The sequence below is a fragment of the Strongylocentrotus purpuratus genome, unplaced genomic scaffold (genome assembly GCF_000002235.5).
Source record: "Strongylocentrotus purpuratus isolate Spur 01 unplaced genomic scaffold, Spur_5.0 spur5_scaffold_20, whole genome shotgun sequence".
Lineage (NCBI taxonomy): Eukaryota > Metazoa > Echinodermata > Echinoidea > Camarodonta > Strongylocentrotidae > Strongylocentrotus > Strongylocentrotus purpuratus.
In genome coordinates, this window is record NW_022145606.1 from 22,574,685 (window position 1) to 22,631,922 (window position 57,238).

Sequence of the window (57,238 nt, forward strand, 5' to 3'; positions counted from 1 at the left end):
AAAATTATATCATATTCATAATATTTCTGTCACGGGTGATTAAGCACCAGGGTCTTAAAAAAGTGTTGTCGAAATCGCCTTGTTTCGAGTTTGGCCCTAAGGGAATATGCTAGTATTGCTCTGGTATCAAATCCTTTGTAGAAGGTTAAATTGTGCCTAGTGCTTCATTCTTTAAATTGGTGCAATGTAACTAGGCTTTCATTAAACCTTGTTTCAATCCAAATGATAACTTTCATTATTTTGAACAGCCTACTTACTTCTTGTTTAAAGATATCTAAGTTCTCTCTGCTCGCTTGTCCACTGCACCATTCAACACGCGTAAGGAGCATAAGTTACTAAACCCAGATGCAAAAAAAAATAGCATTAATGATGATAAATATCAAATAAATTTACAGCAGACATTCATTACAAAAAAAAAACATTCCAAATACACATTATCCATTTCATATCACTCAATGAGTTTGTTTTACTCAATGATAAGATTACCTTCAACAAGGGATGCGAATGAAACAAAGATTGTAATCGTCATAACGAAGAGGATATAGTTATTTTGCTTGTATGAAGCATTTCGTTGAGTTTTTTTTTTCTTCAGCTGCCCAATAGGCAATGCAAATAAAATAACAATTGTTTTGAAATGAGATAACACAAACATAGTGGCTTTTGACCCACATTCATTGCTTCAGCCCAAACTTGGTACAAGAGGATTTTGACAATACTTTTTGTAAAACTTGCTGTTCATTAATCCCTGGGAGCACAATTATGGAAATGGTATCATCAGACAGGGCAATATTTATTCATTACAACAATACATGGTTACAGGTCAAACAGGTTATAAAGTTTTAATAAAAAGCTACCAAAGTTGGGTAAACTGTTGTTGATACGAACTATATATGGAAGGCTTTACTGAAAAAAAAAGTAATATACAGTTCTTAGTGCATATCATAATGTGAGATAAAGTCTCTTTACGCTTCTAAATGCAAATTTGGAATTGATATCCATGGCCTTCGCTCCAAAAATAATTATTGGTGGACAGCAATCAACCCATACACGACTACACCTGGGTTTAGAGTCGCGAATGTAGATAAATATCATGTCAAAGGACATTAGTGCTTTCCCAGGACTCGAGTCCACGGCTTTGCATCACGGGCAAGTGATATTATACCCCTCGACTACGTCACCACAGTCTCTGATCGAGTGAGACTGTTGAATTTGGTCTCTTACGACATTAGATCCCAAATCATCACCATAATCATCAACAGCAACGACAAATCTTCAACGGGAAGACCATGTTTAGGTACATTAAATGCAAAGTGGAATATCCTACTGAGGATTTTGGGGGAACCGCTTCGAACGAGATGATGTTCCATCCATTCGTTACCAGAGCCAAAATTCCTTATCTTTGCCCAGGTATAGATTCAAGAAACTTCAGACATGCCAATGTGTGTATATTCCACCTTCTCGTCATTCTCACCATACCAATAACAATTAGTCAAATTGAAATGGAATTTACTAAGGATCAGGGTTTCTGCAATATATACGTATAAACTCTATTCCGATGAGCTTATAGAGTGGCTATCGCTTGGAATAACAAGTTTTAGAGGCAACCCGTCAGAATTATATATAATACTCACTGTTTGTCTAGATCCTACTAAATACGAAATGAATCATGAATTCAGGCGTCGAGTCCTCCGCTCGAAGATATTTATCCAATTTCAACTCGGTTAAAAGGATTCACACTTAACCTTACACAGTTTGAATAAAAGTAACTGGCAACAACTGGTCATGAATCCGGTTTGACAGATGCCGAAACATTTAGTGTGTCGAAGGAATTGACCTAGCAATCAATCGAATGGAGATTTTCTTGCATAAGCATGCTTCGATCCATCAGATTTGCATGTAGAATTTACGGATAATCCGCATGGAATGAACGACATGAGCTTCGTGGGTCTTAACCTGATGCATGCAGTTGGATCATGTGATCAAAGAACGAAACCAGATGGAAATACATATAACCAGAGCTAACCAATCAAATACAAGAAGGCCATTTCTAACTGAGAGTCGCTGCTGATGGACATTGTGATGCAAATAATATCACGTGATAAAGTGGCCTTGGAAGTCCGATCCCCTCAACAAGTGGAAACCTTAGTCTTTTTCCAGACAAAAAAGAGAGAAAGACGCTACTTTAGATGATAACAGGTGGGAGGGGGTGAGAGGGGACTTCAATACATATACACTGCCATTGCATCTGAGTACTTTTCCAACTATTCAGTCACTTACATCTACTAAACTAGCTAATCTAGACAATTTCAAATCTACTGTTGCAAATGTAAACATCTTTTTTGGGGGGAGGGGAGGAGGGGGGGGGGGCTTGTGCCAGGGTTTGTTTCGTGTTATTATAATTGTTATACATATGGTTATTTATTATAACCTAAATCTAAGGAAATTTCTCGTAAAGTTAGGAATTCAAACTCGATGATAATTGCCCAACAATGTTTGAGAAAGCATTTATGAAGTTCAAATGAAGGAGAAAAAACCAGAAGCCTGATGTAAGCCCTAGCCTTACTTTGTCTTTTCTTTGTCATGTTTGTCCTCAGCCATGCTGATTGTAGGTGTGCATGAAGAGGAATGCATTGCTATGGTGTGTGTGTGTGTGTGTGTGTGTGTCTATGTTTATATGTGTGTTATGTGCCTGTGTGTGGGAAGAGTTAGAAGGTTGTAGGACAATCATCTAATTATTTTTAACAATAACAATTTCTTATTACAAAAGAAAATTATTTTTGATGAGGAGTTGTTTAAAGCAATATAATATCAGTTCAAGATATTTCTGCTGAAAATGGCATGCGGTCGATATCTCATTTTTCAACATTTGGGGTTAAAAGGAAACAAAATTGTTGATGTATGGAATATTGGGGAAGGTATTTTGAGAAGCGGAAAAAAAGGATAACTGGAGTTTAGTGGATGTAAAAGAGTATGATATTTTAATGCAGTTTAACAGTACTGTTAAAGTCCTTAGATATGTATTATCAAGGAAGGTATTTGAATATTTTTTTAGAGAAGTTACAAAATGTATTTGTTTTCAAGATTCAAGATGGACGGGAATTTTCAGATTTTTCAAATGAGATATGTAGGTAGATATTTAATAGGCTTATGAAAGTTACTCTTGTTAACAGACCAAGAGAAATTCAGTATAAAAAACGGCTTCATGGAGCAATATACAACAGAGAACACTTATTCAGAATCGGATTTGTTGAAGATAACTTGTGCTTATTTTGTAGGCAAAATATTGAAACATATTTACACTTGTTCTGACAGTGTGTACAAGTTCAAAGGTTATGGCAGAATGTAGAAGCTAAGTTTGAGCTAAGGGAATTAAGGTCTATGGACTGGGTAAACATTCATTTAGGGTTGTCCGGCAATTCCCCACGAATAAAGATATTTAATACAATTGTTTTTGCAATGAAATATTGGATATATAGATGCAAGGGAAAGTCCGTAATATTTTCTTTGGGTGAGTTTAAAAAAGGACTGTTGGAATTTAGGGAAGAAGAAAAGATTATCGAATGGAGGGCGGGTAAATTAGCCTTACACGTATAAATGTGGGAACAAGTGAAGTTTTCATGAACTTTTAACACCGGGCTATTGTAGCCTCGTTTAATTTGTTGTTTTATGGTTGTAATAGAATATTTCTGTCGCTCAAATTTGGGGTATTCTGAGGAAGCTAGGAACAGTGTGTGGTATATTTGTGGAAGTGTGGTCGGGTGGTGTGTTCGTGGCATGGAGGGGGCAGTAGTGTGTTTAGTTGTATTGGGTTATTTGTTTTATGTTACAACTGATTTCATTTTTGTTTTCTTCAATCGTACAATCTATTTAATGCAAATATTTTGAACTCATGTCAAGATAAAAAAAAAAAACTGTATTTTATTTCTAAGATTGATTTGTATTTTTTGATATCAATGAAAAAAATATTGAAGAAACAAAAGGGTGTGTTTGTAATTTGCGTGTGTGTAATTTGCATGGTAAAGGTAGTAAGGGAAGAGGTATAGTTAGTCATACCATGAATACCATGATATACGGACTGGCAGACTCTTTATATCATGTCACAGTATCGTAGCTGAATAACATAGTTAATACGGCTGGGCTCGTTACAAGGTTAACAGAAGAAAGAAAACACATATGAAAGGAAAATTCCGAAGGAAACGTACCTTGATTGAAATCTGTTGTAATGATGTTCACGCTGGAAGGTATTACACAAACAAATAATCATATTATAATCTCTGATTGTAACCGGAGGAGCCTGGGTGCTTAGAAGCTCAAAGACATGTTTTCGAATAGATTCTTAAGAGTAAAATTACAATGGAAAACTATTTGAAGAGTAAGCATGTCCAAATTTGGGTATTACTTCGTTCCATTTTAATAGAAACATTCCTCGCTAATACAAAATACGAGAAAACTCAGACCTACATGAAACTGGAGTGAAAAATGAAAACAACATTTTGGTTTTTGTTCATGACACTTTACATGATATTCAGGTTCAACTTCTTTAAAGGTACTATGTCCCTTTTGCAGGCCAAAAAAATGAAAAACTTAAATTCCAACTGCATTTGGAAGATAATACTAATTTAGAACTTCCCTAAAAAAAGGTTGGGCTTGAAAATGTCTTCAAGTGGGAAAATAATGACTATTAGTTGTCAAATTAACTTTAGGGCTATATAGCCCAAAAGTAATAGTCTTAATTTTCAGACAGTTGTACCGAATGGTCATACGTTTTATGCTGCGCAAAGATTCAATCAGTTTAATATTGGCCATCACAAGAAGTGGGTTATTGATGTAGACAAATGCTCATGTACCCTTTACAACTATTTCCTATACACTGTCGCTCATAAAGATGGAATATTCTTTTTTTAAATCCCAATTTATGGAATTATTTTAAAAATAATTTAAAAATAATAGATCTAGATAATAGTATACATTCTCAGTTTTTATTGAATCGTAATTTGCCAATGTGTGTTTTGCGTGACTGCTAAAGTATGTATATGCTTCTATGTTTATCAACTAGGGGACATATGCCCTTAAGTCATAAATGACAGTAATGAGGATTCATGCCCCCACAAAAAGGCACTAATACAGCACATCAACACGGTGTTGATCCTGGGGCCTCACCGTTACGAGGCCATTACTTTGTCACTGAACCATGACTGTACGCAGCGGGGGCTAGGGTAGGGGGCAGTTTCCATAAATTAAAAAAAAAACAGAAAATGCAATAAATTTTCAATAATTTATTGCATTTTACCCCGGTCCCCAACATAAAAAAATCATCTGGACGGCCATGCATTATGGCTCAAGGCATGGGCACACAGAAGATTATGTTATGGTGTGGGTAGTAAGGAAGGGGTTATAATGTGCCTCATAATATAAATGATTTGTTTTTGTTTTTGTGTGTGTGTTGAGCGTCATATGTGAATTGTATATGTACACAATTAACGAATAATGACATTATGATATGTAAGAATAATTTGTTGAAGAATTATTAGTACTGTTCTTATATTGAATTCAGATAAAAATGAAGTAACGGAAAGCTAAGAGGAGAATGTATGGGTGTGTGCGTATATAGTTTATACGGGAAATGTGTTATGTTTGCTGGTCCAAACACACCAAGCAAACAATGATTGAACTCAGACGTCCTTAGGCATTCTGATGGGCAATTATTTTCTTGACTTGTATGGGGAGGGTTAATCAACTAAATATTCTGCATAAAGAAGATCATTGCTACGAATGACATGGTAAGATTGACCATGTTCACGTGTAAGAGGCATTATTTTAATATTCTTTCAAATTATTGTAGCCATACCACGAATACCATGAATGATATGGGTTTAATCATGGACCCAGGATTTCTTAAAGAAAAGAGAGAAAAGACAGAGTGAGTCAAAAGAGTGACTTTGCCAGGAAACCACACTTATCAATGTTCGATCCCCATTTTTAGTCATACCATGAAATACGGACTGGCACCACTTTTTATCATGTCACAGTATCGTAGGTGAATAAGATATTTCATACGGCTGGGCTTGTAACAAGGTAAACAGAAGAAGGAAAAACACATATGAAAGAAAAATTCTGAAAGGAAACGTACCTCGATTGAAATCATTTGTAATGATGTTCACGCTGGTAGATTTGACTTAGAAAAAAGAAAATCTGTAATCCCTTATTGTACCCGGAGGAGCGTGGGTGCTTAGAAGCTCAAAAACATATTTGACGAATAGAATCTTTAGAGTAGAATTACAATGGAAAACTATTTGAAGTGTCAGCATGTCCATATTTGGGTATTACTTCGTTCCGCTTTGATACAAGCATCCCTCGCTAATATAATATACGAGTGAACCCAGATACTTGAACCTCGGAGGGAATTTAACCATTAAGCTGATGTTAAATAGACTGAGTGAGTCATGTGTGTGTGAATGCGTGTGTGTGTGTGTGTATGTGGGTGTGTTTTAATAATATATTTTGGCATTAAAGAGAATAATATGTACAATTGACTTATAACTTATGTTTATGTACTTTAAGTTTACTTTCAATTTTTGCTCAATTATATATACTGCATATGAGTTTGTGTTTGATCATGTTTTTGTATAAGCAATCAATATTGAAAACGTTTATTTATTTCAATCAATTGTATGTTTGTATTACACAATTAGATAAATAAAACAAAATTACTTTTTAAAAAAGAAAAAGAAGAGAGGGAGTGTGGGGGCAGGGAGGAACAGGACTTTGTACCAGTAAAATAACCTCCATATTTTGTTTAAAATATAAGTGCATAACATGTATAATTGACTTATAGGTTGTGTGTATGTTCTTTAAAGCCCCTCTGCATTATTTTTGGCATGGAGGATTAGACTTCCCTGCAAGGTCACTGGCAGCTGGTTATCTCATCAAATCAGCTCTCGAATAACATAAAGGCCCGGTCACACAGCCTTTCGCGTCTGTATCGCGGGTAAAATTTCGCGATTTTTTTTTTTGCCCGCGGTTGCCCGTGGTTGAAAATGTGCAAAATTGGCTTACCCGCGGTTTACCCGTGGTATGCCCGCGGAACAGACGCCGGCGACTGTTCCGCGTCCTTATCGCGGGTGAAGCGCGGCAGTACCGCGGCCTACCACGCTTACACGCGGTACACACGCTAATGCACGTGATAACAACGCGGTACAGACCGTGCTCCACCCGCGATTACCCGCTAAAATTTCGCGTCCAATTCCGCGTGTAACCACGTCTTAACCGCGGCCGTAGCACGTCCTAGCACGTTCGTTCCGCGTCTGTACCGCGTCTTTATCGCGTGTGTACCACGTGTACCACGTGTACCGCCCGCGATTACCCGCGGTCTAAATTTTGGGGCAGCCCAAATTTTTTTCGCGCGGCCAACCGCGTGTGAATTTCTTACCGCGTGTAACGACGGGTAAAGTACGGCTGTATCGCGTCTTTATCGCGACCTCAAAGCGTCCAACAGCGTCTGCTTCACGGGCAGAAATTTTTGGCCGTGATTCGGCCGCGATACGCCCGTGGAGGGCTGGGTGACCGGGCCTTAAGGAAACGGACATCATGGGGGATCAACGGGTACCGCGGAGGCATTGTTGGCCGTATAAAGGGCGCAAGTAGCTTTATGTAGTGCAGTGGGGTTTTAGGTTTACTTTGTTGCACAATTATATATACTGCACATTAGTTTTTGTATAGTTATGTTTATGTTAAGTAATGGATATTGAAAACTTTTTTTAAAATTCAAAGTATGTTCTTGTTTGTGTTACACATTGGGAGGAATAAAACAAAACTACAGAGAGAAAAAAAAGTTTGTGTGCGTGTGTATGTCCTTGTGCGTGTAGGCGTGTTTGTGTGTCAATGTGTATGCGAGAGTTGCATCAATATTCTTTCTGGGCAGCCAACATGGGTGGGGAAGGTGTACGCATGTGCAGTGAACAATATGCTGGCAGGAACGGGTGAATGAAGACAGGGATATGAGTGTGTGCGTCGATGGACCAGAGAGAGAATTGGGGATGGGTATTAATTGTGAGTGAGTGGGTGAGAGAGAGAGGGAAAAGTTGGTGAGTTAGTTGAATTAGTAGATGTGAATAAGAGAAAGAAAACCAAATGAATGATCGACAACGAAAGTAAAACAATAAATCCATGGTTTTGCGAAAGAGCGGGTGAGACGATTTTTTGGAACAATACAGGTTTGTAATGGAAACTGCTTCTATCTTAACGGATGAGGTCCATGGTAACGCTTTACGGTCCCCTTTGGGTCACAGAGACAGAGCCCCTTGCCGGGAGTCTAGCCGGGGGCAGGAATCCCCTAATGCTCTCCAATTTTACTAATTAATAACATTCAGCATTGCGGTCTTGAGCGATAGAAACTGTAATCTATTCCTTGATATTTGAACTGCCTCTATGATAATATGTTGTTGGAAATCATATCTGTCTATCACATGCACTTCCTCTCGCTTTCCCCCCCCCCCCCCTCTCTCTCTCTGTCTCTCTATCTATCTGCATGATTTGGTTTCAGAATCTGAGACAAAGTTACCCAATCGCTTTAATGCAGTGAGAAGCTTCACAATTTTGAAATTATATACACAAAGTATACTGTTTCAGGAAGAGCTAAATACTGAACGTCCATCATGCTGACCAGTAATATATTAAATGACCTCTAGCTTCAAATATGACCATGTGATATTTTCGTGGTTTTCTGGTGTCTGGTCACATGTCCCTTCTTTTCTTAAATCTAATCGTAGCCTAATTTTTATAAAGCCTGGGACATAGTAAGAGGGCGCTCGACAACAATCCTTTCTAATGTTGTTGACTATAGGACAGTTTGGTCAACCCGGATCGAGCGCGACTAAATGTACTGTTTTGATGGGCTAGCTCATAGGGTGTATTACTAAATCAGTCACAAGGGGGCGCTAGAACAACTCGCCCCTTCTTACTGAATGAGTCATCAATTGTTTGGAGATCTGTGATGAAATTCATGTTTGCTTTTACCACAATTTCGGGAATCAAGTACCCAAATAGATAACTTGCCATATACAGCTTCATAATATGTTGTTTATATATCTTCTTGTACAGATGCCACACATGTACCTTTTTACTGTCGTAGATTTGAAACAAAGTAAATTGTTATCATTTCCTATGTATCTTTATCTTTTTCCTATGTATCCCCCCCCCCAATAAAAAAATGATTCATAAAATATGGAGCTTACCTAAATAATTATATTAAAAATAGAATATCTAGTCACTGTCAAACAGGATGAAAAAATACCTATATTTCTGCGATAGTTTATTAACTGATTGTGCTGCAGACCCACAAAACACATACAATGAGAGATCAGACTATGAACACACACATACACCAACTACCTCTCACACACACACACACACCCACACGTACATATCCATATGTGCATTATCCCAAGTGTGGAACAGCTGAAAATTTAGTTCTATCCCTTGTTTGGCATATAGTAATCTTAGTAACACAATGTAGTTTTTCTCCTTATCTGCATCTTTGTCCAACTTGGACCCCTTTTCTGCACACTATCCTCATCTTGCTTCCTTCTTCATTCGTTCCTTCTCTCTCTCTTTTCTCCTGTCACCCGTCTTTGTATATTTGTAAGTAAGTTTTTTAAGGGGACCTATGTTATCACAAGCTTCGCTTCTCTAATTGAATTCTTAATTCCATAGTACATACTATGACAGTAAACGATACATGGTAAAACCATGATAAAGCAATGGTACTGATGAGTTCATAGTTAAAAGTATTGTTCAATACAACAGTTTACTGGTGACCATGGTGCATGTGTCCCTTTCCTTTTACCATGATAAACAACGCCTTTAATCATTTGCGGGTTTTTGTTATTTTAATGAATTATACTATACAGACGTATACACGTATTCATAAAGCAGTAATATTCGAAATCAATCGAAATATCAAACTCGAATGCACTTCTAAAATCTTCAGGAGTGTCTTTCATAATGTAGTATTATGTTGTCGTCGCTATCCACAAGTTATATAGTTATCATATTCATATCAATTACATGTTACAAAAAACTGTTCATCATACTGTAAGTACTGTTCATTAAAATATACTTCTTGTTTTTAACCTGAAGAAGGAAGATGCCTTCCGAAAATATGTATACTTGAAAAAACTTGAATACTAAACAATTGGATAATGGTAGCAATATTTATATTAATTATAGATCAGTGATATAACAAGTATATATATATATATATATATATATGTGCGTTAATATACACATCTATTATCTATATAGTTAACAACCACATATCCAATGTACATCATTAAGGCAACAAGTATTAATGACATGTTAATATTATACTTCTTTAGTACAGGCAGTAAGTTACACAAGTTATAGAAAGATAATATCATGAATAATCCGAACTGTAATAAAATGTAATGACAAAATAAAGCAAAAATATATCATTTTCATCCGAAGGGTACCCTCATTTTGAGATATTCAACAAAAGTAAACAAAGCAAATGAAATGTTGAACAAACTATTAGTCTCTCTATGTAGATCAGACATTTATTACTACCTCTGCTACAACCCTTTTCTTCGTTTTTCTTTCTCTTTCTTCTTCTTCTTCTTCTTCTTCTTCTTCTTCTTCTTCTTAACATTATCATTAGAATAAGTTTTATTATTTTTTCATCTGCTTCTACTACTTTAACTCCTACAATTGCTACTGCTTTTAACCAACGTTTCTGTGGTGGTACTATAATAATCATAATAAACGATAATGCCATAAGTCTGGGTTTGAAAGTAAAATCCGCTTGAGTTCTACTCTCCTTTCCATGAACAAACTGTCAAGGTACAATACGTTTCATCACTTTTACTATACGAAGAAAACTTTGTAACTTTAGCAGTCTTATACTTTCAAATTAAATTATTTGTTGAAAATTATGTGGCTAGTTCTAATAACACTGGTTAAAACAAATCTGCTTATTTCTACAACCTCATTCGACCACAATGAACATTATTATAAATGTTAACTTTAGTTAAATAGTTCGTCTTGCTATTTTGTCTTTCTTTTTATATATTACTACACAACCGGCGAAATGAGAGTTGTTCTCGCACATTCCCAATGTATGTATCACACATATTCATTACCTCAATAGACATTCCCCTAAAGGTTTCCTTAAAATGTAGTTTTCTTACAATAGCTCCGGTTCGCCTATATTATCAATTAATTGTAAATCATATTGCGTTCTACAATCCTACCTTTGTGTTTAATACAAAATTGATTTTCAGTTAACCTGATTTCACGAGAGCATTCATCAGATTTTACATTATTGTTTCCATAACTTTTCATTTAACACGAGATTTGAATTTGAAGGGAAGGAATTATTAATACAAATGCTCGTGAAAATGATAGCCTAGTGATGAATTCAAACTTAAAACAATGTTTTTTTTAATCTGAATTTCTAGGATTGTCATTCATGAGTTCACCCCGTTTAGTTACAGGGTGGAGTTAGCTTATATGATGTACTTTAACGTTATTGAATTGAATTGAATTGAGTTGAATTTATTTATTCACCACCATTGAAACACTGAAACAAAAGATATATATAAATGTACAATGACAATGTCAATACAACATAAATACATGACATGAATTATAAAAATACATGTTCTACAGCGATATACATGTACATTATACAAATATTAAAAAACAGTTATAAGTAATTTTAGTGTCAAGAGTAAAACATTTAATGACTATTTACAATGAGTTTGTGATCGATGGTAAAATAGAGTAAAAATAGCACATGTGCTAGTCGAGTCTGACTCTCGTTATCTAAAACCTGAAATAAAGTTAATTGACAAATACACAATGTGTTTCCAAATCCTAAAAATAAGATTTGTGTATAATATTACAATTTAAAAAACGAGACTGGTTGCTATATACATCTACGGTATTTAATTACAAGGTTATAATTCGTGGTTTTCACCCAAGAATATTTGTGTAAGTTTGTTACAAAAAGAGCTTCTTGATCTCTCAATTCTTAGATCAATAGGAAGCATATTCCAAAAATTACTTCCAACAAACGAAACAGAAAACTTGCCTTGGTCTGTTTTGAATAAAGGAAGACGTAGTTGTCGACCCGTTTTTTGGCTTGTGGAATATTCATGTTGTATCATACTGCAATAATGTTTTAAGGAATGAGGTAATCGTTCATTTATCAAATCAAACACAAAAGTACAAATAGATAATTTATGCAATTTAAAAACATTCAACCATTTGAGGTCATGAAACAGTGCATTAGTATGAGAACGATGTGGCTTGAAAGTTATAGCACGTACAGCCATCTTTTGAGTGTAAAATATACAATTCAAGGGTCATATGTAATATGTGGCTGTATCAGAGCCTTATACAACCGTATCAATATATGTTTAGGGACAAAGTGCCGTAATTTAAAGAGGATACCCGGCATTTATCTCATTACGTATAAACCTATGACAAGAAATCACTGGAGTAATCACAGGAGTAATCTAAATTTGCACTAAAATGGCATAAGATATATACACAGCAGAACTGTTGCATAGACTTAAATATGAAATCTAAAATTTAATCAATTTGACCGATGCATTGATGAAAACTTTTCTGATTCATTCATTACGTAATATACGAGTGTTTTATCTTTATTTATGGTAGTTAACATCATGAACCATAGTAAAACCAATGAAAACAGACAAATTAACGGTTTTTGTTTTGACCTCATCGGAGTAAATCGTATTAATTAATATTTAATAAAAAGCCGAAACTTGACAGTTTAAGTGGAAGATGCAGAAAAAAAACCGCGCGTTCATTTTTGCGATTTATTCTGATGATGAGGGTGACACTAAAAAATAAAAAAAATAACAATTAAAAAAAAAATAGATAATGATCATACCCTCAAACAAATTGACGTAAATCCGCTTGATCGTAGTCATTATTGTAACTTAATCAATATAAGAAATGATGTATGAGGTCCTTCAACGAGCATATTGGTGTATGTCAGGTATAAAGCAACGGTACAGGTCAGCTTGACCGGTAGTGTGTAGTCATCGCTGATACTCAACCAATGTGAGAAATGATATAAGACTTGTCATCGTCCACATTACCATCCTGATAAATAAGACAAGTGATAACATAATAAGGACAACATAAAACGTAATAAAATATATTTTTTAAATAAAGAAGCAATGCTGAAGAATACAATTGCATCAACAAATTATTTGGTTGGTTGGTTGTTATTTTTTTACCTGACTGCTAAGAAAGCATAAATGCTTGTAAGTAAGCAACCGGACGACCGACGGCTTTAGTTCCTCTCCGAGTGACCTGGTACTGAGGATTAATGCCTCATACCCCCTTCACATACACGGATTTTTCTTACGAGTCCCTACGGATCGCACAAATTCACGGATCTTTCACGGATCCTTACGATTTTGCCACTTTTACGACCGGTTTAAGAATTATTACGAGCTGTTTGCGGTTTATTACGGATTATTACGAGTTATTACGATGTATTTACGGCAACAGTCCACGATTCGTTGCGAGTCGTCACGGATAACTACGAGCAACTAACGTGTTAGTTACGACCTGTTTACGTGTTGTAACGAATAGTTACGAGTAAGTTACGAGTATTTACGAGACCTTACGAATTTAACCAAAAAATAACAACTGAAAATGAAGTGTTCGTACTTGCAGTTTTTATACCTTTCCCCAAATCGTAAACAGTTCGTAAGCATACGTAAAGTATACTTATCTATTCGTAAAGTCCTCGTAACTACACGTAAAATGCTTGTAATAACCTGTATCAATCCGTAAAGCCATCGTAAAATGACCAGAATAAAATCGTAAACAACACGTAAGCACACGTAACCATCCGTAAACTGCTCGCAATAATCCGTAAATAATCCGTAAACAAATCGTAAACTAACCGTAACGAATCGTTAACAAAATCTGTTACGAGTCATTTACGGATTCTTGCGAGCAGTTTACGGATGGTTATGTGTTGTTACGAGCAGTTTACGGATGGTTACGGATTGTTACGAGGTATTTACGAGCTATTTACGGACAAATCAATCCATGGACAATCGTAAGAAGATTTTTGACATGTCAAAAATTTGCCTCTCCTTTCACGGATCCTTAAGAGTGTCTATGAGTTGTTGCGAGTTGTGACGAGTTATTTACGGATACCAGCGAGTTATTTACGGATGCTTGCGATTGACTACGAGTTGGCGATCCGTAAGGACTCGTAAGAAAAATCTGTGTATGTGAAGGGGGTATTACCAAAGGGCACTAGCGCATCGACATGGTTTCTAACCCGGTTTCGAATTAGCGAATTAATATTTTCAAATTACTTATTCCATTGGGATAATTGGTGATTAATCTACGTTCTATAACAAGCTTGCTTCATAGGGAAACACAAGGTCTTTCTCCGGTACCATCGCATCGGACTAGGCATTGATATTGGCACAGTCACACCAATCAAACTAGGTGGATGAAACACAAGTTAAAAGGGAAGTCCACCCTGATATTGAGTTGGTTTTAATATTAGCAGAAACATTGAGATAAATAAATAAATGAAAGTTCGAAAAATAGAAGAGTTATGAATATATAAAGTTGCCATCAGTGAAACAAATATTTGCAACACTGTGACGTATCAAGCGAGCTCCTTTCTAATTTTATCTCTTTAGAAAATGTTATAAACTTTCACTTTTGTTGTTGTTTTGTTATGACGGAATAGATTTGTTTTATACAGGGTTGTATAAAAACATAATTGCATTAAATATATTTAAGTACATTTTTTGAAGGGAAAACATAGATTTTTTTTTTGGAACATGGCAAATGGGAGGGGAGCTCTTACGATACGTCACAGAGTCGTCAATTTGTGTTTGATTGATTGCACCCTCAAACATTCTTAACTTTCTTATTTGTATTTTTTTTCCTCAAAATTTCACTGACATGTTTCTCTCACTTTTCTGCTTCTTTTAAAACCAACAGGGTGAACTTCCCCTTCCTTGTTCTGCTTCCAGTTATTTATTGTTGTTATCCTCCTTCTTCTTTTTGACACTCTCGTGTTCTTTTCCTCTCTCCCTTTGTCACTCTCTTTCAATTCCCACCTTTCTCTCTCTCTCTTTTTTCTATTTTGTTTACCATACGATGTCACTTACGTGCGTCGGTTGCCTGAAATAACTGCTTTTATACCTAATGATTTATTACAACAAAATGTTCAAGGAATTAACGAGCACCTTTATTTGTCGATGATTACATACAGTTATAGAAGTTTTAATATAATTGAAAACATCCATACAACAAAAAGCATGAAAAGAAGAGGCGTAGGATGAACAGATTAAAGAACATGAACAGCGGAATAAGAAAACGAGTATGAAGGAAAACAAGGGCGGCGGAGTGTCTTTAAAAGTGTGTGTGTGTGTGTGTGTGTCGGGGGTGGGGGGGGGGGTCCATGAAAATGTCCCATTAACATGTGCTCCTCATTTAAAATGACTGAGAGCAATTTTTAAGCTGGAATTTGTAATATTTGTGAAGCTGTTCATATGTGTTGGAAAAGGGGCACCTACAAAGGTTTACATTAAAGTGGAAACAATACAATTTTCGTATAAAGGCATTGTTATATATCCCCGGCCTACTTAGTAATTCAGGGTTGATTTTCTCTCTATGTTTTCAAAGATTCTACCTCATACTTTGCAGTTGCATTTGTGGAGGTCTGAACATTCCTTTGAAAGAGATCGAAGCGATTTCATGAGTAGTGAATAATAATATTAATATTCGGTTCCTATATAGCGCATATCACATTACATAACGTCCCTATGCGTGTCTAAACAGCTTTAGGAATTATTATTCTAGCTTTAGTTCCGGCAGCCGTTATAAGCGCACAGTGCGTTTTAAGTAAAAATCATAACAGGTACTTATTTAGGTCATCTGAGTCGATTGCGGCAAATGTAGATTAATGTCTTCCCAAAGGACATTTGTGCCGCGGCGTGACTCGAACCACAGACCTTGTGATCCACAGTCCGGTGACATATCCACTCGACCACAACAACTTTCACAGAAAGTCGTATTTCAACTGATTAGATCAAATTATTAGATGAAACAACCGATCCTGGTGGATTTTTAAGCACGAGCTTATGGTAAACTAAATGGAACTTCGACTCCGCACAGTCGAAAATGATGCCTTCGCCATAGAGCAATTTTAAAAATAAAAACAGAAGCAATTTGTCAAATTCATGTTTAATTGTAATCCATTAAAAGGTTCTCAGAATATCGTGATTACAAGCTATTTTTCATATACATGTATGACCCTTTTATCTTTGCCCCCATGCCACTAAATTCTAATCAGTTCATTGGCTTTGCAAGATACATACATGCCTTGAGTTTGATGGTAATCCGTCCATCGGTTCTAATAATAATGCGATCACAAGCTATGTTTGCATATATAATAAGCCCAATGACCGTTGACATTTGACCTCATGACCCCAACATCTAATCAGTCCGTTGGCTCAGCAAGATACATACATGTCCTACGTTTAATGGAAATCTGTCCATCGGTTCTGATGATGTGATCACAAGCTATTTATGCACACATAATGAGACCTATGACCTTTGACCTCGTGACCCCAAAATCTAATCAATTCATTGGCTCTGCAAGATACATCAATGACTTAGGTTTGGCAGGAATACATCAATCGGTTCTTGAGATAACGCGATCACGAGAACGGGACGTACGGACGGACGGACAACTCGAAAACATAATGTCTCCGGCTACTTCGTAACGGAGGCATAATACAAGAATTGATCAGACATTTAATATGGTACATGTTCGTACTAAGATATCAACCATGAAGTGTTGGATAAAGTTCTAGATCAAAGAAATACTATCAGTTGTTTTAAAAAGGGGGTACATAGGAAGTATAGGTTTCGGGAAAGTAAGGAGTGATTAAAAGAGATTTGAAATTTGAAAACCTCTTCATTATTTAAACTGTAATATTCTTGAACATATGGAAATATATTGCATTAATAGTCTACGGAGTTCCAAAGGGCGTGATTTATAAAAAAAAGAAGATATGTTCGAAGATGCCTTGATAGCAGTTAAGTAGAATAGGTCATGGTAGCTTAGGCCGCGTTCATGCTTGATTTTGACGGCCAGAATCAGGCACATGTTACGTGTTTAGTTTAAAACACGCTTGCGTTCATGCTCACTTTTGTAGAATCACCGAAAAACGGCGATCACGAACGCCGATCGTAAACTCACAAAAAGATGCGTTTACAATTGTAAACGCGTTTAAATGGGGTCAACGCACTGACCTCTAGTGGGTCTACGTAGCATGCACAGTAAAGGTCACACAATGCCACACAAGGAGAATTGCCTGGATGAGAAGTAAGCATGAACAGCTACACCGTGGAACTGCGATCACGATGAGCGTTTACGATGAGCGTTTCAGATCGCTCATTCTACCTTCAAAATCAAGCATGAACGCGCCCTTATAGGGACAAACAAAAAGTGTAAAAAGGGCACGCTTCTTATACAAAATAGCTATCTGGAGAAGAGACACTTGGTGGCGTTGAAAACGAGAGCGTGGTTATATTTGGAAAGAATAAAACAGTTCGTTTTCATGAATTTGGGGCATTGCCCAGGATTCACTGCCTTTCACTGTGATGATAGAAAAAGGGTACCTGTAACGATACACAAAGCCGTTCACATTGTTTAAAAAGTAGATAATACGAGAACTCGAAATATAAAGAAACAGTAACAAAACAAATTAAGCAGAGGGAGATGATTCTGCAGAAAAAATGAACACAAAGCTAATTTTAACAAATAAAATGAGCCTAATAATGGAAATAAATTTAGAAACGGAATATTTGTAACGATAAAACAAAACAACATTGGTGTCATAACGGTTGTTATACTCGAAAAAAAGAAATATTAAAAGTTTACAATAGACATAACGTGGATCAATACTTACATGATAAACATGCACATTGAGGTCGCGGCGTGGAGATGTGTGAAGATCTTTGAGATGAGATTCCAATCTGCCGCCCTTTCTAGTACCACACAAGTAGAACCTTTGTCCAGAAAACATAGTGATGGCGGGAAGGTGCGTTGGGTGTTAAAGTAAAGAGAAAGAAGCAGAGAGAAAGAGAGAGAGAGGGACAAAAAGAGAGGAAGGGGGAATATATAGAGAAAGAGACATTAATAGTAGAGAGCCAGATACAAAATAGTCAAATTAAAATAGAGAAACAGACAAAGAACGCGTAATAGTATAGCTAGTATTATGTCGGGATTTATATATCATATTTTTTTGTATTTCCCATGAATGATTCTATTCTGTAAGCTTCAATACATAAAGTTACAAACTCCGAAAGGGGTGGGAGGGGGGAATATTTCATCAAGCCTTAACAATTATATTAAAAGTGATCAGATAAATATTAAGGGCCTCCAATTCACTAAGATGTCAGGCCCCGTTTCATTTATTTAAAAAAACAAAACAACAAATGTTTAAATGAATACAAAATTAAATCGATTTTAGCTTTAAAATATTATATTATATAGTCTATATAGATACAGATTAGTAATTGGTCGAATCGCCATCACGTGACTAGAGCTGCAATGATCTCCAACGTTATATTGTCCGATTAACGTCATCTCGGTCCGTTATATTGGACCGAGGAGCGTCATCATCTACGTCATACTGCATAGCTGCCGCAGTGCACTGCATGCAGACAAGATACTACTGCTCCGCGCCACCCCTTGCCCACCGCGAAAGTTAAATTTCGTCTGACCAAATATGACGACTGCAAGTCGATTTCAGTCCCTCGACGAGGAGGAATTAGACAAAATTGTTGACACGAAGGATTCTCATTGTACAAAGGCTTATCAATTTCAGATATTGGGGACTTCTCAGTAAATGAAGTGAATGGCTTTCTGCGAACGTTCTACGCTGAGGTAAGAAGAACGACTGGTGAGCTGTACGCTAAAAGATCTATGATAACCCTACGTTACGAACTACAAAAACATTTTACTAGAGTGAGGGAATTTTACATTGTGAATGATGCACAATTTAAACAATCCAGTGAATTGTTTGTGCCATGTTCGTTTAAGTCAAACTAGCTGGCAAAGGATCTGTCACCCAGGCGCGGATCCAGGATTTCTAAGGGGGGGAGGCCCAAATTTGAAATTATGCGAGCCAAATATTGGTACGTAATGGTGACCAGCAGTGACGTAATGGGGGAGGGGTGGGTGCAGCGAGGGGTGAGATTTTCCCCTACCTCCTCCGCGAAAGCTTCGACATTTCAATAAATTATTAGAGAAAGAAGGCAATTCGTTGTACCGTCCCAAAAATAATCCTCGTTTGAATTATGTTTTCCCCCCCTCCCGCGCGAAGCGCGGAAGCTTGGACGTTTCATTAAATCATTAGAGAAAGAAGACGATTCGTTGTGTCGTTATCGACTCTTAATCTTCGTCTAACTTCAGTTTCCCTCCTCCCGCGCGAAGCGCGGAAGCTTTTACGTTAAAGTAAATCATTAGAGAAAGAAGACGATTCGTTGTACCGTTCTCGACTCTTAATCCTTGTCTAAATTCAGTTCCCTCCCCTCCCACGCGAAGCTCGGAAGCTTCGATGTTTTATTAAATTATTAGAGAAAGAAGACGACTCGTTGTACCGCTCACGAAAATAATCCTCGTCTGAATTTATTTTCCCCCCTTCCGGGCGAAGCACGGAAACTTTTACGTTTCATTAAATCATCAGAGAAAAAAGACGATTCGTTGTACCGTTTTTGACTCTTAATCCTTGTCTAAATTCAGTTCCCTCCCCTTCCGCGCGAGGCGCAGAAGCTTCGACGTTTCATTAAATTATTAAAGAAAGAAGACGATTCGTTGTACCGCTCTCGAAAATAATACTCGTCTGAATTTATTTTTCCCCTCCCGCGCGAAGCGCGGAAGCTTTTACGTTTCAATAAATCATTAGCGAAAGAAGACGATTCGTTGTACCGTTATGACTTTTAATCCTCGTCTAAATTCAGTTCCCCCCCTCCCCTCCCACGCGAAGCGCGGAAGCTTTTACGTTTCATTAAATCATTAGAGAAAGAAGACGATTTGTTGTACCGTTTTCGACTCTTAATCCTTGTCTGAATTAAGTTCCATTCCCCATCTTCCTGCGCGAAGCGCGGAAGCTTTGACGTTTTATTAAATTATTAGAGAAAGAAGACGATTCGTTGTACCGTTCTCGACTCTTAATTCTGTCTGAATTGCAAAAATGTTCTTTGTCTACTCCCTTTTCTTCCTACGTCCTCTTCCTTTTCACTCCTCTCTTTTTTTTAGGGGACCACCTAACCCCCCCCCCCCCCCTGGCTACGCGCCTGCGGTCAGATGAACATATGTTGATACCTTGTCCGCCCCCGGAAGCTTAGGGGTTTAAGGCAATAATTTACAGTCAGATTAGCATTCAGGGGTCCGCCTTAGGGCCCTAGGTGGGGTCCAGGGGCAGAGCCCCGAAAGTTCAGGGGTTTTAGGCATTTAATTACTAATTGGCGTGGGGTTCAGGGGGCGGAGCCCCCGGAAGCTCAATGGTTTTAGGCACTCAATTATGGTCAGATGAGTATCAAGGGGCACGCCTTAGGGCTCTTGGTTGGGTCCAGGGGGCAGAGCCCCCGGAAGCTCAGGGGTTTTAGGCGTTTATTTACGGTCAGATGAGCATTTTTTGACACTGGCAGGGCCTTTTGCCCCCTCCCCCGCCCCCGATCCACAACTTGTTGGCGGGAAAATTGCAACTGATATCACCCTTCTTTTATTTTCTTCTCCCTCTTTTCTCCTTCCCTTTATCTCATCTTTTCCTTTTTTCTTTCCCTTTCCTTCCTTCTCTTTTATTTTTTGATTGGGGGGGGGGAGGCAACAGCCTAGGAGACAAGTCCTCCCCCCCCCCCGATCTCCTTCTTCCCTCTTTTCTTTTCTTCTTCGTCTTCTTTTTTCCCTTTCTCTCCTCTTTCCCGTCTTTTCCTTCTCTCTCTCTCCTTTTTTTTTTTTTTTTTTTTTTTTTTTTTTGGCGGGGGGGGGGGGCGCAAGGCCCGCTCGGACCCCCCCCCCCCTGGACCCGCGCCTGCTGTCACCCACAAAGATCAAATTTCTAAGGAAGACTTTGTGAAAATAAAATCCTCTTTAACGTTTGATGTTAACACAGCTAAAGGACTTAAAAACAAAGTTGTTGTTGATATGATGCTTCATCTATACAATAGAGGCAGTGAAAACTTGTGCAACTTCGCTAACTCAGACTTTGCTATCAGTTCTGATTCTTCAAATCAAAGATTCGTCTACTTTGGTCGTGATAAGCCAATCAATAACCAACGCGGTGAGTGTATTGACGACTCTCGTAGTCAGAATGGACACATTTATGAAGCCCAATGTGTGGATTTCCCAGTAGTATCATTCTGTCTAAAATATTTTTTTAATCTCAATCCTTCCGATAATGCATTTTGGCAGCGTCCGAACACAATTGTTCAATTTAGATGAGCAGGTGTGATACAGTAATGTACCTGCAGGGGAAAATACACTTGGATAAAAAATGCAGGCAATTTCGAGAGAGGCAAAAACATCACGAATCTACACCAGTCATTGCCTTCATGCTACTACGATTCATACTCTTGATCAAACGCGTACGTAGGAGGGGGGGGGGCTGGATGTTGAACCCCCTTTCAAATTGCTATGATTGTTAAACAAAAAAAGAGGAAAATAATGATGTCCCCCCCCCCAAGCCAATGAACGAAATATCTGACGATGTAATTTTCCAATTTCCGAGGCAAAAAAAAAGGTGCTCTTACCACCCCCCCCCCCTCCCACCTCCCCCATATCGATAATTCTCGATTTCCTTTTTTCTAGAACGCACTGTATAAGTTCTCCTGTTCCCGTGTTCCATATTGCTCCGATTGTCTCATTTTCGCTCGCTGGATCACTGCAGCACAAACATAGCTCGTTCGACGTCACTACCAAACTAGCAAATCAGCTGTCAATGACGTCATATTGAATGCGGCGGCAAATATATTTTTTGAAATTATCGAGAAATTGACTATTTCAAATTGCAAACTAGTTTCATTTTTGGATGGAAACGCAGCCATTGTTATCTTGAAATTCATTGAAGTCATCAGAATAGGGTAAGTTACGTCTCAGATGATTCAAGAGGTCTATTTTTGTAGATAAATTTTCAATTTCTTAGAATGTTCCACTGTATTGCAGGGTACCGGGTGTATGCCATTGGGTGTGATGTGTTCGCGCGCAATGGCGCGAATTATACATTCTTCTTCTTCTTCGCTATAAGTACAGGCCACCGCGCCGTCGGGTGTGAACATTCCTTTCCTTCTCAATACAATAACTTTCACCTGCCTAAGTTATTCAAACCATACGGAATCGTGGCGTCTCGCCACTTCCATTACGTAATCATTAAAAGAATCCGCATATACAACATTTTCCTGCTATACGTTGTATCGCCTGAAAATACAAATCTCCCTGGTATATACCTTACAGTCCAAACGATAAATATGTGCCTTAAACGAAGCAGGCAACAATCGGCGTAGCAGACGACACTTGATAGTAATTTTGTATGTGAGATTGCTTTGCTAAATATAAATTACTTTGTTAATAAATATCAACAAAAATTTCTTAAACATATCTTTAAACCATCATTGATATTTAATAATTCATGAGTGAGTAAAAGAAACATACCAAACTATATAATGATATGAAATACTTGGTGGCAATTAGGGGAGTTTGACGTGATGACCAATTGCACCCCTCTGTTAAAAACCGAATAGTCCATGGTGTGTCATGAATATTCATGTTTTTGCTTACCTCGGCTAAATGTTTGCTTTTACTAAATGGAAAAATTACGGTGGGGGTTGGGTGAAATGGACATAATGAACATAGCAGAAGTGATACTGGATAATTCATGCTTCCTATACTTCGTGTGCTTGACCTATAATCTTACAATCGCTTGGCAGACTGAATCCAAAGTTCGACTTGTTTCACATGTGTATTATAGGCAATGGCGAGCTTGCAACCTATTTTGAAAAATTACGGTGGGTGAACTTTCAAAAGTCAATGAGACATGAGGGATCCAATGAAAGAGCAAGTGATAACGTACGTCGGGGTGGATGTGCTTTTCGTTTAAACAAAAAATGAATTTTTAACGATTTTTTTTTAAAAACGTCCATAGGCTAACATGTTAGGCTGCTGACTCTGACGATAGGGGGCGTTGTGAAATGAGACTAAACGGAGCAATATGTTAGCATTCGTTTTAACGTTTTCAAGATTTGAATTTGAAGTTTGAACATTTACTGAGTTGAAATTGAAGGTGCATGAAATAATTTGCTACTAGACCTCTATATGAATTCCTCCTTGAGACAAAGTCAAAGAGGTAGGTCAAATTTATAACAAAGTATGTTGATCTAGTGCAGTCCTAGATCTAGATCTACTAAATCAAAATTATTTTATCTAAATTATAATTTGAGTAAGGAAATCCATTGGAATTTAAAAACTTTTAGGGTGCTGCACGCCTCTGTCTAAAAAAATGCCACGTGTCATTCGTTATGACTGCTGATTGTTCTAAAGGCTGGGATTTTTAAAATAAGTTGTTTGAAATCTCGAAATGAAATATAAAAACTCAAAACAGTTCATGAAAGAGGATGGCAACGGATAAAGGTACTTGCGCTGTACAGCGAATGTACACTCTTCAAATTGACCGCGATCGGCTGTCTGGCTTTGCTTACATGTTCCATCCAGTTCCGTCTGGTTTAGTTAATGTTATGTAGATTTGTCATTGTTACATATCGCGCGTAAACGTGCATATTAATTTTGTGCGCGTGTTTCAACCAATCACGCTACACCAGCAATTGGGGCTTCGCTTTGATTTTTCTATGTGGAAATCAGAGGGATTATTTTCATCAGTACACACAGGTCGTTACTGTGTTTTTGTTTAACATTACCATTTGAGTAAAATACGTGGATGACATCATTAAAGTTGATATTCTAAGACAATCCCAAATATTGGGATTATTACATTATTCAATAGAAAGCTTTTAACCCCCATAATAACACTAAATGGTGTCCAACTGACAAAAACAAGTTTAGAATGGTGAATTTATGCGAGTAAACTCTACCAAACTATCTAGTCTGAAACCCGAAAGTGCATGTAGAGTCGAGCCTCTATTCGTGACGTCACGAACGGGACTCATGGGCTCAGTGAGAGTGAATGGCAGTGATATCCCTACGTAAATGCTATCCTGTCAGAGCTTAGATTTGTTGTTGTTAATGAGTATATTTGATCGATTTTCTGTTTTCATTTGAATGAAGAATAACGAAGCAACATTTTCCAGTCGCTGATTTCTTTTTATATCCTCATATTCACCTATGTGGTAAAGATTTAAGACGAGTTTACTGCTTGGGAAACAAGGTTAAATCATGCTCGTACGAATAGACGGATGCATTATCTTGTCACCAGATAAGGTACAGCTAGGAGCAATTTTGTAAAAGCGAATAGGCCTAGAACTATAGTACTTATCATCAGGGGCGGCGATTTCTTTTCATGATCGGGGGGGGGGGGGGGGGGGACGAAATGCGAGGAACGAAAGAGCAGTGGCGTATTGAGCAAAAACGTTTGGGGGGAGGGCAGAAAAAAATCTGCATCACCACCACTCTAAAATGTTACGCAGGCCCTGGAAACGTTTTTTCAAAGTGGCAGGGGGGGAACTAAAGTATTAACGATCAGGAAGAACAAAGCAAAACAAATTGGAGCGTAAATTGGCGTGGGGTCCAGGGGCAAAGCCCCGGCGGTTTCAAGGGGCGGAGCCTCATAAAGCTCAGGGGTTTGGGGCATTTAATTATTATTTGTAACACTGGCTGCAGGTCACTTATTGGAGTGGGGTCCAGGGGGCGGAGCCCCAGAAGCTCAGGGGTTTTAGGCATTAAATTACGACCAGGTGAGCAACCAGGGGCCCGCCTTAGGGCACATAGTGGGGTCCAGGGGTCAGAGCCCCCGGAAGGTCAGGGAAAAATCATGCCATTTCAACAACATTTGTAAATCACTGGAATCGAATTAGAAATAAACCACGTTTAAAATTGAGGGGAACTGCCCCAACCCCCCCCCCCCCCCCACACTATTAGTACGATGCGAGGGAGCATAGAGAATGAGAGGGACGAAAGTGACGGAAGTGACTACCCACTAGGTTTTTGAAGTTTTGTTGTATAACAAAGTTACATTCCATAGCAAATGAAAATATTTGTGTGTTGTGTGTGTATTGGCTATTCGTGTTTGCAATTGCTGCCTATTTCCACGTTTGCAGCACTAGAGGTCAATACGCATGCTGGAGTGGTCTAGACTAGGTCGACGAATCGAACGCCTTCAAGTTACACGGAATGAAAGGCCGCCGAAGGCGGCCCTTTCGCGAATATATATAGACTATATAATATAACAGATATTGCCTGTTGAATCACTGTAATTAATAACATTTCATTTCCCCTCCAAAGCAACATTTTTCCTTCGGGACAATATTTTCCCTCAGCGCTGTGCCCTTCGAGAAAATACAGTATAATTCCTTGGGAAAAATGTAACTCTGTCGGGGAAGTAAAATTGTATATCAAACCTCTAGGCAGGCAATATCTGTATAATATTGTATAAGCTGGTCCAATATAATTTTTGATCATATTTATCTCATGGTGTATAAAAACAACAACATTATCAAATAATCCATACTATGATAATTAAGGGATAGCTGAGTTTTGGTAAAGAGGGCGCTAGTCAGACAAAATATTTTGTTTGGTGAGATAATGAATAATGCTACACACACGACTAAACCTTTTCCTCCTTTCATGCATTTGTACCCTTCTGTTTTACTACGGTAGACTAACTGAATAGGAACATCTAGTAGAATTGTCATCTATTTTATGCAAGATTTTAAAAAGAACCTACCACATATCTGACATCGTCTCAACCCGTCTGCAAAACTCGATGAGGTCAACCAAGCCTTCTTCGTCCAAAGACTCCACCCTAGACAGGTGTAGACCCTGCAGATTCTTGGTTTGTTCTCTAATCAGAAAACCCAACCCTCTCATCGTCTCTCTCGATACACTCTTCTTCTCTGATGGGAGTGATGATGGCGGTGCTGTAAGCTCGATGTATGTGAGCTGCTGTCCTCCGGTCCGACGAAGACAAGTCGTGATCTGAGATATGCCTCTCTCTGCATCATCCATGGTGATATTAATTTTTCTCAAGCCAGGGAGCGATGAGTGCAGACCTTCATAGCTTTCTGACGTCATTATTTTAGCTGATAGCTTTGTAACCAATGGAAGCTTAGGGGTAGATGGAGAGAAACTGAGAGAGGATTCTGAGATGGTGAGTTGGTTCACTGAGGTGATGGATCTGAGACAGGACCACATTCTGGCAGTCATCTCTGTAGATAGCCGACATTTCTCTACCTGAAGGACAGATAACGAAATAAAGAGAGACTATCTATTACGCCACGACGATGCTGTTATGCAAAACCGTTTACGCAATCACCCCCTTCCTTCGAGTTAAAGATAAACGGTTGACATTAAATGAATAATGATAATCACAGTATACATTATATCGACCGGTAATGCTAAAACGGGGAAATATAACTCACTTGCGATAAAAAAAGAAAAAATGTCTTCATTTAATCTGATTTAGATCGTATATGATCTAGCCTTGATTGCATTTTGTTAAAATAAATTAATGGCAATTGTTATCTCATACCTTCTTTTTTTTTTCTCTCGAGCCGTCCAGTCTTCGTGTCAAATGTGCGCTGCTTTGATATCGCGTAGGGTTGTTTGGATAGGGTATAATTAAAAACGAGAAATATGCTAATTACAATTCTCGCCGTCGATATCACGTGACAAGTTGTGGTCAAATCTACCTTTGATTTTACTACTCGAAAAAAAAATGCTTTCTTTAATATTAGTAGACTTAAAGTATCAGTTTAAGATATCTGCTTACCTTAACACCCGATTGTCTATCGTATTTGAAACATCCACCATCAAGTGACCTATAATATTTGAAAAAGAGAGTTGGAAACTAATCAAACACAAATAATACATAAAAACAATGGAAATTGTTTAGGGGGATTTATGAAATAACATTGATATCGGATTGGCCTGGGAGTATCGTACGATACACAAATTAAGAAGGTCCCGGTGAGTTGAATATAATACATTATAAAGAGATCATTAAGCCTTTTAACAAATATAGCATGAGAAACAATGGTAGACGTTGTGAGTAGTAAAGCGGGAAATTACGAGTTAAAAGAAAATAACTGCCTAACATCTTTACTCAACCAAATTTGATGAAACAAAAAACGCTTAACACACAAACCTATTTTCCGCCTTTTATAGTTTACAGTTACACTTTCTGCTGAATTTTATTTATTTTAATTTATTCATATACGTATGAACATTTAGCCAAACTCACTGTAAATGCAGACTATCCGATGCTTTCAAATATGTTGACGACTCGACAAGTTCAACCAAGTCTTCTTCGTCCAAGCACTTCACCCCGGTCAGATAAAAACACCGCAGGTTCTTGATTTGTTCTCTGATCAAAAGACCCAATCCTCTCACCGTCTCTCTCGATACACTATTCATCTCTGATGGGAGAGATGACTGTGTTTTAAGTCTGATAGTTGTGAGCTGCTGCCCTGTGGTCCGACGAAGACAAGTCGTGATCTGAGGTATGTCTCTTTCTGCTTCATTGATAGTGATATCGATTTCTCTCAAGCCAGGGAGCGATGAGAGCAGACCTTCGTAGCTTTGTGACGTCACTCTCTCAGCTGATAACTTTGTAACGGATGGAAGCTCAGGAGGAGATGGAGGAAAACTGAGAGAGGAGTCTGAGATGGTGAGATGGTTCAGTAAGGTAAAGGATCTGAGACAGGACCACATCCTGGCAGTTATTTCAGTAGAAATCCGACATTCCTTTACCTGAAGGACGGATAACGAAATACAGAGGGAGTAGATTGTTACGCCACGCTAATACTGCTATGCGAAACCGGGTACATAATGAGATTCCCCCCACCCCTCCCCTTGTATTGCAACTTAACGGTTGACATTAAATGAATAACGATAATTTTAGTATGTATATATTAAATGGTAGTGCACGCAGCGCTATACGGAAATGATATTGTTATCTCGTGCCTTATGTCTTCGTGTCAAATGCGCGCTGATATGACGTTGCTAACAAGTACGCGTAGGATTTTTTGGATAGTGTATAACGCTAAAATAAGCTACATTTGACCATACGTTAAATATAACCATCGACAACAGACCGAAAGAGGAATATGCTTAATATTACAATTCTCGCCTTCGAATTAACGTGTCAAGCTGTGGCCCGTCATACCTTTGTATCTGTAAGAGCTATCTTTCATTTTACTATTTGAAAAATAACTTTAATTGCCGTTCTCCCGTCAGGCACAAAAAGTAAATTGCTTTCCTAAATGTTAGTAGACTTAAAGTGTTAGTTTAAGATATTTGCTTACCTGGACACCTGATTGTCTATCGTATTCGAAACATCCACCATCAAGAGACCTATAGTATTTAAAAAAAGAGAGTTGAAAGCGAGACAAAAACTGCCTAAAAATGTGTGAATGTTTACATTGTCAGTATGGAATGCAAAAAAATAGGAATATAAGAAAAATATAATCATGATACTCCAAGACCCCCTATTCACACACACACACACACACACACAATACCCCACTCCCGCGAGAAGACCTTGAACTTGCTGGGCGGATTAGAGGATTCCAATCGGAAATGTTTGCATTGAATTTTTGATAGTATCTGCATGCCCCCTCCTTTCATTTAACCAATTCCGAATTCGTTTTTAATTTTCGAGCAGTTTGTATTGTGTCTTTATTTTTACTGATCTTGAAGTCGTAACACAATTCAAGACACAAACATATTTACTCAACCAAATTTTATGAAAGAAAAACGCATAATAAACAAACCTATTATTCGCCTTTTTTTTTTTTTTTTCCTATTATTCGCCTTTAATTTGTTATAGTTTACAGTTACACTTTCTGCTTAATTGTATCTACTTTATTTCATTCATATATGTATGAACATCTACCCAGTAGCATACGCAGGATTTTTCCCAGGGGGGGGGGGGGGGGGGGTAAAATTTGAAAATCGCGTCAAAATGTTTGCAACGACTCAGCCAGCCGCTGAATAAGCGGGGGGGGGGGGGATAAGAGCAATTTGTTTTGTTTTGGTCCCGGAAATTAGAAAATTATACCGACCGATATTTCGTTCAGTAGGGAAAGGGTGTAAGTTCATTTTTTTCACCCTTCATTTTTAACACCCCAAAAAAATAACAAAATACAATAAAATATATTAAAAACATTTTGAGAGGGGAGGGGAGGGGGGAGGGGGGTTCCTCCAAAACACACACATACAAAAATGAGGGGGGTTAACCCCACCCCCCCCCCCCCCCCCCCACCCCCTCCCGTCTGCGTACGCGTACGCGCCTGCATCTGCCCAAACTCACTGTAAATGTAGACTATCCGATGCTTTCAAATATGTTAACGACTCAACAAGTTCAACCAAGTCTTCTTCGTCCAAACACTTCACCTCGGCCAGATATAGACACCGCAGGTTCTCAGTTTGTTCTCTAATCAGAAGACCCAATCCTCTCACCGTCTCTCTCGATATACTCTTCTTTTCTGATGGGAGTGATGACGGTGCTTCAAGTCTGATAGTTGTGAGCTGCTGTCCTTCGGTCCGACGAAGACCAGCCGTGATCTGAGGTATGTCTCTCTCTGCATCATCGATAGTGATATCAATATCTCTCAAGCCAGGAAGCGATGCGAGCAGACCTTCGTAGCTTTGTGTCGTCACTCTCTGAGCTGATAATTTAGTAACGGATGGAAGCTCAGGAGGAGATGGAGGAAAACTGAGAGAGGAGTCAGAGATGGTGAGATGGGTCAGTGAGATAAAGGATCTGAGACAGGACCACATTCTGACAGTCATCTCAGTAGATAGCCGACATTTCTCTACCTGAAGGACAGATAACGAGATACAGAGTGAGTAGATTGTTACGCCACTCTAATACTGCTATGCGAAACCGGGTACATAATGAGACCCCCCCCCCCCTCCCCAACCCTCCCCACCCCTCCCCTTGTATTGCAACTTAACGGTTGACATTAAATGAATAACGATAATTATAATATGTATATATTTACTGGTTGGGCGCGCAGCGCTATGCGGAAAATGATAACAAGTGAAATTATAACTCCCTAGCGACAAAAAGTGTATTCATTTAATCCAGTTAGTATAAGAAAAAGCCTTGATTGTACTTCGTTAAAAGAAATTAAGGCCATTGTTATCTCATGCCTTATGTCTTCGTGTCAAATGCGCGCTGATATGACGTTGCTAACAAGTACGCGTAGGATTGTTTGAATAGTGTATAACGCTAAAATAAGCTACATTGACCATAAGGTAAATATAACCATCGACAGCTGACCAGAAGAGGAATATGCTTATTACAATTCTCGCCTTCGAATTAATATGTTAAGCTGTGGCCCCGCCATACCTTTGTATCTGTAAGAGCTATCTTTGATTTTACTATTTGAAAAATAACTTTTATTTCCGTTGTCCCGACGGTCAGGCACAAAAAGTAAATTGCTTTCCTAAATGTTAGTAGTCGAATAGTGTTAGTTTAAGATATACGCTTACCTGGACACCCGATTGTCTATCGTATTCGAAACATCCAACATCAAGAGACCTATGGTATTACAAAAAAGAGAGTTGAAAGCGAGACAAAAACTGCCTAAAAATGTGTAAATGTTTACATTGTCCGTAAGGGATGCAAATAAGTAGGAATATAAAAAAATATATAATAATGATACTCCAAGACCCCCCCCCCCCCTATACACACACACACACACACACACACGCAAGCACACAACACACCACTCCCGCGAGAAGACCTCGAACTTGCTGGGCGGATTAGAGGATTCCAATCAAAAATTATCGCATTGAATTTGTGATAGTACACTGTTGGTCATAATGGTGGAATAATTATTTTTACCCCAATTAATTGAATGATTTTGACAATGATTTATTCCTAATAGATCTAGATAATAGTAAACATTCTTAGATTTTATTGAATGACAATTGGGGAGTGTTTGTTTTGCGTGACTGCTAAAGCATGTGTGTGCTACAATGCTAATCAACTAGGGGACATACGTCCTTAAGTCATAACTGACAGTAATGGGGATTAATGCCTTATAAAAGGGCACTAATATAGCACATCGACACGGTTTTGATCCTAGGTACTCACAGTAATGAGGCCATTGCTTAGCCAATGAATCATGACTGAAAGCAGCGGGCGCTAGGGTACGTCGACGCCCCCACAAAAAAAAAAAAAAATGCAATAATTTTTCAATAATTCATTTCATTTTCATCCAGTCCCCAACAGGAAAAATTCCTTTGTAGAGCCATGCATTATGGATCAAGGCATGTCCACATAGAAGATTTGTTTTTGTTGGGGGTCGGGGCAAAATGCAATGAATTTGAAAATCGCGCCAATTTTTGTTACAACGACTCAGCCAGCCACTTAATAAGCGGGGGGGGGGGGGGAATAAGAGCATTTTTTTATATTTTATTTTTTATTTTTTGTCCCGGAAATTAGAAAATCGTACCGACCGATATTTCGTTCAATAGGGAAAGGGTGTAAGGTCACTTTTCACCCTTTATTTTGAACACACACACACACACACACACACAAAAAAAAAATTGAGGGGGGGGGTTTTTTCCTCCAAAACACACACATTAAAACTAAATGAGGGGGGAATTAACCCCAACCACACCCCCTCCAACCCCACCCCCCCCCCCCCCCCCCGTCTGCGTACGCGCCTGCATCTACCCAAACTCACTGTAAATGTAGACTATCCGATGCTTTCAAATATGTTGACGACTCGACAAGTTCAACCAAGTCTTCTTCGTCCAAACACTTCACCTCGGCCAGATATAGACACCGCAGGTTCTCAGTTTGTTCTCTAATCAGAAGACCCAATCCTCTCACCGTTTCTCTCGATATACTCTTCTTTTCTGATGGGAGTGATGACGGTGCTTCAAGTCTGATAGTTGTGAGCTGCTGTCCTTCGGTCTGACGAAGACCAGCCGTGATCTGAGGTATGTCTTTCTCTGCATCATCGATAGTGATATCAATATCTCTCAAGCCAGGAAGCGATGCGAACAGACCTTCGTAGCTTTGTGACGTCACTCTCTCAGCTGATAACTTTGTTACGAATGGAAGCTCAGGAGGAGATGGAGGAAAACTGAGAGAGGAGTCAGAGATGGTGAGATGGTTCAGTGAGATGAAGGCTCCGAGACAGGACCACAATTTGATGGTCATCTCGGTAGATAGCTGGCAGTCCTTGATGTTCCACATTTGAATCTATGATGACATTTAGAAAGAAGAAGTTTTCATTGTTACAACATAAAACAAATAAAAACTGTTAAGATATTGATTGTTTGGAGAAGAAAGGTGAATAAAGAAACATAAACAAATACTGCCTTCTTATTAATGGAACTCAACCTGATATACCAATTGACACACGCTTCGGACTATCTTAATTAAGTTCATATCGGCTGCAATTTACTATCAGATTTGTTGCACCGATATCATAATTTTGTGGTAGAAAATAGGCAAAATGATATTTTTGAATGCTTTTTATTCAACTGTTCTTTGTTCGTTCCCACAACTATATTAGACTTAGCATATAATTGTGTTATGCTACGGGGCGTAGAGCAAACAAGGTATGTTTTAGTTTTTCCTTAGGCCCCGTAAAATCCCCATTTCCAATTTATAATTTAGTTTACAAATAACAATAACTACAAGCAGACCGAAGTCATTGAATACATGTTATATGCTTATGTTCTTTGCAAATTCCTGTGTACTGCTAGTATATAGTTTTATTTCTGGCATGAACAAAATTATATAATGTGTTACGTAAGATATTATTTATTATGAATTTAAAATATTATCCAAACTATCAGTTGAAAAAAAGTGCAGGAGACCGCAATCATAAGCGAAGCTTGACTAGGATGGCGGCCTCAAAAAGAAAGAAATAATCTTAAGGTAAAACTTAAAATGAAAAAGTGTTTAAACGTTCTTTATGAATAAAGACTAAACTGAACTGAAGCCATTGCATATTTTCAAAGAATTAATATTTCTGATACTTGAAAGGTATCGTTTAACAATATTACATCTGATATACAAGGCCCTACGTTTTATCAGTGTCTGTGATATGGTGTAATATTGAAGCCCTAAAAATTAGAGCTTAAAATGATCAAGAAGTGCCTCAAAAAGTTTTTAAAATTGTTGAGTGATCGGTTTTCCCATACTCGTTTTCCCCAATAGACTGTAGTGTTATGAAAACCGTTTGGAAAACGCAAAATTTGGTTTCGAGTTCCAATCATAAATATCTTGATAATCAGACAGGCGATCGGCTTGTAAAAGTCATGGGGTTCCTGACTGACCTAAAAGTTTATAATTATCATTGCAGCATGAGCTAAATCCGGGATTTTGTTTCAGAATCTGAGACATAGTTACCGGATCCCTTTACTTGCCTATTCGGTAGGAAGTGCAAATTGCTTTCTTAAAAATTAAAAATAACGAGGCGTACGGTCATAAACAATTAGAGCATACTTACATGCAATGCATCTTGATTGGAGTTTAGTGACCAGAAAAACCTACATCATTTCAAAGACAGATGAAGAATTAAGGATAGCATGTAACGACGTTAAACGTTTGTGAATAACAAATTACGACTAATATGTTTAAAATAGAAGACACATCAACATATTAATTATGGCTCATCGTACGTTTGACCTAAAATAATCTTACAGCGAATATTGTATGATACCAATATTTTCCAGTCAAAATGTTGAAATATTTCGATCTGACAAATAATAATGTGAAAGCCACATATGGGAAATGTGAGCTACACAACTAATATTTTGTTCTTCAAAATTCAAAAAAAAATTCTCTAAGGCTAAATCCAATAATGATCACATGGTTACATTGTTATATTTCCTGTTTAAGAATCTCTACTAAAATGTTGAGAGGATATATAAATATAAATGTGTTATATGACTTTGTCGAAACAAAAACTTCCATGAATATTTTTCGCAAGTTAAATCGACTTCAGGTTGATACTTTGGTATTTTACATGATTAAAGGACTGGTTTAACGCATCAGCCTAACGAAAGGAAAACAAATGCACGGTGATGCCCATACCAATAACAATTTTGGAGAACATGGGAGGGAATAAAATTTCTTGGCTTAACAGTTACTCACTGTTCTACATACAGGCTAGCTGACATTAAACGCGTTGAAGACTGGACAAGATCGATCACTGTTTCCTTGGGTCCGAAAACTACTCCGGACAATATCGCCTGACATTCTGTGATGAGAAAACCCAGTCCTCTTATCCTCTTTTGGGGCATGCTTGATACATTCCCATCTGATAGGAAGGAATGGGGGTCGATGCATGTGAGATCCTGTCCCGTCATATGTCGATGTAGACTAGTCTGGATCTGAGATATGTCTTCTGTATTTGCATCTCCGATAGTGATATCGACCTGTTCCAAGCCACGGAGCGATGAGAGCAGACCTTCATAGCTTTGTGACGTCACTCTCTGCGCTGAAAGCTTTGTGACGGATGGAAGGTCTGGAGGAGATGGAGGGAAACTGAGAGAGGAGTCCGAAATGCTGAGCTGGTTCAGTGAGGTGAAGGATCTGAGGTACGACCACAACTTCTCGGTCATCTCAGTAGATAGCTGGCACTGCTGTATCTTAAGCCTAGTATTCTACAATGAAATGCACACATAAATATTGATACTTAATGTGGGCAGATATAATTCAACAACAGTGAAGTTGAAAATGTAATGACTATTGAACCATCTAAATTCACAATGCGATAATTGATTGTATTCTTTCAAAAACAAACAAACAATTTTACTTTGTTTCAATTGTCTTAGTTTAGTGCAAAGAACATCCCTTTCTCGAATTTTTCAAAGCGAAATGCATGCACCCGTTTTACAAAATTCTACTAACCTGGATGGCGTCTGTGTCGCTAAGAGAACCAAATCCACTCCTACATAGAATATTAATCACAAGAACGAGGGAAAGAATATGATTCAATCGATTATTGAGACATTATTTCACATTAATAAAGAATAAAAGAGGCAATAAAGATCATTATAAAAACAACAATACTAACAATAACAATTATGATAATAATCTTCTTATAAAAGTGATAGTAATAGCAATGATAAAACGAACATCAATAATTATAAATGTTAATATAATAGTTTGTGTTTCATGTCATTTTAAAAAGCAACATGAATACAAATATCTGTACACGAATTAAGATCTAGGTCTACGTACCCCGAATTCAAGGACGTTAGTTGTTTAGTCTTGACAAACAGGTCAACCAAGGCTTCTTCGTCCCTGCCTTTCATCCCTGACACATGCAGCCGCTGTTGGTCTTTGGTTTGATCTCGAAATAGAAGACTAATAAGCCCTCCAATTGACTCGCCAGAATCAATATTCATGTCTGTGGTGAGTGCTGGCCAGGCGTGCAGTCTGATATGAACGTAGGACTGGTCATCTGTAATCCCGGTCTGACCAATAGGTCTGGAGGTCGACGCGGTGGTGATCTGAAAGATGTTGCTCGTCTCTGCAACCCCGATAGAGACATCGATATCTTTCACACCAGGTACCGATGAGAGCACTCCTTCGAAGCTTTGTGACGTCACTCTCTCGGCTGAAAGCTTTGTGACTGATAGAAGCTCCGGATGAGATGGATGGAAACTGAGAGAGGAATCTGAGATGCTGAGCTGTGTCAGTGAGGTGAAGGATCTGAGACAGGACCACAACTTATCAGTCATCTCAGTAGATAGCTGGCAATCCTTGATTTTCAATGTGTCAATCTATGATGACATACAAAAAGAACAGGACGTCAGGAGAGGAAAGGAGGAAAAAGAAACAGCATTGACAAAAACTTCCTAGAATCTTACAGATCATTTGAACTCATCGATTGACTTGCGCTAAAGAACTTACATAATTTTCAATCTTAATTCCTTTCGAAGCTACAATTTTCTATCTAAGTCGTTTGGCACATTTTTTTTAATTTAGATTTTCAATATACAATAGTATAATATACGCTGTAATAGCGAAATGATGCCTACTGTATACATTTTACAACTGTATTTAGTTCCTTTCCACAACTTTGTTAGAATTATAATTGTAAATGCTACATGGCGTTTATCCAACATGCTATACTTTTACTTTAGGCCCCTCATTATTCCTATTTCCCATACCCAATTTCTAATTAATTCTTAATTAACAAATAACTACAAGCGAACCAAAGTCATTGAACAAATTTAATGTACTAATGTGTATTGCAAATTAAATGTGTATCGTCAATATAATTATATTTCTAGCATAACGAAATCTGACAATGTATATTGTAAAGGGTAGTATATGAATACGCACCAAACTGAAATAAATTCATTGTTTCAAAGAAATACTATTTCTGATACTCCAATTCCTATTCAGTAGGGAGTGTAAAATGCTTTCTGAAATATTAACAAACGGATGAGGCGTATGGACATGTAAAATTAGAGCGTACTTACATTTAATGCTAGTTCATCGGATTTAAGCGTCCTCGAAAACCTTTATAATTTGAAAGAGAAATGAAAAGTGTGAGGAGGCAGGCGCGAAGCCAGGGGGGGGTGGGGCGGGGGGGCGGTCGCCCCTCCCCCCCCCCCCAAAAAAAAAAAAAAAAACGCCGGCCAAATAAATAAAAAAAAAGAGAAAAAAAAGTAAGAGGACATAGGAAGAAAGGGGGAAAAGAGACGAGAACGGTACAACGAATCGTCTTCTTTCTCTAATAATTTAATGAAACGTCAAAACTTTCGCGCTTCGCGCGTAAGGGGGACTGAATACAGATAAGGATTAAGGGTCGAGAAAGGTACAACGAATCGTCTTCTTTTTCTAATGATACGTCAAAGCTTCCGCGCTATGCGCAGGAGGGGCGGACTAAATTCAGACAAGGATTATGAGTCGAGAAAGGCACAACGAATCGTCTTCTTTCGAAGCTTCCGCGCTTCGCGCGGGAGGGGGAAACTCCCCGCTCCCTGCACCTACCCCCCTAGGGAACGCGCTACGTTCGCTCTTTAAGTGAATCGCACGCTTCGCGTGCTCATTGGAGCCTCCCCAAAAATGAAATCCTGGCTACGCGCTTGTGAGGGGGGGGGGGGGAACAAGTAGCCAATTAATAAATATGTAAATAACATTACATAATTGAACCGATTTACACTTTTCCGAAGTCAACTGACTTTCTTCTAAGGCTAAACATCATTATTTGTTTATCTTTCTGAGAGCATTTTTATATTATCTGCTTTGAAATATTCTTCAAGACGTTGAGAATACTGTGTATTCATTAGTGATGATATTTTGTTTAGCCTTACGACTGAGCGCCGGTTCTTTTTATCGTCGTATTGAAAAAAGAGAAGAGAAAAACATGACCTTTGTCTTAACATAACACCAGTATCATTGTTGATACTCAAGGACTCTTTTATCCAAGTTTAATTGGCTTCAGGTGGATATTTTGGTAATTAATGGACTGGTTTAACACATCAAATTAGCCGATGAAATAAAAGGCCCATATCAATGCCAAATGAGGATACTAGGGAGGGGGGGGGGGGGGTTGTGATGAAAAACCTTCAATAAATTTGACTTGACATAACATATACTCACTGTTCAAAATACAGACTAGATGACATTAAACGCGTTGAAGACTGGACAACATCGATCAGTGCACCCTCGAGTCCGAAAGCAACTCCGGACAATGTCGCCTGACATTCTGTGATAAGAAAACCCAGTCCTGTCATCTTCTGTCTTGACATGCTTAATACATTCCCCTCTAATGGGAAGGAATGGGGGTCGATGCGTGTGAGATCCTGTCCCGTCAGATGTCGACGTAGACTAGTCTGGATCTGAGATATGTTTTCCGTCTTTTCATCTCCGATAGTGATATCGACCCTTTTCAAGCCAGGAAGCGATGAGAGGAGACCTTCATAGCTTTGTGACGTCACTCTTTCGGCTGAAAGCTCTGTGATGGATGGAAGCTCAGGGGGAGATGGAGGGAAACTGAGAGAGGAGTCAGAGATGCTGAGCTGGATCAGTGAAGTAAAAGATCTGAGGCAGGACCATAGTCCACTCGTCACGTCGATACTTAGAGTAGAGCCCTCGAACTTTAGTGTCGTAACCTAGTGTTAAGATAGAGAAAGAGATATACAGAGGAGGGAGGAGAGAGAGAATGAAAGAATTTGGGAGTAAAATAGCATTAATTCGTTAATGGAGATAAGGCAATCGAGATTGTAGTCTGATTTTATTTAAGAATATTAAAGAGAAGGTTCATTGATTTTGAATTTGACTGAATTTGGTATCATTGCATTCAAAAACTTACACTGAGTAAGAATATCACATTTGTTTAACTTGTAATTCGAGCGAAATTTATAAAAGTTGATTAAACTTTACGAAATAACTCAAGACCCCGAAAACGATCGTAATACAGCTGAATTTTCAGTGGCGTCACCGAATGAACAAAGAATACGAGGGACCTGATGCGTGATCGTCAACGAAACGGAGTTCAGTCTTTTGTCAACTATGTTTATCGCTACGGCAGGCAGCCAGTGAAAACGAATTCGTTTAATCAAATTACTTTAAACAAATATAACTTTGTTATTCCTGGCTCATTTTTCCTGATTGAGGTGTCGTACGAAAGGGCAAAAAATGAACTTTCTAGAAATGTGATTTTCTTATTGAAATTCAGATACCGCCCGCCAAAGGACTTTTTGGTTTCCTCTCTTCAAATTGTTGTAATCATTCATGCGTGAAATATGCAGCATATAGGTTGCATTAGATGAAAGGGGAGGATCTAAGCTTTACAAATACGTGTCATTTATTAATCATAACTGTGATTAAGTCATGATAAAGCATATTATGAGAACTCTCGGTTTCGTTTTTTTCTCGGACGCACTGTATAGCTGATGATGTCCAATGATTGAACGATATTCGTCCGCGAGTGGACTGATGCGGCTCTTATCTGATGCTCCTATCTATAAATTGTTTTGTTTTCCTAACCTAGCCATCCTAGCGCTGCATATTGATATTTGGATATGTGCGCTGGTACGATGTGGTGGAGATCGCAAAATAAATCTGCTGGATTCTGGACTAACCAGTATGTCGCAATGATTATGGACAAGTTACGACATTGGCAGTCATTGGTTTACGGGATAAGCCTCCCGATGTTCTCGCAATGTCATTTATTTTAAGTAAACATAGCTGTGCACTTGTAATTTGTGTATGAAATATCATTATTTGATAAATTATCGAATCAGATTCTGTGTGCGTGCGTATCATGAATATTTATGACTAGCGCATGACGTATTAGTTCCTATTGAGCCAATCAAATGCAGCGGTAGAATGGCTAGGTAAGGGAATACAAAGAACCGGCCAGATTCAGGACTACTCTTGCACGAACGTTCGTGAAGTGAGAGGAATCTGCAGGTAAGACCAGGCTTGTGGTCGAGCATTATTTGGAGCAGTATAAGTCCCCATCAAACCAAAACTAGTTCACACTACGTTTTTAAACCGTCCTAGAAAATCTTTTTAAAAGGGTTATGGTCAGGGAGGAATGTGTAAATAATTGTCCGATCCTAGATCGTTCATAAACAGTCCTCAATACGCCCATCTCGTTTGTACCCCGTCCACAGCCAGTTAGTATCAAGCTCATATCGGGTAAATTGGCCATTGCTAGGTAGCCCAAGCCCGTCTGTATTCAGTTTAAACCAGTTCTTTACTAGTTCTACCTCGTTACCAATACGTCCAAATCATTCAAACTAGTTCGCAACTTGTTCTTACTAGTTTTTAACCTGACCACTCCGTTCAGGGACAGTTCATCTCGTCCCCGTCTCGTTCTTAGTGCTCCCGAACGCGCCCCTATAGGCTCGGGGCTATACAAACCCAGCGCGTTCCTGCCATTCCTCATTTCCGTTCAATTATATTACTGCTAATTGATGCTCGACCACGTCATGTTGTAATACGTAGTAGGACCAAAGTACGGCAATTCCGTTCGTAGTACATCCATCTCGTTTTAAGTACATTTTCACTCCGTCTTATTGTAGGACGGGGGAAATTTTGAACAGGCTCAAAGTTCTAGAGCACCCTTCCCATCCAAGCCAGTCCGAGGCCGTCCATAAAGTGCTTAAACAGATCGTAAATAGTTGCTACTTTGTTCATTCCGTCCGCACACGGTTTGAGCGCGTTTGACAACATTTTACCGAACGTAGTGAAAACTAGTTTGGTGTGATGGGGGCTTCACTTGAATGTCTTGATCAGCACACCTTGAATCGTTGAAGTTGAACGGAAATAAGGAATGGAAAAAATGCGCTCGGGTTTTATGACCCTTGAGCCAGGACGTGACTGCACACCCTAGAAGCGCGTTAGAACGCACTGAGAACGAGATGAGAACGAGCCGAACTGTCTCTAAACTAGTTAGAATGGGTTCGTTCGTTTTGAAACGAGGTATAACTAGTTGATTTGGACTTGGTTGGCTTGGACTGCCTGGAATGGCAAATTTACCCGATCTGAACTTGATATGAACTGACTGTGGACGGGGTACAGACGAGATGGACTGTTTATGAACAAACTAGTATCATATTTTAGTCATTTTTACACATTCTACCCCAACCACAACCCGTTAAACTATTTTCTAGGACGGTTCCAGAACGAAGTGAGAACTAGTTTGGTGTGATGGGGGCTTTAAGTAACTCTTTTCCTCATATTTATTTACATTTTATGAGTAATTTATTAATACATTTATTTTGTCCATGCCTTTGATTATAGATAATGAATGATTTTTAAAAAGATGCTTCTTCGACTTATGAATATGGCAAAGAAATGAAAATTAAAACAAGATTTCTGAAATGATCAGTGTTAAAATGCTTATCAAATGAAAATGCGCATACCTCACGCTTCAGTTGCTTCGGAAGATTTTGCATCCCAACGACAGTGTACACGGTCGGTGACTTTAGAACAATACTCTGCGCATTCACGCATCTTTGAACCAATGATAACACATTTCCTTCAGTACCGCTGGTCTCTGATGAGCAGTCAAGGAGAATTCGATATCGCTCACTCTCATCCAAAAATCTGTTGGAATGGAGCACCTCCATTATTCGTATACAAAGTTTATTATCCGTGCCGGCAGCGAATCGGATGAGATTCTCATAGTCACCGATGTTTGCTTTGATTTTCTGTAGAAGTCTGTCCAACTTTGAAATCTTCAGTCGTAACATATATTTCTTTGTTTTAGCAGCGAGATATTTCCCAGCTGAGTGTTCCTGAGCGAGTTTGTGATAAAACTCAATGTTATTGAAAGTTGTCTCGTTGGGCTGAGGAAGGCCTGTGACCGAAACAGTTGTCTTGGATACTATACCAAGCTCACATGCCCTATCAAGGATTGCGGGAGCTCTACGGAAATCATGATGCGAGAAGACTAGTTTCTTAGCATCGTCGAGCAGACCAGTAAGGGCAACTTTGCCTAATTGAGATATTATCTCCCTTAACTCATCGGGTGTGATTTTTACTCTAGACTTTGATCGGGTGTTTGCATGGTGCGCTAAGAAAACATTCACGCTGTCCAGTAATTCTGTTTGAGTAGTAGTATCACTGTCCAGTAGGCACTCACTCCATAAGTGACACACCATTAGACAAAATAACGGTGTTTTAACAAGTTCATTAATCAGTGGTTGGCCGTCAAGGTAAATCTTCAAATCATGTCCGCTATTATTAGGATTCGAGTTTGAAGCAAAGAATCTGTCGATGTAATCTCGTGAGCTCTCTTGTGAGAATCCTTCTATCCACATCTTTGTGTATACCCTTGGAAGTTCCGCTTGATCAAAGAAGTACTCTAGATGAGGGCGTGTTGTTACAAGGACTCGACACTCTGGAAATTCTTCCAAACGGATGACACGGAAAATGTTACTCTCTGAGATTCGCTGGGAAGAAGAAATACCCGCATATTCATCTAGTCCGTCTAGTATGATGTGGCAGATACCCTGATTCTCTCTAATGAAACTCTCCAGACCCTCTGGTGTGAGATCCTCAACATCACTCAAAAGCTGGGATTTGATGGCTTCTCCGATCGATGTGAGATGACCTGTGTTTCGAAACTTTACAACAAACAGAAGTGGCAGGTGTTCTAATGCTGACCCCTTTTCTTTGTGAACCCAGTCGTAAGCCATCTTAGCAACAGCCGTGGTCTTCCCTCGTCCAGCTGGTGCCGAAATGAGGATTCGAGCTGGAAGTCTTCCGTTTACTTTCGTTGAAAATATTTCAGGAACAGAACCCTGGAGTATTTCCTTCTTTTTCGTGTCTTGTCCGCTAGCGTCCTTCTTCACCATTGTGACAACCGTGTGCATGTCTTCGAACTCAGCATAATCACTTTGATCCCACGGTTTCATTTGAATTTTGCACAATTGATCTCGGTACTTATTCTCTAACTTTTCGCGACATCGCTGAACAGTCAATGATGCCGAGATCTTCTTGCTGTAGATACCTGGAATGATACAAGCATATACAAAACTAAATGTCTTATTATACTCTGATGATCTACTAACCTCTTTCCAAGGTTTTGGAGTAATAATTTTTTTATAATTTTCTTTGAATAACATGAATTATGGTGGTTTGCCTCTTTCAAATAAAGTTAAGGCCTAGAAAGTTTCTAAACTATTTTGTTATGTTTTTTTCTTTGGCGTTGGAACAGTGTCATTCTCTACTCGCTGACTTAAAAATCTAGTTTGATATATTATGTTGTGCCCTCTCATGCATATCTCCTTTCTAATGCATATTTCTTCTTCCCCTCTTCTTTACAACCCCACATGCAGCCCATCCTGTATTATTTTCTGTACCCCCGATCTCTCACTTCGATTTGCATTGTTTACTTATTGTATTATGACCGTGTTCTCCTACCTTTGTCATGTAAAGTGCTCTCTTGTCATTTTCTCGTCTCTGATGGCATCCCCCCTTGGTTTCGTCTTATTTTAGTTCCTTTTTGTAGTTACGAATTCGTAAATCCAATCACTTATTATTCCTTACTATCATTTGAGGGGTCCACAATTGTACAAGCATTGTTTTTAGTGGACCCCTCTGTGTCCTATATGTATTCCTTAATTGTTATAATTGATTGTAGTTTATTTGGAATGTTCTGTTGGAAACAGATATAAAATTGAATTTAATTAAGTTAAATTGGATTTGTTATGCACTTAACTCTGCTGTTTTCTTTAATTAGACTGTATAGATCAGTCAGGAAACTTTCTCTCCAAATCGATACTGAAAATCTTGAGTATAATATGTTCTCCTTTTTATTGAAGAACTTTTTCAAACAGAAATTTGAGGGAGAAAGAGACACGGGGTAAAGGAAGATGAAAGGATATTGACCTGGAACGATTAAATTGAACCTAATATAATGTACATTTCCTGATACAAACTATTAATAAGGGACTAAAATATCCCTTCATAACCTGTAATAAAAATGTGAATTGGAATCAAAATGTGTTTATTGTACAAAGTGGATTCACTTGATTTGTTCTTCTGCCGGTATTTAATTATTGCAATTGAACTCCGACTGGGTATGTGATACCTGTTTATTACGTCAATTGCCATTTTATAACACAGATGATGATGGTGAGAGTGATTTTGCAATCAATAGACCTCTATTTTTTCTGGGGAAGCAAGATGATTCTGATATTGATAACGAATTATTTAAATCTTTGGATCAATTCAATGGCTTAAAAATAGCTCACTTAAATGTTTGTTCTTTATTAAAAAATATTGAAAAAATACGAAGTATTAAAGTGGGAAATAATGTTCATGTTGTGACGTTTTGTGAGACTAGACTCGATGATACTACATGTATCACGAATGGAGAGATATCTGTGGCAGGTTATCGTACTTTGTGGTGGTGGTTATTTTACCTGACTACTAAGAAAGCATAGACGGCTTTAGAACCTCTCCGAGGGACCTGGTAATGAGGATTAATGCCTTACTAAAGGGCACTAGCGCATCGCCTTGGTTTCGAACCCGGGTCATCGGATTACGAGACCACTACTCTACCGACTAAGCTATCGCGCCTCCTCCTCTTTTTGAGAAGAGACAGAAACAGATCTGGAGGAGGAGTAATTGTAAACTTTCAATAATCTGTTTATGATACAGTTCTTCTTAAGCTACAATCAAATTCTCTTGAATCGCTATGTATTCAAGTTAATATATCTCATCAAAACCCTTTATTAAAATACTTATTCCATGCATATAGTATAGGCCCCTCGATTCAAGTATTCTTGTTTTTTGATTTGCTTGAAATTGTCTTTAAAAATGTGGAAGCCACATCCTTGGACTATCTGTTGATTGGTGACATAAACTGTGACTTTTTACAGAATAACCCCACTTGTCATACTAAACGATTGTTACAAATTGCTCGTGGGTATAATTTTCATCAACATGTTAAAACACCAACACGCGTTACCCAGTCTACGAGTAGTACTTTAAATGATCGTTCATTTTCCTTAAATAACACTTTGAAAAGGTTAGGCAATATTTTCCAACACTTTGCCCAACGTTGTGCCAAAAGTCAACCCAACCCTATATTGGGCAATATTTTGCCCAGGGGTATTGGTAAACGTAAATAGCCTACTTCAAACGTACAGGATTGTTTCGTATTTTGACCAAACTTTGGGCAAAGATATGACCCTCCAACTGCCCGACTACTATGTTGGAAAAATCTTGACCGGTTAAAAAAAAAGGAGATATAATGCCAGTTAAACTGGCATTATATTCCTGTTTTTTAAATATGTATTGTTTTCTTATTTACATTTACTTATTTTAATATTATGTATTTGTTATTGTTTAAATATGTGTTCAGTTTGTTTATTCATATGTATTTTTAATGTACCATGTACGGACATGCTGAAAAACAGCTATGCTAAGCTGAAAGTGTGTTTTCTTAATCACTGTATTTAAATAAATAAACAAACAAATAAATAAACAAATAAATTAGGACGTTAGTATGTTAGACGTAAATAATCATATTTGATTGATACACGTCTGTAAAACCCCAATTACACACACTCTACCACTAGAATACCCACCTGGATTACTTGGTGTCCCCTTGAGATATGTATCCGCAAGCATTACTAGCTTAGAGTCAATGAGAGCTTGTTTCAGCCTGGGATGCTGGTTGCAAGGCTTCACATTCTGTCTCCAGTCAAACAGCATATCACGTGTTCCCTTACAAGTCACCCGTCCTTCTATCCTGTTGGTTTCTGTGTATCTATTGATTTCTGCGACCTTGAATCCGAGTGTTCGTCCTAAGGCCTCCATCTGCTCACCCGTCTCGATATCCTCAGCCAGCTTGCAGATAAGGTCATTGGCGATACCTTCATGAGCCGCCATACCTATGGGGAACATACACAAAAGAAAAATAAGATTAATAAACTGATTATGAACATATACGCCCGGATTCAAAAAGGAGGTTTGTAGACAAACCTAGGTTTATTGCGTCGTGTGACGCGTTTTGAAGCGTTTCAGACCAAGGTTTGTCTGAACCTTAGTCTGAAACGCATCGAAACGCATCAAATGACGCATATAAACCTAGGTTTGTCGACAAACCTCCTTTGTGAATCCGGGCCATAGCCTCTTTATAGTGGGACAGTAAATCAATTCAGTATTTCAGCAGGTCTGAATTCATCATTGTAAAGTATCAATTATTGTCCTCAGATTGTGTGCTGGTGTAGGATAGAATGTTAGAGTATCTTTGTTGTGCTTAAGCAGAGAAGTAGGATCTTGTATAGGTAATTTGAAAACCTATTTACAAAGAAGTATAATAACAAAGAAAAGAAGAAAACCGGAGAAAACAAGACATTTCAAGAATACGGTCGAGGCAATAGCCTATGAACCTAGTTTTTGCCTGGCAATGCCGGATAAATTGTTGTGATACATTGCTAGAGGCAGTGCTCCGTGAGGGGGTGTACTGCCCCCACCTTTTCAAGTACCTGAAATCATCCTTGCTACGAAAGACCCCTTTTATTTGTGATGAGTGCCCCCTTTTACTTTGTCAAGTGACCCATTGCATTTGTAATAATTGTCCCTTCCGACATGTGATTGGTGCCCCTTTTCATTACTAGTAAGTGCCCCTTACCCTTTTTATAAGTGGCCATTTCTACCCTGATGAGTGCCCCTATTCTAGAGTGATAATTGACGCTTTCCGTGTCCAATAAGTGCACTATTTACTTTTAAAAAATCCCCACATCTTCTTATACCTGTACGCAGTGGCGGATCCAGGGGGGGGGGGGGGCCCGGGGGGCCCGGCCCCCCCCCCCTTGAGAAAAAAATCATGTAAAATCACGTGATTTTTACGATTTTGGGGGGTGCAAATTGAATTTTTTTTTGAGGATCAAAAAAAAAAGTGCTCACTACCTTCTATTTTGATGAATTTCAAATAGCGCCTACGGCCGTACAATGGTAGCTGCGACCATGAAAATCTCAGAATATGTGTGTGTGATATATAATTTCCAAACGAGAATAGCTAATCGGTCGATTATAGTCAAGAAACATTGTTTTATAGCTTAATTAATATCTTGACCTCGAGAGGGAGCTATACAACAAAAAGAGTTAATTATTTACAATTTCATAACTTTAGACTCGATTTCAACCGCGACAACGATCACTGATTATTGTATGATCGCATAAGCTTCCAATATGTTCATTTGAACCAAATTCATGACCCCATACCGAAACTTTTTATTACCTTTAATAGCTGAGGTCAGCGTGAGAGAATCCTAGGGTAGACATAATCACAATTAGTTCCCAGCCATGTTGTTTTGCCACGATCCTCAACCTAAACAAATTATTTCCCATAACCCCGGCACATGTCCTTCTAATTCAAAGCAACTGAGGACTTTTTTTTCGACTTTCCCTGAAGCTATATGCCTCGCTACGCTCACTCGCAATTGATTTAAGTGATATAACCTCAAAGGTATAGACCAAATTTGGAACGCCCCCCTTTCAAAAAATTAAGTGGAAGCTCTTATTACCAATCATGTGAAAGAATATGTTTTGACTAATATGTGATGATACAATTTTGCCGGGAAACCACCCACTAATTGATATATTTGGTAAATTATCATATCGATCCGACCTGGATAGATATCGCGAATGCACTTCAACATTATTGAACGTATAGTTTGCACCCACAACCCTTGAACCACAATTTTCCCACTACCGGTCTTTACTTTTAAAGCTAATATTCCTTCTGTCATGAGATGTTGTTCAAACCCCATTGATATCTATCTAATAAGATTCAATCGCAAATGAATGTTCAAACCATAATAGACAAATGCAAAGCATGATAAGACAATCATAAAGATGATCCTTTTTACAATATATTGATTAAAATATAGGGTTACGTCAACTATATTTTCCACTGTTGGATTACTCTATTTGTTGCATGGTGTTTATAAGAGCGCAACAGTGCAGACAGGCAGAGCAGGCACCCAAAGTGTAGAGTAAAGTTCATCTTTTACTCGTTACGCTTATCCAGAAGAAAGTAATAAGGAGCACACCAAACGCAAATAATAAATTACAATATATGGCAATATATCACAATCTTACCTGGGCTAGTCTGCAATGGAGTCTTCTCGTGGTCATGTGAGTCCTGCTGGTTGGGTATATATTTACCTGTATGGGATGTACAATGTATTATCAGGTGGGCTGTATAACGTACAGACCACCTTATAATTTCGTTAGAATTGCCTTTATTTATTATTTATTATTTATTATATATTTTTCTTATTTCTAACCACTTTTTTGTTGGCAAGATAACTTGGAAATGGCTCAATCAAATAATTTGAAATTTGGCACACATATGTATAGGCATATGTACAAAGCACAATAACGTTTTCAACATTGACCTTCACTGATGACGTCATCTAGGCGCCATTTTGTAAAATTTTACGAAAATCAAATCCTGATCATATCTTCATAACCAAAAGGTATTTCTGATTCATATTTATCATGATCAGGGTCAATATCCGTCCGGTCAATTTCAGGTCAAATAACGCGCGCGTGCGCGTACGTCCGCGCGTCAATGCGCGCGCAAAATTTTGAAATGCTCAAAATCGTCTCAAAATCATTTTGCATACGTTTTAGGCCATTCTAAGCATTTTTTTAAAAATCGCGCACACGCGCATGCGCGCGCGTTTTCGCGCGTAAAACTATTAGACACCATAGAATCGCCATTTTTTTTCTTTCATAATATTCCACATATTTTTACAAACAAATTGATACCATGTTTGTCTCTTTATGACTATAAATAATTGAATAATCGACCGTTTAACATAAATTTCAATGCGCGCGAGCTCTTGTAATACATAGCATATATGGGCAAAAACATGCCTATGCAAAATCCATTATAGCTCTTTAGGATGCAAGGTGACCCCAATTTTTTTTCATATTTTGAGCGAGTATGAATCAGAGATATGATTTCATGTCTCATTTGACCCTCAATTAACTCATGACGTCATCATAATGGCCTCCGAACTCAAAATTTCAATTTGCCTATTATGACGTCAGCATTTTTTTGGAAAATTGATTGTATCTTTCTAAAAATTGATTAATTTTCTTTAAAATTTTGATATGTTCTAGCTGAGACAATTCTCTACAAATCCAGTTGTCACAATTTTTCATTTTGACAAAGGCATCATGGCGTATTTTTGCGATTAAAGGAGGCAAGCTAATTTTTTCACATTTTGCGTGTATTCTCTATGGGACATGACTTTTTCTCAAAACTTGATTCTACATTCCCGTCTTTCGCGAGCAATATCTACGTCGTTTTAGCTTCATTTACGCTGAACTCCGAATATGTTGTAGCTGAGACAAAAAGCTATTTCAAATGTACCCTTTATTTTGTCTCAATTTTTTGTTGGATCAGCCCACCTATACTTGTTCCAAACAAGTATTACAAATCTAGTTTTATTTTTGTACCATAGGCTGGAATACTCTTGCAATAAGAACTGGTTTCCATAGGGGTCCAATATCAAAAATGAAGGAGAGAAGCAACTCAAACGATTGTGAAGGATGATGATAATCACTTCAAAAGAAAAGATAGTTTTAAGTGATCAGTTATCGTTTCTCAAAATTTAAATTATTGAAGCCCAGTGATAATTAAAGCATCAAACTTATTATAGACAAAAACATTTTTTTTCCAATTAAAGGCTAGCCGAGTTGAACTCATGTACGTAACAGTGGAATCACCAGTAATATAGTTACAGAGGTTGTAGAAGTAGCATCAGTAGTTGGAGTAGTAGTAGTGGCAGTAGAAGTAGCAGTAGTAGTAGTACAAGTAGTAGGAGAAGTTGATGTAGTAGTAGTAGTAATAGTAATAGGTTTAATGGTATTAGTAGTGACTACAGTAGGCACATTAGTACTATAAATCGTAGGGCTAGTAGTACTACTAATAGTAGGCATAGTAGTAGTGGCAGCAGTAGTGGTAGTAGTAGTATTAGTAGTAGTAGAAGTAGTAGTAGTAGTAGTAGTAGTAGTAGTTGTAGTAGTAGTAGTAGTAGTAGTGGAGGTAGTAGTAGTAGTAGTAGTAGTAGTAGTAGTAGTAGTAGTAGTAGTAGTACAAGTATGTATGTATGTATGACTGTCGATCACAAGGTCCGCGGTTCGAGTCCCGCTGCGGCACTAATGTCCTTTGGCAAGACATTGATCTACATTTGCCACACTCCACCCAGGTGAAGTAAATGGGTACCTGGTAGGAATTTATTCCTTGAAACGAAGCGCGCGTAACAGCTGCACTGCTAAAGCCAGGGTAATTATGCTGCATTATTGTAGAGCGCTTAGAGACTTCTGATAAAGTAAGTGTTAGGCGCTATATAAGCAAATATAATAATTATTATTATTATTTATAAATTAATGTTCCGGAGTAATGTGGCATGTCAAACCAATTATTTCCCCGACTTTTGCGAGTTTTAGGGAGGTTTCCCGCCCGAAATTTGGGCTCGATGTGTTGTATATGGGATGCAGCGTCTTACTCACATTGCTTATAACGGTTTATTATTGAAAATCACATAGGAAAGACGTTCACTTTGAAAAACTATAAGCAAGATAATAGACAGCTTGATTCAAAGCACGGAACTTTTCCCCGATTCATTTTTTATACGATACTGGCAGTATTAAAAGACCTATATAACTATGAACCCAGTGTAATTCAAACAAAATTTTACCTTCTGATAGTCTTTCACCTAATTCAACAAGTCGTAATTCACGGAGCTTGCTTGCTAGTATGGATCGAGTTTCGGTGCCGTCTCTTTGGTTATAATTCCATTTGATGAGGAGCTCTACCAGAGCTTCATTGACGTTGTTGAGATGTTTTACGATGTGTGATTGGCTTACTGCATAGGAATACCCAAGACTGTTGCACAGTTTTGAGTATTTGCCCGGACCTATGTCTTCAGCTAGTGATATCAGCTCGATTTCCTGCAAAGGCTCCATAATGCTGTGGAAAATCATGATATACAAAGAATACATATGTGATATCAACTCCATTTCCTGCAACGTCTCCATTATCACGGTATATAAGCAATACATTATGTTGTCTTTCTAAAGCAAAGATTTATGTCACTAGATCCAAGCATCGGCACCTTTAAACGAAAAAAAGGTGCTCTTATTATTTAAATTACCTCAGCGAATCTTATCACATTGAAACAAATACTTACAAAGAAAATATAACCATGACCAGAAATTGAAATGAAGATTAAAAGTAACTTATAATGTTTATATTATGTGAGGAGCCTTCGGCGACCCCACCAGTTTATTGCGTTTATCAAACATTTATGATTAAATAGCGGGGGTTCTAGGACAATTACCCCCTAGGCAATCACCCCCCGGAAAATTACCCCCCGGAAGATTACCCCAAGAGAATTACCCCCCGAAGAATTACCCCCGAGGACAATTACCCCCCCCCCCAGAGGACTACTACCCCGAGGACAACCGCCCCCGAGGACTACTACCCCCGTGGACAATCCCCCCCCCCCGAGGACAATTACCCCCGAGGCCGCCGAATGTACATAAATAAAAAGTGATGTATTCGGTCATGACCTTGATACACGAATATGAGAATATTCGGGCCCCTCGTTGCCCTTGTTTATCATGTTCCTAAACGTAATGAGTGAGGTACCTTAAATATTTTTAGCAAGCGACGAAGGCAGAGACCTCATTTTTTGTTCTCATGTAATTACATACACTAACCATTTCTGATATTTGTTTTTCACAAAATCAACGTTTTTCAAATGTAACTAACATTCTCTTGCGGCACCCCGCTTGAAAAATGCTGCGCTCGAGTTACCAATCCAAATGAGATGATTTACCAGAGAGCGGATATTAATTTTCTTTTGACATACAAGAAAACATATTATACTTTAGCATGACAACAGAAATACACAGATAACGTGAAAAAACCTTAATTCTGGATCAAGGATGGGGGCCCATTATTCATACAAAGACAAATACACGATTAACTGATCGCCAGAGGATTCATAAATGGAATTTTACATCCTAATTTCTTTGTTGTGCCATTGTTGGCGGGAGAGGCTGTATACACGAACTCAATGTTAAATTTCTAAGAAATGTAATTTCTGTTCTTTACTCAATAGCAAAACTACGGGGGAATTGGGCAACCTCCCCCCCCCCCCCCCCCACATCGAATTGAATTATTTGAAAAGACTAAAATGAACTTCATAAATAACAAGGAAAATGAGAGTTTATGAAACTTTCTGCCATTAGCAATTTGGAGAAAAGCTCGCATTATACGTCACAGTGTTACAAATTTCTCGAGGGGTAGTTGTCCTCGGGGGTAATTTTTCGGGGGGGGGGGAATTTTCTGGAGGGTAATTGCCCAGGGGGTAATTGTCCTGATACGCAAAGCGGGTGACAGTAATCACCATTATCACTCTGTTGTTGCAGTTGTTTTCATTTTTAGTTGTCAGATTTACCGTTTTGTTCCTTCTTCATGAAGACGTAAACCTAGCGCGTTTCAAACGCATGTCCAGCGAACAAGCAGCGTATATGAGCGTGCTGAATGCGTGCTGAACGTGTCTCTAACGCACCCAACGTTCTTTTTGCATGCACCCTTGAGTATACTTGGCGTGTTCGTAGCTCAGTATGGTTCGGGGACGTTGGGTTAATTCTCTTGGGTGACATCTTGAAGAACTCAGTTGCATTGGCGTCTAGCACGCTCCGCGCATACGGTCTGACGTCCTTTTGGCGTTTACATTCATGCGTCGAGCTCCGCTCACATTTTTGAGCATGCTCAAAAACTCCCGACGCACACAGCGAATGACGACGAATGCATAGCCTTGATCCAGCGTACTCGACGAACGAGTAACGAATGATGACGCACACCTAACGCACGACAACGCACTGGCAAATATTGCAAATTTTAAATGCGTGGGCCGTGCGTGACCGGGCCGCGCGCGACCGGGCCTTATTACATAGCTGACAGATTCTTTCAAAATTCAAAATGAAGTGTGTATTTGGGGTAGTTCTGCTTTTACAAGTCACTTTATCGATGGCTAGGGTATAGAAAATACATGGCACGTGCCAATGTGATGAGTATAACTGCATACTTAAGTAGGCCTACCGTTTGGTTCTGAATGGTATAGAATGTATATTTAGTCAAGATAACTATTTCGATTATACATATTTTCAAAAAAACTTGGGGGATTTGGGATTTTATTTGTCTTCGGGTGGGGTTGTCCTTTTTTTTTTTGGGCGGTGTATTTTTCATATAAAGGGAATGTCCTCAGGGGGGGGGGTACTTGTCCACACGGGATAATTGTCCTAGGGGTAGTTTTCCCGAGGTAATTTTCCCGAGGTAATTGTTCTCGGAATTTTTTTTTTTTTATCTAGGGGTAATGTTCCAGGGGGTTATTGTCCTTTTTGGGTAGATTTCAGGAAGGTAATCTACCGGGGAGGCATTTTCCAGGGGGTAATTGTCCTGATATGAAATTATAAATCACCTAATGTTAGTTGTTGTTATTGTATTTTGAAATACATGTACTATAAGAGGCGTAATACCGGTGTGTTGGCTCAGTCAGTAGAGCGAACCCCGGCCGCGTCATGGACGTTAAAAGACAGGGGTTGCTGCCACCTTGTTTTGGCGTTCAACAATAAAGGATAGAGCAACGTCGACAAGAGGACATTTTGCTCCGTTGGGGGAGGGGGGGGGGAGGTAAGTTCACCTTTTTTTAAGGTCAGCCATGGGAGTATTTTTTGTTTTGTTTTGTAATAATTAATAATAAAAAAAAAAATCCAAAGGGGGGGGGGGGGGGGGGGGTTACACACATAAAATTACCAAAGGGGGGAGTTTAACCCCCCCCCCCCCCTGCGTACGCGCCTGTGTATATGGGACTACATTTGGCATACAAATCCGTCCTGATGTTAATGATCTTACATGCCATACTTAGAATATTAAGACATTTGAAGAGCCATGCTTTTCAGGGAAAAAAAATTCTCTGATGTTCTTCCACACTTGTATAATACAATGACAACGCTCACAAATTATTGTTCACCTCTTCCCACAACTCAACCTTCTCTTCAACCGAGGAAGAAAGAGTTACCCTGTTAACTCTTATGGTGCCAAGGAGATTGGTGGTCTGTGAGCATTGTGTGTATTAATTGGGGCATATTTGCACCTCTGGCACTGCAAGAGTTAACCAATATCATGCCTACACTTCATGCGTTAATTAGCTTACAGTGATTCGTGACCTACTTACTATACCAGGCTTTTTCCTGGACGGAAACCTGTCGGACGAATTGCCCTCTTGCCCTCACTTCCTATATACGCTAGTGAACATCTCCAACGCCTTCTGATCCCGGAAATGAGGAAGGATGTACAGTGCATTAAAATTGAAATTAAAGTAAATTGTTAGGTTGTTCGTCTTATTTGAAAAGATATCTGTCATGAGGAAGGATGTCGATCACAGACGAGGAGGGACTGTAAGCTTCTTATTGCTAATATTTCACCTGATGTAAAGAGGATTCTTAAAAGCGATTTAGTTTTTCTTTCTTGTATAGCTTTTTCCTTTCTCTATTTTTCCTGGGTAATCAGGAACATTTTTTTTTTATTGGTGATATTATCAATCATGTAGGCCCAGTTCTGTTTTCGTATAGTTATTTTGAAATCTGTTGTTTGATTATATTAACGTTTTATGCACATTGTTTTAATGGAAAATGTATAATACTGAATGAAAGAGCAAATAACAAAACATATTTCGTGTTTTAATTTAGTATCACTGTTGCTTTTTAGTAACCTTTCAATTCGAAACGAATCGAATTGATTAAACGAAATTCAGTATTAATGGGGTGGGTTAGATAAAAAGAAAGATGGTGTCTTGAATAATATTTTGAATATGAAGGCTGAATATTATGTTTCTTGGCCATGTGTGCTCTGTGTATACATGAGTCTTTGAATTGTGTTATTATATAGTTTATGTGGTATTTATGATAGGTCAAAGTGTCGGATTGCAAAATATTTAATGTTCTATTGCAGCTGCTTCTCACAGTCAGAATATACACCTTCAGGAAAAAAAAACATAAATACTAAAGGAATACTAGCATTCTATTTGAGTTGCTGTCTTGCTAAATAGATAAATAGATAGAATAGATAACATTCGAAAATACTCTGACAAAATTATGACAAATAATTTGCATCAAGCTGAAGCATCACGAATTCTTAGTAGCAGCCCCCAAATATTACTATCTATGTACGTTTTCATAATTAGCATTTCAATGAATTAAGATTTTAAAAGCAAATCTTTATTTATAATGGACTCACTTATCAGAGTTGCTTCTTTTTGTCATGTACATGTAAACGATACGGCATACCTTAAGCCCTTTCCACACAGTCTATGTGTATGGGATGCCGTTGCTGCATAATGCTATGGTCACATAACCCAAAAGTAGCCTGCTCGGCTGCCGAGCGGCGAGTTTTTAGCCAATTTTGCCCAGGCATCGCTCGGTCGCTGCTGAAGTTTTAGCGCGGAGTTAAAATTCGGGCGGCGCCTGCTCACTTTCACTCGCCGCCCAGACTACGCTCGGTGACCGCCCGGTCGCCGCCCGGGCGCCGACCTAATCGAGCGTTCACCGTCGAGCGATTTAGGTCAAAAATCCCCTAGAAGCCCCTAGGTGAAAGGCTGTCGAGCAGTCGCCGCCCGGTCGCCGCCCGGTCGCCACTGGGAGATCAGTCGGTCACTGGGCGGCGAGTCCAAAATCGGTCGGCAGCCTTTGACCTAGCGGCTTCGATTTTAGACCTAAATCGCTTGGCGGCGAACGCTCGATTAGTTCGGTGCCCGGGCGGCGAACGGCCAGGCATCGGGCGTATTTTGGAGCCCCGCCGATTTCTGGCCGGCCGCCGGGCAATTTCTTTACAATCAGCCGGTGGCTGGTGGGAGACCGCCCGGCAATTGGAGGGTCACCGGTCGGTCACTGCCGGGACACCTCGGGAAAAAGCTCCGCGATTTCGTCCAGTGTTGACCTAAAATCGACCGGCGACCGACGGGTAATCGACAGGTCACCGCCCAGGCATCGCCGGGGCTCTACAGCCTGCTCGACTTCTCCAAAAATCGCTGGGCGATGCCTAATTTCCGGCAGCGACCGAGCAGGCTATTGATCGGTCGGTCGCTGCTCTGATTTGTGACCATAGCTTTAGACATGAGTGCGGTTGCAAAAGTAGAACATTTGTAAAACAGTATTGCCTAACAAACAAATGAAGAGTTTAATTCCAAAAGGAGCTAAATCCAGTTTTGATGTAAATTGACTTATTGATATCAAAACATTGTTTGCTTCAGAGCCCGTCTTTCAACAAAAGTATTTACCTAAATTTTGCGAACAATTATGAAGATATGCACCTTCTAATATCACTTTTCCATAGACGCCTGTACAAAATCTGGTAAACAAACTCTTTTTTCTCTGAAGCTACACAATGGATTTAGCTCCTTTTGGAATTAAACTTTTCAAATATAGAATGGAAAGTCTTGCCGGCCCATAATTGATAAAATGGTGTCATTTTACTCTACCCAATAAAACATAACAAATATTGCATTGTGTCAATGAAGTAAAGAGTTTAAATTAAATGCCCAAATAAGAATAATAGTGCATTTGTATGAGTTGAAATTAGACTGCCAATGTAATTCCATCAAAATGCATGACATTTGCGTAAATGAGCATTTTCGAAATGGAGGCTAATCGCGGATTTCGTGGCACCACTTTTTGATACATTGAGAGTGAAACCTGATTATAAAGACTACCCAAGGGAAACAGGAAAACGGATCTTTACACATATGTAGGCCCGAATTCACAAAGGAGGTTTGTCGACAAACCGAGGTTTATGTGCGTCATACGACGCGTTTCGACGCGTTTTTACAAACCTTGGTTTGTAAATAACAAAAGGAAGTTTGACGAAACAAAAGAAGGTTTGTCGACAAACCTCCTTTCTGAATTCGGGCCGTAGTCTTTGTGTACAGAAGCCGAAATACAACTGTATCACTGTGTTGATTATTTCAAACGCTTGATAAAACGTCATTTCAACTGAAAGGTCTTTAACAGATAATACTCATCTCGATTTTGTTACGTTCTATCAAAAGCACAAAAGTGAAACTTTTAGTCAAATAATGTGCGTAGAACCAACTACATCGTATTTCTTAGTATTTCTCAAGAGATGGATGTCTCAAGCATGGATGTCACGCAATGACCCAGATTCCCTGCAAGAATAATTACGTTTAGGCTAGTCTACTATTATAGAGACGTGTATTAGTGATGGGTTTTTATAGTTTTACAGTTGTATTTTCTTGAAATAAATTAATTAATGTATCTTTTTATTCTTTTCAACTTTAAAGCAGGGCAAGTGCCAGAATCTTATTAACGCGCAAGTAAACACAAGTGCCCCAACTCACACACACACGCACTTACATGTAAACGCCTTCAATCGGGGAGGTAGGCAAAAC

At 38.6% G+C, this 57,238-nt stretch overlaps 2 protein-coding genes across 3 annotated transcripts; both read right to left on the minus strand.

Annotated features, from left to right (window-relative positions):
* Nucleotides 1-11,655: 11,655 nt before the first annotated feature.
* LOC105439913 lies at nt 11,656-41,990 on the minus strand. Of its 2 annotated transcripts, XM_030993038.1 has the most exons (16): nt 41,147-41,990; nt 37,872-38,383; nt 36,746-36,785; nt 35,496-36,040; nt 35,163-35,202; nt 34,404-34,915; nt 33,757-33,796; nt 31,975-32,498; nt 30,773-30,821; nt 29,586-30,094; nt 28,579-28,627; nt 27,516-28,024; nt 27,045-27,093; nt 26,001-26,506; nt 18,015-18,114; nt 11,656-13,152 (listed from the first exon to the last, which is right to left on the minus strand). In XM_030993038.1, exons 1-16 carry the CDS (start codon nt 41,885-41,887, stop codon nt 13,102-13,104), a joined length of 4,776 nt encoding a protein of 1,591 aa, XP_030848898.1. In that variant the 5' UTR covers nt 41,888-41,990; the 3' UTR covers nt 11,656-13,101. The 2 variants fall into 2 exon arrangements, with proteins under 2 accessions (XP_030848898.1, XP_030848900.1); XM_030993040.1 differs by lacking the exons at nt 29,586-30,094; nt 30,773-30,821.
* On the minus strand, nt 41,950-50,739 carry LOC115927642. The gene is made up of 5 exons (XM_030993760.1): nt 50,462-50,739; nt 47,847-47,912; nt 45,326-45,631; nt 42,019-42,738; nt 41,950-41,963 (listed from the first exon to the last, which is right to left on the minus strand). Exons 1-5 carry the CDS (start codon nt 50,727-50,729, stop codon nt 41,950-41,952), a joined length of 1,374 nt encoding a protein of 457 aa, XP_030849620.1. The 5' UTR covers nt 50,730-50,739.
* Nucleotides 50,740-57,238: the final 6,499 nt, after the last annotated feature.

What these genes read in the sequence shown, in the direction of transcription:
- LOC105439913 (XM_030993038.1), bottom strand. Translation starts at nt 41,887, where the DNA reads ATGGTGTGTCACTTATGGAGTGAGTGCCTACTGGACAGTGATACTACT. An exon ending in TCGGATAGTCTACATTTACA is followed by an intron (nt 28,628 to 29,585) that starts GTGAGTTTGGGC and finishes TAAATACTATAG; the next exon opens with GTCTCTTGATGGTGGATGTT. An exon ending in GAGACGATGTCAGATATGTG is followed by an intron (nt 18,115 to 26,000) that starts GTAGGTTCTTTT and finishes TTCTGGACAAAG; the next exon opens with GTTCTACTTGTGTGGTACTA.
- LOC115927642 (XM_030993760.1), bottom strand. Translation starts at nt 50,729, where the DNA reads ATGGAGCCTTTGCAGGAAATCGAGCTGATATCACTAGCTGAAGACATA. An exon ending in AGGTGAAAGACTATCAGAAG is followed by an intron (nt 47,913 to 50,461) that starts GTAAAATTTTGT and finishes CATCCCATACAG; the next exon opens with GTAAATATATACCCAACCAG. An exon ending in TCCATTGCAGACTAGCCCAG is followed by an intron (nt 45,632 to 47,846) that starts GTAAGATTGTGA and finishes TGTTCCCCATAG; the next exon opens with GTATGGCGGCTCATGAAGGT.